Source organism: Camelus dromedarius, chromosome 11, assembly GCF_036321535.1.
Source record: "Camelus dromedarius isolate mCamDro1 chromosome 11, mCamDro1.pat, whole genome shotgun sequence".
NCBI lineage: Eukaryota > Metazoa > Chordata > Mammalia > Artiodactyla > Camelidae > Camelus > Camelus dromedarius.
Window position 1 is genome coordinate 36,953,288 of NC_087446.1, and position 72,089 is coordinate 37,025,376.

Sequence of the window (72,089 nt, forward strand, 5' to 3'; positions counted from 1 at the left end):
AAATTGGTTCTCACAATGGGCCTCCTCTATCATTAGTGAGAATTAGCAAAGTTCTATTGCCTTTAAAAAATAATAAAGTGGTCTATTACCATGAATGAACCTGCTCTTTTTTTGTGTGAAGACTTCTTTTAATTTTAAGGAGAGCTCTTATGCTTTTGTGTTGTGAATTAAATCACCATTTCATGAGGTTTATCTTTGTCCAGGAAGGAAGAAAATCAATCTTTCATTAAAACTGTGAAACCAAAAATCGTGCTTACCAAAAGGACTATAGACCCAGCAGATGAAGCAGCTTGTCAGATGCAGAGTGTCCAGGGAACTGGTTACCCCTTATCCAGTGCCTACTTGCTGCAAAACATAAATTTTTTTTAAGGAAATTTTTAGGTTTTAAACAGGTGCACTAATGTCAACCTTCCTTACGTAGCTTGCTGGCTGGTGGTTTGGATATACATGAAGTTAAATCTTGTGTGCTCTAATGTATAACACATGCAACCCATCCTGAGAGCAATCACACAGGCTGTAGAGTTATGTCAGAATCCAAACCCTACAGCAAACATGTTAGCTAGTGTTTCCCAGTGGATATGAACTTCCAACTTCAAGTCCTCCACAACGCTGCGTGTGTGTGTGGGTGTGTGCGTGCACATGTGTGTGCATCCTGCTGTGTGTGCGTGTAGGGTGATACTGGGGTTGTGGGTGAAGATGAAGAGGGGGATCAAACCAAACTGAGATGGCAAACAATGTTGGCACAGTGACAAAAGCCCAGGCCCTGGAACCAGTTTGAATCCCAACTTTGTCACTTACCCACTGTGCTATCCTTGGCAGCTCCACTAGCTGAATCTTGGTTCCTTGTTTATAAAATGGACATAATACTTAATTCCTGTGGTAGTTGGGAGGATTCTTGATAAGCTACTCATTTATCCCATAGAGAGTATATTAGTTAGTTTCTATTGTGCAAAAAACCAATCCAAACTCTGCAGCATAAAACAAAAGTTATTTAGTTTGCTCACGATTCTGAAACTTGGCAATTCAGACTGGGCTCATCTGGGCCATTCTGGTCATGGCTGGACCCCCACATGCATCTGCCAACAGCTCAGCCCCTGCATTTTCGTGGTGCCTTGGCTCTCCTCTTCATGCTTCCTCAATGTCCATTGGTTAGTGCAGACTTGTCCCTTTGGTAGAGGCAGGGCCCCAAGAGAGCAGAAGTACAGAAGGTATTTTGAGAACTGAGCTTGTAACTGGCACAGTGTTACTTTCATCATGTTCTACTGACCAAAGCAAGTCATGAGGAAAGCCTAAATTTAAAAAAAGGAGGGGGGATAGACTCCTTCTCTGGAAAAAAAAAGGATCTGAAAAGTTACATTGCAAAGGGCAGAGATTAGGGAGGCTATTTAATGTGGCCATCAATGCAATCATTAGAGTGAAGTGTGGTGGGGGGGCATGAGCCAAGTCTGGCCACTGCTTGGTTTTGTAAATAAAATTCTACAGGGACACAGCCACACTCATTTGTTGACATATGGTCTACGGTATTTTCATACTACAATACACAGTTGAGCAGCTGCAATACAAATGATATGACTTACAAAGTCCAAAATACTTACTCCCTGATTCTTTAACAGAAAAAGTCTGCTCTAGAGATTTAGTATTCCAAGTGTTGTCTGTGGGCCAGCAGACTCCACATCACCTGAGAGTTTGTTAGCAATGCAGAATCTTGGGTCTACTGTATTACAAACCTGCATTTTAACAAGAGCCCCTGGGAACTATATACTGAAGTTTGAGTGGTGCTAGACTAGAGAGCAGTTCGACTGCTTGGACACGGTGTGGGGAGTGTAATGGTCCCATTGCTGGTTCTTAAAGAGATAGGCCCCAGCTGTAAGGCCCAGCAACTGTAGTTTATTTGGGAGCCAGGCTGCCTGTTCTGGTTCTAGGAGTTCTGTCCATATCTGATCAAAATTTTATCTTTGATCCAGGGACACAGAGGGGGATAGAGGTCTCATGAGTACAGACTGGTTAGAATTGAGTCTATGGGGTGCCCCAGTCAAACCAGCTGGTCAGGACTAGGCTCTGTTTTCTGAGGGACCAGAAGAAGAAAGGCCAGAGAATAGTTAGGAGCATGGGATGAATCAAGGTGGTAGAAGTCAGCTCTATAAGCAGTATGGGGTCAAAAGGGGTTCAGGTAGGCAGGCAATTGAGGGATCACCTCTAGTACTGCAGTCACTAGTCAGAGCTGACAGCTGAGGTCTGTGGGGCAGTTGAGACTGGGCCACTATTCTTGCACTTGGGAGTGTGGCTGAGTCCCTGCTTTAGTTGTCTCCTTGAGCTTTCAGTTGTTTTCGCAAAAACAGATGGATGAGAGTAAGTGCACGAGGGGTTTCTATGAGAATACAAATGGGCACTCTATATAAAACTGGAATAAAATAAAACCTGTGAGCATTCAGTAATTTCATATAAATGCTTAAAATATTGCCTAAAACATATAAAATGCTCAAGAAATGCTATCTATTGTTATAATTATTGTAATCACCATCATCATCATCATCATAACAAGACCAAAAAGTCACCAGGGTCCCAGGTAGCTCTTGTGATCAGCTTCAGTCCTTGCTTCCCCTCTTACCTTCCTCCCCTGACTCAACTGTCTCTTCTCTCTGCACCACTTTTGGGATGTCTTTCTGGAAGTCAGCTTCCTCCTCCTGTACTCCGTCTGTTTTCTGATCTCTCACAACTTTGAATTGGATATATTCTTGGTTTTGCAATGCTAAGAGTCACCCCTCACCTTCAGCTTCACTGCCAGCTGGAAAATTCGTTTCATGTCACCTACCACGAGAGAGTAGAATTGGTCCAGCTTATCTTTCTGCACTGGCCATAGATGGTTAGGTAGCCAGCCTAGGATTGACTCTCCTTGGTTCAGATACCCATTTCTGGTCCAATCAGCTCTGCATGGTGGAGACTGGGTGATTTCTCTTGGAGAGGAGTGTGGGGAGTACAAATAAGGCTTGGTCTTCTCAGCACTTTTCCAAACCATATTGGTCTAAGGGATGGAGAAGGAGACTTGAGGATGCAGATGACAAAAGCATTTGCTTTATCGTCAGGATGAAGGTAGGAACTAGAGACAAAATGTGCTTGAACTTCCAACTGGAGGCTGGTTGAGGTTCCAGCTTGAAAGAACTGTGGAAAGGAATGGGAGAAGGAAGGACGAGGCTATACTACCAGTAAATACAGCCCTGAAAACTAGGCATTCCACCCACAGTTATGATCCTTCCAACATGTGCAAAAAATCCTTACTGATATCCTTCATATTCAGAGTTATCCAACCACTATCTAACATATTACTTAAAAATTGTAAATATTATCATTTAAAAAAAATCAACATTTACTGGGTGCTATCATATGCCAAGTGCTAAGATAAGTCCTTAACATGCATTTGTTATTTAGACCACATAGCAACTCTGGGTCAGATAGAGAGACCCTCAAAACATCACACAGCCCATATGGCACAGACACCAAGCAATCTGAACAGATACCAACCAGAAACAACTGGTAAGGCCATGCAGGGGCACGCAGGTTTAAGGGTAGCTCTAGGCGTACCTTCTATTATAATCACCATTAGTAAATGAGGAAACTAAAACAGAGAAGGAAAAACACACTGGCAAGTCACAATGCTGGGTATCTGAAATGGGGAATCTAATTCCAGAGTCTTCACATTCCTACCTACAAAATTTGGAGCCCAGAAGAGTCACCCACGTTCCTGAATTAGCCAGAGTTGAAGTAACAGTACATCCACTAGGCACAACAGTGGTTGGACTGTGCATAGGCTTACAGCCAGAGTTTTTTTTTTATTTAATGCCAGAACCATTGTTTTAACAGGAATGCTAATCAATTTCTACTTTAAGATTCACTCCAAACATTACACTTTCCTTGCAACCTTTCCTGAGCATCCCCACCCTGCTCCACACACAAAATGAGAGTCATGTCTTCCTTGGTATCAGGAGCACTTTGTACACATCTCTAGCAAAGCATTTCTTACATTATGTTGAAATTATGTATGTGTACATTCCTCCAGGAAGACTGTGAGCTCCCAGAAATCAAGGATTAAAGGTTTTCTGACTCTATGTCTAGAGTATCTAAGATAACATTTGGGAGAGAGCAGATACCTTATAGATGTTGCTGGATGGATGAGAGAATGAATAAATGGGCAACATAACCAATCGCTCATGGCAGAATGCTGTTCTTATACCATTCAAACATTGTGAAGAGAAAGTCAGATAAAGTCACTTGAAGAAACGTAAACATCTAATAAAATTCATATTATATTCATTTATGTATTTATTCATCTACTTATTCTTACATTCTACTGCATTTTTGGAAAAAGTGATCAAATTTATTGACAAGGAAGATCATAAAAGTCACTTGGCCTCAAAATACACATTGGCATTGTTTTAAAATCTTGGTGAAAACATAGCTGTTTTGCTTCAAAAAAATTTTTTTTATTAGGTGTTTCTTCTCACATTGTCCTTCCCTTGTCTCTGACTTTCCCTTTCCCCACCTCTTAACAACACACAGCACTCAGATGCTACTTCATTTATTTCAACTTCATTTTAGTAGATTAGTCATTTACCTAATGGAGCTGGTCTCTCTTGTTTGGAAAGCAAACATACTGAAAAGTAAATACAACTGAACAGATAGGGTAACCACGTCCAGCTGCTGCACCTGCTATTTGGACCACTTTCCACGGGCAATTTGAAAAATAACTGGCAACTTCTCTACCTTCTGAAGGTAGAGTAGAAAGAGCACTGAAATACAACTTAGGGAATCTCAGTCAAAACCAGGGCTTTGATCTTAAGAGCAGCATGACTGTTGGCTGGTCACTTTCCTCTCTGGGTCTCATTTTCCTGGTCTTTCAAAAGAAGGTTGGACCAAATTACCTCTAAAGTCCTTCCTATCTTAAATTCTATACTCATTTATTTAATAGATATTCACTCAATCCACTCTGAGTAAGGCACTCTGTATGGCACTGCCAGGGACAGGGTGGTGCAGACAGCATGGCTTCTGCCCTCTCAAAAGGGCTTGAAACTAACAGGAGAGCGTACACAGGATCAAAAAAAAGCCTGAAACATATGTGTTAAATTCATTTGGTTTAAGGCCATTTAGCCTATGTTATAAATCCTTTTCAAGGAATGGTCTTCATTAAGTCCTACAGATTTATACCTGTATATTTATTTAACTAAACACTTGATGAATCTTAAGTAATCTGGAAAGCTCTTCTAGGGCCAATTTAAGATAAAAGTCGTAAGTGAGGGAAGCACTTTCTCATGGTGGATGAAATTTTTTTTCCTCTTCCTTCTCCTTCACTTGGCTTATGGAGTTTAACTACTATTCCAAGTCTTAGAACATGAATCACACAGATTCTCCAACCTCCTAGCTCCAATAAGCCAACAAAAGAACTAATTGTTCACCTTCTTCTCATGAGCTTTCCAAATTCAGCACTGGAACTCAGCTCTGAGACCCACCTGTTCTGAGATGGGAAAATGTAAGGACACTATAGATTGCATTTGTGCTTAATGTAAATTTATTTTCTTTCAGCTGTGGTATGAAGCATTTCTCCAGACTTCATTTCGGTCTTAATTTTTAAAGCAGAAACTTGAGATAATGGCTACATTGTGTTCTCTACACTGATATAACCATGGCAATATCTCTTTTTTTATAGTAGTAGTTTGCACAGAAAAGTTCACCAAATAGCCTATGAAATATTATTTTTAATATATTGCCATATTTTGGTCTGTCTAAAAAAAATGTTGTTTATGACAGTTTCCAAATTACTTCTTTTTTTCTGTTATAAAGTCTTAAAAGGTCACAAAGAACCAAAATTCAAATTTCTCAGAAGTCCTTTTATCCCACTAACCATCTGCAATAAAACAAGCATCAGATGTAGATTCACAAGACATTGCCACTTTAACATTTGGAGTAGAAATATATGGCAATCAATTTGAGTTAAGTGATTAAACATCTTTTTTAAGAAATAAAAAACAATTACTTTAGTAGTTACCTGAGGGAAAAAACAACATATGGAAATCCAAATATATACAAAAGATATACTTGTGATAATTCACTTTACAAAAAGATTCCCAAGAAAATTACATTAATATTAATTTTGTCTAATACTTTGAAAGAAAGTTTATTAATATAAATTCTACTTAAATAAACTTTTAGTGGCACTTATCTATTATGGAAATCATGATCTCTGGCATTATTATATTATAATACTCTTCCTTTACTACTTATCATTTACTGTCATATAATCATAATTAAACTCTCTGGATTTCTATGGACAATCATTGAGCACTTGAATGTTATGGAAAAATCTTACTACATTATGTACTTAAAAGTAAGTAAAGATGGGACAATAAAATTTTTAAAAAGACATGTAGATGGCAAATGTCCCTATGCTGTACATGCCCCAATCTCTGCAAAAATGTTCACTTTTTGTAATTATTAAAATAATTTCAATTAGATATTCAGGGGAAAAATGCCCTGTTTTAGTGTGTCCTACCATTTGCAATTTTAAAATCTGCCCGAAAGACATATTAATATTATAATTACACATTTAATGATTTATCATGCTCTTCTGATAAGTAAAAAATATTTTTTGTTAGCAAACCTCTAGCCACAATAAGCTTAACAATATACTAGTAATTATTTTTAGCCACTAGATTTAATTCTATGAAAGTGCTTAGGCTGTCCTCTTTTCCCAGCTACAGAGGACAAAGTGAAGTCATTAGTGTTTTGTTAGAAACAAGGATGTTACCGATGGTAACGCCAAAAAAAGAAGAAAGTAAAATAAGTATGTTGTATCAGCAAGAAAGGGGTACCTTAGGCCAGTGGCTTTCAATGTTTGTTGTGCATTAGAATCACCTGGGAAGTTTTTAAAAATCCTATCCTATAGGCTACATTTATTCTAATTACAGAGATATTGTGGGTTCAGGTCCAGACCACTGCAATAAAGCAAATATTGCAAAAGAGCAAGTTTTTTGTTTTCCCATTGCATATAAAAGTTATGTTTATACTACACTGTAGTCTAGTAAGTACAGAATAGCAGTATGGCAAAAAAATGTATATACCTTAATTTTAAAATACTTTATTGCTAAAAAGTGTTAACCATCATCTGAGCCTTCAGCAAGTCATAATCTTTTTGCTGGCGGAGGGTTTTACCTCCATTTTGATGGCTGTTGACTGATCAGGGTGATGGTTCCTAAAGGCTGGAGTGGCTGCAGCAATTTCTTAAAATAATACCACATTGAAGTTTGTCCCATCAATTGACTCTTCCTTTAATGAACGATTTCTCTGTGGCATGCAATGCTGTTTGATAGCATTTTATTCAAAGTAGAACTTCTTTCAAAATTGTAGTCAGTCGTCTCAAACCTTCCTGCTGCTTTAGCAACTAAGTTTATGTAATATTCTAAATTCTTTGTTGTCATTTCAACAGATTTCACAGCTCTTCACCCATTTAAGTTTTATCATAAGATTATAGCAACTCAGTCACAGCTTCAGGTTCCACTCCTAATTCTAGTTCTCCTGTTATTTCTACCACATCTGCAGTTACTTCCTCCACTCAAGTGTTGAACCCATCAAAGTCATCCACGAGGGTTGGAATCAACTTCTTCCAAACTCCTGTTAATGTTGATATTTTGACCTCTTACTATTAGTCATGAATATTCTCAATGGCATCCAGAAAGGTGAATTTTTTCCTTCCCAGAAGGTTTTCAGTCTACTCTGCCCCAATCCATCAGAGCAATCACTATCTATGGCAGCTATAGCCTTGTGAAATGTATTTCTTAAATATAAGACTTTTCCCTTTTGTTTTATGTAGAATTATTATAGTTTGACCACACATACACATTATATTGCATGTAAATACATATACATAGTATACTGCACATTTTTTCAGTTTTCATATATGTACTAATTATTGTTTCTAAGAATAGATTAGATCTCTAGCTTTTTAAACTTATATAGTTATCAAAGGAATAAAGCCAACTACAAAATAAGAATCAACAGAATGCGGTTATCCAATCATAAAGGACAATCAGATGTGCTTATACATATTCAAGAAATAAAAATGATAATCAGTTCATTTGTGTCCTTATTACTATTGTTATTATTTTTCAGATTCCTCATATAAGTGATGTCATATGGCATTTTTCTTTCTCTTTCCAGCCCACTTCACCTAGAATGACAATCTTCAGGTCCATCCATATTGCTGCATATCTTAAATATAAAACTTGAAACTTGAAATTACTCCTTAATCCATGGGCTGCAGAATGGATGTTGTGTTAGCAGGCATGAAAACAACAATAATGTTATTGTACATTCCCATCAGAGCTCTTGGCTGACCAGGTATATTGTCAGTGAGCAGTAATATTTTGAAAGAAATCTTTTTTATCTAAGTAGTAGGTCTCAGCGTTGGGCTTAAAATACTCAGCAAATCATGTTGGCAACAGATGTGCTGTCATCCAGGATTCGTTGTTCCATTCATAGAGCATAAAGCAGAGTAGATTTAGCGTAATTAAGAGCCCTAAGATTTTCAGAATGGTAAATGAGCATTGGCTGCAACTTAAAGTTACAATCTACTTTAGCCCCTAACAAGAGAATCAGCCAGTCCTTTGAAGCTTTGAAGCCAGACGTTGACTTCTCCTCTCTAGCTACAAAAGTCCTAGATGGCATCTTCTTTCAATAGAAGGCTGTTTCATTTACATTGAAAAACTGTTGTTTAGTGTAGCCACCTTCATTAATTATCTAACATCTTCTGGATAACTTGCTGCAGCTTCTACATCAGCACTTGCTGCTTCACCTTGCACTTCGATATTATGGAGACAAGCTTCTTTCCTTAAACCTCATGAACCAACCTCTGCTGGCTTCAAACTTCTTTTGCAGCTTCCTCAGCTCTCTTGGTCTTCAAAGAATTGAAGAGAGTTAGGTCCTTGCTCTGGATTAGGGTTTGGCTTCACGGAATGTTGTGGCTGGTTTGATTTTTCTATCCAGATCACTCAAGCTTTCAGCAGTAAGGCTGTTTCAGTTTCTTGTCATTCATGTCTAACACCTCTCATTTCCTTCCAGAAGTTTTCTTTGCATTCACAACTTGGCTAACTGGCACAAGAGGCCTAGCTTTTGGCTTATCTTGGCTTTCAGCATGCCTTCCTCACTAAGATTTATTATTTTTAGCTTCTGATTTAAAGTGAGAGATGTGCAACTCTTCTTTTCACTTGAACACTTAGAGGCCATTGTAGGGTTATTAATTGGCCTAATCTCAGTATTTTGTGTCTCAGGGAACAGAGGGGACTGAGGAGAGGGAGAGACATGGGGGAATGGCCGGTCAGTGGAGTAGTCAGAACATGCACAGCATTCATTCCTTAAGTTCACTGCTTTATCTGGATGCAATCCACGGCATCTCAAAACAATCACAATAATAACACCAAAGATCACTGATCACAGATCACCATAACAAATATAATAATAATGAAAAAGCTTGAAATATTACTAGAATTACCAAAATGGGATGCAGAGACAAGACATGAATAAATGCTGTTGGAAAACGGCAACGACAGACTTGCTTAATGCAGGGTTGTCACAAGCGTTCAGTATTTGCAAAGTGCCATAAAGTGAAAAACAATAAAAGGAGGTATGCCTGTGAATCAGAATCTCTGGGGGTGCAGCCCAATTATCAGTATTTGTTAAAGCTCCCAGAATCAATTCCAATATGCAGCTAAGATATGAACCAGAGCTATAGAACAGACAAGTGAATAAAGATCTGAGCTCTGACTGCCTTCATACATTTCATTTTCAGTACACCACATTTCCGATGTTACCAAATAAAATACTCAGCCACCTGGATTTTTTGGTCTTGAAAGTCCTAGTTTCAAAAAAGGCAAGAGCCCCAATTCCTGGCCTGCTGGGGGCTTGGGCTGTTGTCAACCTAAGAAGGGTTCTTCCAGGAAAGAGCTGATGCCCTTCAAGAAGATGAGGGCCATCTGCTCCAAGCGCCCACACCAGCAGCACGGCACCCCATCTAAGGTCATCTGCTTAATGTGGCTTGTTTCACGTGTAGTCTGGCTCACGTATGGATGCTTTAGACAAGGGTGATAATGGTTTTCACTTCTTGGACTACAGGAGTCTTCCTATATGTTTATTCTCAGCCCCGAAGACCTGCTCTGACAATTGTCTGTCAATTCTAAGTACCAGTGACCCTTGAACAATGGGGTGGGGAATAGGGGCATTGACCTTCCAAACAGTCTAAAATCCAGGTATAATTTAGAGTTGGCCTTCCACACATGTGGTTCCTCCTTATCTGTGGTTCCACAACTGCAGATTCAACACACTGGGATCATGTAGTGCTACAGTACTTCCCAGTGAAAAAAATTCATGTGTAAGTGAATCTGCACAATTCAAACCCCTATTGTTCAAGGGTCAACTCTATATCTCTAACCTAAGCAATGCCTGGCATTCCATGAAAGACGAAAATAGAGGTGAAAATTCCCTAAGTTACTACCAAGACAGAAATGATCAAAAACAGTGCTACAGACATATAAAACTGTACTACAAATAACTACACACAAAATGTCCTTTGTTATTTTGATTTCAAGGCTGTAAATCTAACTTATTTTTTTTACTTGGACATAATGTACCTTTCACTTTCTTTTCTGACTTCCCTCCCCACTCCCATTCATGTCATTAATGTTCTTTCCACTTACTTTTAGAAATTTATCCAGAGTGTCAAGGTACACCATCTTTAAACTAGTATTCCTACTAAATAACCAATGATGATTCCAAAAATATATGGACATCTCTGTAGGCCTTTATCTGAGGTGGTTTCAGAAGCAAATATATTATTCATCTTGTAAAAGAACATATTTAATGGTAAGCAGTAAACAGAAGCAAAGAAAAAAAGGTGAGCAGATATTATTGTATTATCCTATTTCCACAAAGTATCAGGGACAAATGTAATCAATAAATATCTAAAATAAATAAAATTGTTTAAGTAATCCCAGAGGATTGATAAAAGGATTATATTTTTCAGAACTTGAGCCCCACTCCAACAGTATAAAAAGTGTCTAATACTATTACCTTGAGATAAGAAAAATTAACCAGAAACAGACACTGGAAAATCCACCTACTAGAGAAATTTCAGTAATGGTTATTTGTTATATATCCTTAGGCAAGATTATTAAACTTTCTTAAATCCAGTATTCCTACCTGTCCAACAATAATAATTCTTGAGGGACATAATTGCTTCACAGAAGAGCACAAGCTATGGAGTCAGGAAGATGTGCCATTAAATTCCACTTCTATCAAATACTAGCTGAGCAATCACAGGCAAGTTAATCAACCTTTCTGAGCTTCATATATTTTTTAGGTGAAAAGAAGAGTGAAAATAACCCTTAACATAGAGGGTTATTTAAAAGGTTAGTAAGATAACATTAATAAAGTACCTAGTTAAATGCTGGGAGCAGTCTAAGCACTTCATAATTGGTATTGATTATTATTTCTCATAAAGTTGGAATGCAAAGATTAGTAACTGTAAGATCCAAATATTGGACCCCCAATTCTTAATTTGTTCCACAAACATTTACTGAACCTTGAAAGATAGAAGCCACTCTGGAGAAAAAAAAATAAACTTGGCTTTCAATCAGCAATAATTTAGATGAGACATGGGACACATACATACATAACTATTGGATCAGGCAGTATGTCAGCAACTAAGTGCCTAATAGCTGCACAAATCAAGTTTTTTTTAAAACAGTGCAAGAGGAGTCCAACTAGAGCAACTCAAGAGACTAGAGTTGGATCTTGAAGGAGTTGCATGAGCCAAAATGTGAATGAAGGACATCCAGGTGGGACAGATGTGAATTAATCAATAAAGCAGCCAAAATAACAGACAGAGTTTACTTAATTTGGCCATATTTCTGACAGAACAGAAATGATCAGCAGTAATTCAATTGCTAAACAATTACTGTGGGTCATCCTAAAACAGTCAATTTGATTTCAAGCTTACAGAGTCAGTCAAAGTAGATCCAAAATAAACTAATATTTTGAAAGCCAAAACATGGAAGCATTCTATGTAACTCTAAGAAATGATCACTGAAGAACACTGAGGTCAAAAGATGCCATGTGATTGAGGATATCAACTCTCTCAATAGCAAATGAAATTGGTTTGTTTCTTTTAATAGAACATTAACTGGAAATCAAAGTGAGTTCTACTGACAGAAATGTCACTTGGTAAACATTTGCCATATATTAATTTACCTCTTTAGCAATTAGTTTTATTTTAAAGGGGCAGGATTTAAAGGATTGGGAAGAATATAAGAATATATTCTAATGATCTTATGCCATATGACCCCGTGCCATATGTGACCAAACTTAATTAAACTGACTTAAAAAAAAAAAGATGTCATTGTTTGCCAACAGTGTGGATATAACCCTTGGAACCTAAACATTCCAAATATTGGAAGTGAAGTCATAAAAGTAGTTCAACCGTGCAGAGATTTAATATCTTTTTAAAGACATAGACCTGGGAGAAAGGGATTATCTGTTCATATGGTCAGAGTAAACAACCCACTTTTGGGCCCAACAGATGGAGGCTTTGAATCTGGGGAAGAGAAAGCAGAGAAGAATAAAAATGCAGAGCTTAAAATGACCATTGGACTATGTTTTAAAAAAACCTTCTTCCCTACCCAGTGTGAACTCAGAGGCTCCTTATTACAAGTATAAGAAAACACAAAAATCCTCTGAATTTCTCAGAAATTTCTCAGTCTATATTATCCATTCATTAATAAGTATGCTTGATTTTTTAATATGCATAGTTAATTTTGTAAAAACTGATTTAAAAGTCAGTCAAAGTAAATCAAAATAAACTAATTTGCTTTTTCTATTTTCAATAATTTATTTCAGTGCCTTTAGTATTTTATCTTGGTAAAACTATGCTTTACAAGAAACAGTTTTTATGATATTTAACAAAGAACCAACTATAAAATGAAAACTGGATAAGAAATTTGAAGACCATGACTTCTTAACTTGATCAAACGAAGGCCTCTTTTTCACTGTAACAACTACCATTTTCTCCATACGCACACAAAAATTGTTATCAATAGTATCATCATGTTAATATTTTGAGTTAATATTTAATCGAATGACACTGAGAAAATACTTGAAATGTAGGTATTGTAATACAACATAAGACAGGTTAAGTGCCTTGCAGTCTCTGAGACTCATTCTTGCTTGAAAAATAGAGCAAAAATAAACATTTCATTTCTTCCAGACACCATATAACAATTTGGGCCCTGGTGAAGAAATCTAATAGTTTATTCATTTTGTGTCAAAAAAATTTTTATTTTATAAGCATATAATATATAGGCTCAATATTTATTGTACAGTTCCTAAAAATAACTGTTCATTATTCTACCCAGGGATAAAATGTTTAAATGCTGTGAATTTGAAACGAGAAAGCAAAAGTGAAACTCTGACCCTCCAGTTCCCATGAATATACCTAGGCCAGTTTGTCCTCCCAACACCAACCCTCCTTTAAGATTAACCTAACCCATCGCCTTCTCTATGGGACCCTCCTTGATTGCCTCTAGTCCAGCTAGCCCAAGCTGCTTAACCATTCTGTATTTATCTTCTCTAGCAGTTGGACTTGGCTAAATCAGTGATCACGTACCTATAACTGAACTAATCAAGACTTAGTTATAAAGAGGAAAAACAGTTAATAGCTCCTAAGTGATCACTGGGTGCTGAGCTCTCTGTTCCTCCCTTTTATGTGGATCAACATTCCAATCTCTCAACAATCCTATTTGGGATGTCCTATTATTAGCCCCATCTTATAGCTAAGGTGATTGAAGCATGAAAAAGATAAGCAATCTGCCCAAGGTCATGCTGCAAGTAATTTGCAGTGAGAGCACATCAACTCAGATTTTTCTAACTTCAAAATCTGTTCTCTTAATGACTGTGGGGGTACTTCCTTTTCTTAGGGTTTTATTATATGCTTAATACCTAAAACTCCTTTGAGATGTAATTCAGAATTTATAAGGAGCAGCATTTATGAAAAGAAAGCAGTTTAACCGTCTTTTTAAAATAATGAATTGGTTTTTCTTTTCAAATATTTAGCCATTATGTAATGAATTTTCAGCATACATTATCATAATTCATTTATATCTATGGAAATCAACATGATAATGTTTCACATTCACCATTCAAACATCATGACCTGATATTACAGTAAGTCAACAATAAAGTATTCAAAATAATTTAATTTAAACTCTCTCTGGCAGAGTATTCATAGGTAAATGATAATTCAAGTCAAAGCAAGGCAATTATTCATCTAAGGGTTCCATATGAACAAAGTATTTTAAATTTGAAAATCAAGTTATCATTCTTTCAAATGTTTACATGTATACAAATGTTTGTGTGTGTATACATACATATATATATATATATGTATGTATATATAAAAGATTTCCTCCTTCCTTTGAAAAACATAAAAATGTAACAGTGATGCAGAAAATTTCACAGTAAGGAACTCATAAAGGAGGAGAATTTTCAGTTGATTTTGAGGCAACTTCTTTGGAGCCAAATATAAATGAAATGGTTTTCTGGTTTGATACCCCCTAGTTGTGGGATCTTACACAAACCACTTAACTTCTTGGTCTCTTAATTACTCCACTTGTAAAAATGGTTTATTGAAAGAATTAAATGTAATTATGTACGTGAAGGTGCCTTTAACAGTGTTTGGTACATAGTTGACATTAAATAGTTTGTTCTCGTTAAAACAGTCATACTGCCCAAGGCAATCTACAGATTTAATGCAATCCCTATCAAATTACCCAGGACATATTTCACAGAACTAGAACAAATCATAATAAAATTTATATGGAACCACAAAAAAAACCCAGAATTGCCAAAGCATTACTGAAGAAAACAAAGAGGCTGGAGGAATAACTCTCCCAGACTTCAGACAATACTATAGAGCTACAGAAATCAAAACAGCATGGTATTGGTACAAAAACAGACATACAGACCAATGGAACAAGACAGAGAGCCCAGAAATGAACTAACAAACTTTTGATCAACTAATCTTCAACAAAGGAGGCAAGAATATACAATGGAATAAAGACAGTCTCTTCAGCAAATGGTGTTGGGAAAACTGGACAGCAGCATGTAAATCAATGAAGCTACAACACTCCCTTACACCATACACAAAAATAAACTCAAAATGGATCAATGACTTAAACATAAGACAAGATACAATAAACCTCCTAGAAGAAAATAAAGGCAAAACATTATCTGACATACATCTCAAAAATGTTCTCCTAGTGCAGTCTACCCAAGTAATAGAAATAAAAACAAGAATAAACAAATGGGACCTAAGTAAACTTACAAGCTTCCGCACAGCAAAGGAAACCATAAGTAAAACAAAACGACAACCTACGGAATAGGAGAAAATTTTTGCAAGCGATGAAACCAACAAAGGCTTGATCTCCAGAATATATGAGCAGCTCATACAACTTAATAAGAATAAAACAAACAACCCAATCCAAAAATGGGCAGAATACCTAAACAAGGAATTCTCCAAGGAATAAATACAAATGATCAAAAGGCAGATGAAAAAACGCTCAGTATCACTAATTATCAGAGGAATGCAAATCAAAACTACAATGAGGTATCACCTCACATCAGTCAGAATGGCCATCATTCAAAAGTCCACAAATGACAAATGCTGGAGAGGCTGTGGAGAAAGGGGAACCCTCCTACACTGCTGGTGGGAATGCAGTTTGGTGCAGCCACTGTGGAAAACAGTATGGAGACTCCTCAAAAGACTAGGAATAGACTTACCATATGACCCAGGAATCCTGCTCCTGGCCATATATCCAGAAGGAACCCTACTTCAAAATGACACCTGCACCCCAATTTCATAGCAGCACTATTTACAATAGCCAAGACATGGAAACAGCCTAAATGTCCATCAACAGATGACTGGATAAAGAAGAGGTGGTATATTTACACAATGGAATACTGTTCAGCCATAAAAACCGAAACATAACGCCATTTGCAGCAACATGGATGTCACTGGAGAATGCTATTCTAAGTGAAGTAAGCCAGAAAGACAAAGAAAAATACCGTATGAGATCGCTCATATGTGGAATCTAAAAAACAAAACATAAATACAAAACAGAAACAGACTCATAGACATAGAATACAAACTTGTGGTTGCCAAGGGGTCGGGGGGTGGGAAGGGACAGACTGGGATTTCAAAATGTAGAACAGATAAACAAGATTATACTGTATAGCACAGGGAAATATATACAAGCTCTTGTGGTAGCTCACAGTGAAAAAAAAAAGTGACAATGAATATATGTATGTTCATGTATAACTGAAAAATTGTGCTCTACACCTGGAATTTGACACATTGTAAAATGACTATAACTCAATAAAAAATGTTTCAAAAAATAAAAAATGAAAAAATGTTAAAAAATAGTTAGCTCACTTTCTTTTAATTTTTCATGCATTTATTGAACCACTATTAATATTCTAGACATGGTTCATTCCCTGGGAATACAGAGATTTTCGAAGACGAGTGAGCCTCCTCCAAAATAGTCTACAGTTTAGTGGATAAGAACAATCAGAAAACTTACATATAAAACACAACATACTCTGTGCTGGACAGAAATCAGCACAGACTGGAGGGAGGACCAGGTCGGGGTAAGGGCTCTCAGGGAGGGGATGGGCTTAAGTGAGTCTTAATGGGTCAGAAGAGGATTGGGGTGGGTCTGGAGAGGGCGATCCAGGCTTGTGAATGTTCACGGAGACTGAGAGTGAGGTTCTTTACTTACGTCTTCTCATTTCAACCTCACAGCAAACCTGCAAATTACATATAACTATTCCCACTTTTCAGGTGGTGAGATAGCAGGACCTGGAGAAGGCTTATCAATGTTTATAAGCATGAATACCAGAGAATAAATAAGGATGACAATCATATGGTACTATGATTCAGAGCCATGGCAAAAGAGGATAGTTGACTAAGACCAGCTGGGCCAGAATCTCAACCTAAGTGAAGGAAGAGACTAACATCAACTCTATTCCAGGCTGGAGTACGCTATTTCTAAAAATATCAAAAGTTGTACTGGAAGTCCCGGGAGTGGTGAAAAGTTTGGGAATGTCCCTTTTAGCTAAGAAAACCTCCCCTCATTATCCCACATCTATCTTTTCCCTGGTCCAACTCAATCCAGCAGAGAAGGCAGGCACTCATAAGAGGCTGCTGAACAAACAGAGACTACCCAGTTTCAGCAGAGCTCATACTGAATTAAGAGAACAAACTCAAACACAAAGGGTGGACAAAACCAAGTGATGCAAATCAGTTGGCTTTATGTTATCATATTGAAAGACTAATATTACCCATTCGTTAAGAAACAAAAGCCAGGGTGAGTGAGCAAACCAGTCAACCTTCAGATTTTCTTGCCTTCCAGGAAAGAGTTACATATGTCAACATTGACTCACCGGAGCTGGTTGTTATTTAGAAAGAAAGTCATGTTACACCCACCAAGGTTTTTGTTCAAGCTATGAAAATATTCCCTATAGAACAGCGGCTTCTGCACAGTTAGGGTCATGATCTAGCTTGAAGTAAATAAAAAATTTTTCCCACTTTTACAAAATCAAGTATTTCTGTCCATGTATGTGGGTTTAATTTTATAAAGGACTCATGTATTTTATTTCTTTGAATGTCAATTTAAGAGTCTTTGAGATAAAAATACGAAGAGGTTGATCAGCTCATAGAATAGAAACAGGGCTTGCATTAGACATGCCTCAGTTAGGGCCCAAGTGATGTCACCAAGCCCCGGTTTTCCTACCTCGCACTTCTCTCTTCCATATGGGCTCCCTTCTCCTCTTGTTGTTGAAAGATGGCTTTTGCAGCCCCAAACCTTGCACCTCTTACCTTCACGTCCAGTGGGAAAGGCAAGCCTTTCCCCCAAGAGCACTTCCATAAGGCTCTGAGATATAATCCAGTTGGTCTAGCGTGGACTGCACCTTCCCCAGAAGAAACCAATCATTATGGCCACGGAAACGCAACATGTTGAAAACCCAGGAAAGCGAGGGGCAAACAATGAATGCAGTGTTCCTGTTCATGAAATACAATTGAAGAGTTGTCCAAAGGAGAAAAGGGGGAGAATAAAAAAGTACATCAAGCTGATCTTCAAGGGATGTTAGGTAAGAAAAAGGGTCACCCTCCCTGTAGATTCTGATTTACAGCAGATCATCATACTACTTCAATAGCAAGCTTTATTTTTAAATGCTGTCTTTCCTGTTTTCTCTTATGTGCTTACATGTATTCCTAATACCTGGAGTTATCGTCACAATTCAGTATGCCTTTCTCCTTTTCTATCTCTAAAACCATCTGTAGGCACCCTTTAAGACACTTTAATCAAAATAGGACATTAAACTATTCAATATCATGGGTCATGTTTTCTTCCCACTTGAGAAAAAGAAAGCATTTCTATTTTTGAGAAAAAATTTCTCAAACTTTTCTTGGTTATCTTCTTCCTCTAATCACTTCTCAGAATCCTTCCCTGGCATTTTCTCCATTTTTGCTTAAGTGTGAGGGTACTTTCAAGGCCTGCACTGAGGATTCTTTTATCACTGTGTATATATCCCTAATAAGTCCATCCACTTCACAGCTTCAAGCACTATTCAGATCCATTTCTCAAATTCTGACTCCTTTTTGGTGCTCCCAAAGAGCACCCCTTTCCTGGTCTCTCAAGTTGCATTCACCTAATTATAAAGCACCTGCAATATGCCATTCATGACTTGATATGCTAGAGTAACAACAAAGCAAAAGCAAGACTTGGTTCCTGCCCTCAGACAGAAGTCATTTTGGCATGAAAGGCAGGTGCAAATGTAAATTAATGCTACAAAAGGAGAAGAACAGGATGGACTGGTAGTCTCTGGACCCACAGTGTGAACTGTTTACTAGGTGCCTCCACCTCCAGGTTTTGCAACATCTCAGTATCTGCAGATTCTAATCCAACATATTCTCCCCAAAATCATGTTCTATATTCAATATCACATTAGTGAAATCACCAACCACACAATTTCTCAAGTTGGAAGCTTCATCTCTTGCCTCTCCTTTCCTCCTAATGGATCACTAAACGTTACTGATATTTATTTTCTGAGTATCTCCTGACATTATTGCTCTCTGTACGCAATATGCCACAGTGAACTTCAGGCTCCTTAAATTTAACATACTCTTTCACATGCTATTCCGAATGCCTGGAGTCATCTTCACAAAGTAATCTGCCTTTCGCCCTTTCTAGCTCTAAAATTTTTGTATGTATCCTTTGTCACACTTTAATAGAAACAGAACTTCATTCCACATCATGGCTCATAGTTTTTCCTATTCCCTAGCCATAAAAACAGTGTTTGGAACATGGCATATCACCATTAAATACAAAATGAATAAATGAATGAATGAATAAACAAATGAAGATGTCTGCCCTACCATTTCCTCCACCGGGTTAAAATAGTATTTTTGGTTAAGTATTTCACATCAGGTAAGACCACATCTCCACTACGTACTATGGTGGTTTTGAATTGCATCAACTTGGTTAAGGTGTAACTACATTTCTCAGAATCCCCCTTCTGGATGGTTCTGGCTTACAGTGGTTCAAAAAGAAACTTGTGAGAGAGTTAGAGGGCAGAAATGAGGCAGTAGCCACGATACTTTTGAAGGTCATGGTGGTTAGAAGTGGTGAAATTCAGTTACACAGGTATCAGCAAATTCCTATTTGTTCCCACTCTTAACCACTCTGTGTTCTTTTCTTTCAGACTGCTTCATTTGCTGACCAAAAGCAAACCTAAGCCCATCACCATAAACCTGGGTTCAAACTCACAGAGCTGGGCATATTGAGCTCCTAAGAGTTCTCTGCAAGCTCGGATTTGTCCATCGGCATCCGTGCTTCACGATGGCTGATTAGTGCCTCTGCTCTGACCCTCCAATTCCCCTTTACAGACCTTTAATTCCCAGCTCTTTCTGCACTGTGTAAAGTCCATACCTATAACATATTCCTTAATCCATATTATTCACATAGTGTTCTGCTTTTTAAAAACGGATGCAAACTATTTATTGAATATTTGCCACCAAATATTGTTAAATACATGATCTGGCAACATACCACTTTCAAATTATAATGTCAGAAACAAATAACCAATATTTACAATTCTCTTACGGATTGTTATATGAGACACTAGAGTGTAAATTTTTTGGCTTATATTTCTTAGACAAATGATAATAGCAAATAAAATCTTCAGTGTGAGACTGTGATTAAGCAGCATTTTACAAAAACCTGGTGTAAAGTGGCAATGATACCATTCAACATCCTGGATTAGATCCCTTCAGGAGACACTGATAATTTATAAGGTCAGACTTTAAAATTTACAGATAAAGGTAGTTCAACACTGCCACTGAGACACACATCTCTTGACATGTACAACTCTGAGGGCATAGTTTTGAAGGTCTGAAATACCTAGTTGGTTTGATGATTTAGTCAGTCAGCATTTATGAATACATTTATTGCCTTGCCAAAATAGATTTCCAGAGTGAAACTTTTGAAGTACTTTACAAATTCTTTCTTTTGGCATTCAAGTGTCCTGTAGTTCTGATATTACTATTTCTTGAAGACATTATTCACTGTATTTTATAGTGCTAGGTAGAGCCTTGATTGTCTGCAGAAACCTCACTCTGATATTGATCTCATCTGGGATCTTACTCTGGGAGTTTGTTTAGGAGCTCAGGCCTTTTCATTTAGGTCTTGGAATTCTGACTCTGGTCGTTCAGTCATATACACTTCCACATCATCTGCTGCCATTCGAAGAAGGGGCTAGTTAATTTCACTTCTACATTTTTTTCCTCTAAAATTTTCATAATGACTTGTATGAACCTGCATTTTCTTCCTGTTCTGATCTGTGCAATCTTTGTGCTGAGCCTATAGCTCAGGGATTTTACTTTAGCTTGTTTTATATTTCCTACTCTTTAGAAAGGAAAGGTTTCTCAAAGAAACAGGAAATTGACCATGTACCATCATGACCTCAACTAATTCTGAACATGACCTGAAGAGTATAACACCTACTAGAACTTAAAGCACTAGTATTGGTAATGAGAATCCTTTACATTTATTATGTGTTATAGTTTTTAAAGTGCTGTCATATATATGTCAATTAATCTTCATAACTCCCACTAGTGATTGCTTATTTGCCCCCTACTGTGTACACAGCACCATACTAGACCTTTATGAGACTATCTGATCCTTCCAATGCAACGAAATAAAATTGTCACGTATGATGAAATTAAAATGTACATTTTTTAAAAAGTGGGCATCAAAATGCTTTTTAGGGTAAAAATTATCTTGGGTGGGGAGGGGATTATCATGATAAACAACTGAGAATAAAAGTTGGAGTCCTGAAAGTTTGACTATCAGCAGGAACTTAAGGAAAAGAGGGAGAGATGGTCAGGGAAATGGGAAAAAGCGGGCACTGTGAGGTGGAGCGGAAATGTAGAAAGGGTATCCAGGGAAACCTCCCTGATGTGACCATGAGAAACAAGCATCTTAAGGGATTATCAGAAAACCAGAGGAAGATCTTGAATTTTTATGTTTGAGCTAATTTTACTTGTATCTCAAGGAACAGAGAATTTCTAGCTGTTGTGCTAGTATTTATATAGGGAAATTATATACAGATAGGCTAAGAAGAGGGGCAATTTGAGATCACAGAGTTTGACACAAGGTTGTCTGACTTGTGCTTCTGAGATGGGTCTGAGGTCACAGGCTGATACTCCACCAAAGAGTCCACCTCCCCTCTTTTGACTAGACCCCTTCTGGCCGAGGATGGGGAGAACTCATCTGAGCCAAAGAAGACTTAGAAAAGCTTTTTCCTGTGTTAAAGCAGAGCCAAGAGCAGGGATAGCCCTGTATATTCCATAGGTGAGCTTCCTGCTGAAGGAGTCTAAGAGACTGACTAACCTGGTTAGTTACTGGTTGACTAACCTTCCTTGCTCCCAGGCTAAACAGTGGTGCTTAGCTGCCCAGATGTCGGGGGACCAGGGAGGTATCTTAGAAATATTTCCAGGATGTAGTAGATGTTGCAAAGCTCCTGGAAACTCTTGGGAAGAAAGAGATCATAGGCTCACTGCCTTTTTCAGCCAAAGGAATTCCTGGAGGGGATACACAGAGAAACTTCAGCCGCATAGGAATAAATGAAGATGATGGTGTCCCCAAAGGGATATATAGTAAACACCCAATACAGCAAACTTCTGTCCTTAATTATGGGTGTTTTGTTTCCCCAAGCATCCAGGTTCACACAACAAGGGACGGTGGACATGCCAGACGTTTGAGTGTGATGTTCTACCTGCTCAGTTCACTGGTCAATTCAGCCAGTGAGTTCTCATGGTGTTCCTGTGGGTTCTCAGCAATGAATGAATAAAACCCTTGGGGATGCAGCATTGTCTCATTTAATCGTCATGACACATCTACGAGACAAGTAACATTATTATGCTGATTCTACAAATGAATAAATGGAGAATAAAAGAAGTAAAATAACTTGTCAAAGGCCACACAGCCAGTCAGGTGAATCAGATCTATCCGATTTCAAAATCCACACTGTGACTATTTTGAGAGGACAATGAACTTTCAAAAGCTCCTCATTAGACTATGATCTTGAAGGAGATAGGTGGGGTCTTAGTAATCTTTACGATCTTTACCACTACACCACAAGCACAGTGCCTAGCACCCGGTGCCCTGTCACTTCATTCATTCATCAGCAGACTTTTACTGAGCCCTGATCCTGAGTCCAGCACAGTATAGGTCCCTGGGGATACACAGCATGGTAAGATGCACTAGAATGAGTTGACTTTATCTAGCACTGAGAAGACAGAATAATCATGTTCTTGGGCTGATTTGATAGGGCAGGGCCTACATAGATAAATAAGAGGACACACAACTTCCTACTGGGAGATGTCACAAGGCTGGACACTGAGAAACACTGGACAGAACTTCAACTCAGCTCTAGACAATGGAGCTATAAGCATGACCTTAGACTTCTAAGGGTAGCCAGGTTCTAACACCCAGGTAGCTAGCCTGGGTGTGGGATCTGCATCTTCAGTTAGTGGAGCATTGAATAGACTCTGCCTTTTGGCTATGTGATAGAGACCACAGAATGCTTATGTGCCAATCCTGGCTTGGCCACTTAGTAGTCCTCTGACCTTGAACAAGTTGTAAGATGAGATAGTAAGAGCATCACTCTTGTAATATTGTGAGGCTAACTGAGTTTAATGTTTAAACATTGAGAATGTATACATGTTAGCCAATATCAATTCAAGCCTCACAGTCTGACACCGACATCCCACCACACACTGCAGGATGCCTCAGCTTTCACACTGTGCCCTCCTTGTCTTCACACGACATTCACGAGATCATGTACTGTCATAAGAAATGATTGAAAGATACCACCTTTGAGAGTGTGCCAGCGGATGCAATTACTACACCTGTTCCCTGGCTGACTATACCACAGGTTAAGAATGTCTTTGCAAAACAGGAAGACATATCCAGAACCAGGACTAGGGTGAAAAAGAGTAAGGTCCATAGACCTCAAAAGTGAAGGAGGCACTCAGACTGAGGATCATGCAAGCGCATCTGCCCATGGCTTTAAGAACAAAAGCTGCAGGGCTATGATTTCAGAATTTGAATTACTGCTGGGTATATAGTTTATATAAGAATAATTCATTTTCTAGACAAGTTGTAGTTCTCAAAAGTCATAAAAATTGAATTATAGCTTAAAAACGCTGGGGGAATCTGCTACTTAAAGGAATTAACTGGTGAGTGCATTTGTAGAACCAAGAATCCTTTAGAGAATAACTTATTTTTAACCAGAAACTGGATTTGCCTACATTGTATTTGGTTCTACATTCTTCCTAAAAATTTCCATGTGTTATGCATGTAATATTTGTTTTCCTGATAGCAGAAGAAGTAAATTCATGTGAGGAAATCTATGTGCAAGAAAAATGCAGCCTTGAGGGAAACATCAAAAGGTCCCCAAAAAGTGGTATGAATTTTTCTATGTTGTTGTATACCAGGTTCCTCCCCGAGGGGGAAAAAAAACTTTAAAGTGTGCATCAGGGTTTTGTGAACTCTGTAAGAAAAATGGTCTTGCTAGAGTTTTAGCCACATGGTAATTCTCAAAAAAAAAATCCTTTATCTTTTTAAATCCACTCTTTTTTTTCCTATTTTGTGAATATGTGTTACTGTCAAAATATTCTCTTTTTCCTTCCTTAGCTCATTCTGTGGTCCTTTTTTTTTTTAACTTCTTGAGTTGAACACAGTACATTAATTTTCTATTTCTTTTGGATAGATGCATTTACTACTACAGCTTTAGCTGCATCTTACAAGTTTTGCAATTAGTGTTTTCCTTTTCAAGTTCTAAATATTCTAAACTTTTATTAGATTTCTTCTTTGTTCCATAACATATTATGGGTGTTTTTTAAATTTCCAAACATGTAGATTTGGAGAGAGGGATAATCTTTTTAACTAATTATTTTGCTTTGTGGTTGAAGAATGTGGTCTGCGTAATATCAGTTCTGGTATTTATTCAGTTTTCATTTGTGACCTTCAACAGACTCACATTTTGTAAATTTCCATGTATCATTGGAAAAATTAGGTATTTGGTAATTGTTTTATGCATGATTCTAAATATATTTTCATTGGATAAACTTTGATCATTCTTTTGTATATGGGAGTGATGTGTGAGTTATAATTTCCCATTTAAATTACAGATTGGTCAATTTCCCCTTGCAATTCATTCAGTTTTTGCTATGTTTTTGAGGATTATTTTCTTAGGGGAATACAGTTTTCTGATTATATATTCCTGGTATATATATATTGCTATTCTCTGTGTAATGATACTGGCTTTTTTGTTTGTTTTCACTAATAATGCTTTTTGTCTTCAGGGCTATTTAATTTAAATTAATATCATTATATCAGTTACATTTTGACTTATAACTGCATAGTATATCTTTTTCTATCTCTTTATGTTAAAAATTTCTGTATAAGTCTCTCTTAGGTATACCTATTATAAAAAAAGCATATAACTTAATTTGTTGTTGTAGTTTTCATTTTTGCTTTAAAGTCCAGTCTAGAGATTCTAGGAAGATGGTAGTGACAGTGACTGCACAGTTTTCAATCTTACTGACTCCCCACATTAAAGCAGACACAGCAATGTAAATAGAAAAATCAAAGATCCATGGGCAACATTTACCACAAAACTAGGCAACAAGGTATCCCCTAATATAAGCAAATGGGGACAAACCACCAACAGCCATGAGACTCACATGGTATTGGCATCTATGCAAGAGAAAGTAGAGGGAAGCAAATGGGGTTGTGTCTAATGCTAAACAGAACCCTCAAAAAGCCAATAGTTATTCACTGGGAAGCACAAAGGGCCAATTTGAGAATGTCAGATGAAACTGAGGATGGATTCTCTCTCTCTCTAATATTGAGTTCAAGGAGCATGAAGTAGGGACTGAAAGGGTTGTAGTAGCTTAAACCTTATGAACTTTTAAAGCTAAAATGGGGTTCCTTCCAATTAAGGAACCATACTGTGGAAAAACTACTAGAAGTAGAATAAAATTTAGCAAAATTAAGGGAAAATTAAGATTAAAAAAAGAGATTTCCACCCAAGTGGAGAAAGGATGACAGGCAGGAAATCTTGGAAAGCAAGTGGCCATATTTTTAAACATTACATAAAAATAACAAAAGAGGGAGCTTTGTGACATTAGAAAAGCTTTTCTGAAACCTGCTTCATTCTAAAAAGTCAGGAAAATGAATTTCACACAAAAATGAGCAACAGAGAAGTATCAAGGTCAAATCCCATATAAAGTTATAATAATAAATGAGATAACTGAGAGCATGGTAACATTTGCAGAGATGATGAAAGCATGCCAGAAAAGTATGTCCACAAAGAAATCTAAGTGCAAGTTACTGCTTCAAAAATAGTTTTAAAACATTAATAAAATTACACAGAATATGAAAAACAACATAAATTAGAATTTTTAAAGCTGAGAACTAAAATGATAGAACTCAGGAAAGAACTAGGAATAAAAGAAATTATCCTTTAAGAAATCAAGAGTAAAGCAGAAGGATATAGTACGAAAAAAACACACAGGTAATGAGCTAAAGGAAACAGAAGGTGAAAAAGGAATTTTTTAATCAAAGGAAATAAAGACATTATAATAAAGATATTAAAAAAGAGTTCTAGAGAAAGTGACAAATACAAAGATGGGCAAAGAAGATCTAATATACATACACTAGGAGTCCCTGAAGAATAAAATCAAAACAAAGGAACAGAACCAACATAAAAATTCTTTTTAAAAACTTTCCTAAAATTAAAAAACATGTTTTGAGACTACATATTGAAACACCATACCAAGTACCTGAGATTGCTGACTCAGAAAGACCAATATCAAGAAAATTTTTAGTAAAATCAATAAACTTTAAAGAAAAAAGGAAAAAATCCTTTGGGAATCTAGAAAAAAGTATATGCGAATTACAAAGGAAATAAAATTAGATTTACACCAGACTTTTAACAGCAATATTATATTCCTAAAGAAAACTGAGTACCATCATTAAAATATTTAAAGGAATAAAGTAAGAGCCAAGGTCTACATATTCATTGAAACAGACTTTAGAGAATGTAAGACACAGATGAACTATAATCAACATGTAAGAATGAATGGAATACTATTCTAATGGGCCTTTCCTGAGGAATTTACTAGAGAATAAGTTTCAAATAATCAAAATGAATAAAAACTAAGACTAAGTAAGAGCTTGAGGGAGTGTGGTGTATAGTGGATAAATGCTCTCTGATAATGTAGATACTGTAAATTACTTTTAAAATACTATCAGAATGGTGAGAGATAGGTACCAAAAAACCTAGAACAAATGTATATTACATGATGAAGGATTCAATTTAAAATCATGAACAAGTCAAAAATGTCCTATCAACACTTCTATTCAATACTGATATTCTATTCAGTATATCAGTGCTCCAAGCCAGTACAAAGTGCAACGGAAAAAACAACTAATTAAAAAGTAAGAAAAAAATGTTGTAATTCAGACACGACAGTCCAAGAGGTGATAAAAACTATTAGAACTAGTAAGTATTCAAAAACTTCTGGATATAAAATCAATGTATTAAAAATATATGTTTCCATATATCAACAAAAACAATAAGAGTATGTATTTTTTTCAAGATACCTTTGAAAACAGCAACCAAAACTTACATGATATCTAGAAACAAATATAAGTGAAGATATATAAGACTTTAATGTAGAAAAAAATCATAAAACTTTATCCAAAGACTCAAAAAGTGATTGAAATAAAAGAAGAGTTATACTACATTCATGGATGAGAAGATTCAACATCATAAAGGTATGAAGTCTCCTCAAATTAATCTATAATTTGACATAATTTCAATTCAAATCCTATTTAAAAAAAATGGTCCTAAAATTCACAATACAGATCAAATGGCCAAGCATTTTTGAAAAACAAACTAGTGTCCTCACCCTACCAGACATCAAGATTCATAAGAAAGTTGTAGTAATTAGGATAGCATGTTTTAGGCAGCAGAGTAGATCAACAGACCAACTGAATGGGTCAAGGACCAAGAAAGAGAGACACATAAATAAAAATTTGAACCCTAAATCATAATTGTTTTAGTTGGTTTTATTCTAGAGTCTGAAATCAACTATTTTGTCAGGGCTTAGATTTCACTATTATAAGGTCCTGGACTGGAATTGGATCTATTCTCCTAGAATCATAACCTTGTTATACATAAAATAACTTTACATTTCAGAGTGTTCAGTTTTCACACAGGCTTTTTTTTAGACTATCCACTAAGGTAGAGTGGAAAAACTTTGGCACGGAAGGCAAGTATTAATTGCAGTGTTATTTTTTGTCAGTGGCTCATTGTGAGTGACTCCACCCTTCTTTTCTCATTTGAGGATAAAATGCAATAATATTCACAAAAGCAACTCAAAAATTCTCAGGTATCCTACTGTCTCACAGCCAAAAGTAATAATAAAAATAGCTGTTGGACCCTTTATCATGATCCAGACATTCTACTGAACATTTTATATGAATTATAGGAGTAAATCTTGGAAACAACCTTATGAGCAAGGTTCAATTATCATCCTTACTTTACGGCTGGCACATTAAGGGTAGAAGGAATTAAATAACTTTCCCCAGATCAAGGTCAATTAGATAGTAAGTAACAGAGATGGGACTTGTATCTATGTCTGCTGAACAGCAGCACCTGGTCTCTTCATTACTTCTCCACAGTCTTTCTATAAACCTGTGTCATCGCCCTATTTGAAACTCAACTGGTACATTTTCAGTCTTAAAATCAGAGTAAAGGAAAAATCATATAATCTGAATTAATTAAAACCAACTGATTATCTCTCCCCAAAACGTCTTTATGGTTCTAAACCATCTTTATTTTCTAACAGAATTTTTAGTCTGCTGGCAAGAAATGCACAGGTGGTCAGCAGGCACTTCTGAAAACCAAACAAAATTTTAAAGTGTGAGAAAGTTGGAAGGATGCTGTTTCCTGAAACAAGAGTCAACTCCTAATGCCTCATTTATGGACTAGGTCTTACACTGACACATGAAGAAGCTCTTTTAATTAACTGCTTGGAATTTAATATCTTCACATACGCAAGGCAAGTCGACTTGCCCAGGCAACCAGATACACTAAGCTTTGTATATTAGTTCTGCTCTTTTGGCTTCTGAATGAAACTTCTAAGTCATAGGCATTAAGGCTGTCTTCGGTAAGTGGTTTTTCACTCAAGTGTTCTTCGGGAAAATTAGGATATGCTAACCAGTGGCAGAGAATACAAGGTGACCTAGCAAATTAAAACTTAACAATAATAATATTAAGCGACAAGAGCCCAAATTAAGAGATCCAGGAGATTAATTTGCTGAGTGTCATGTGGTCCTCACTAAATGTGGACAAAGAGGTCTTCAGAGCCTTGCCAAAATATGAAACTAGCTATTAGGCAAACTATTAAAATGTGTATCTGTTTTTGCATGGCTTTTTCAGATACCATTTCAAAGAATTTAAGGTGAGTTTTGCCACCTTTCTATAGTGTTGAATTTGAAGGCATATCTTCGGTCTCAGTAACACTGCCAAACTCAGGTAGTTTCTGTATTCATCTTAGTGGTCCCTGAACTTTCACTTTAACAAACTCAGAGTAGTTTTTCCTAAACACAGAATATTATTTCTACTGATAGTTTCCTTCAAGAAATTTAAGAGTTTCACTTCAGACAAGCATAACACTTTCTAATAGAATTTCTTTGTTGTATCATTTACACCTTTAAATTTTTCTTTAACATTTTATTTGAGCTATTTCACCTGTGTCCACAAACTATATTTATGAGATTACAATCACCTTAAGAGTAATAAATATAATAATTCCTATTCATTTGTAAATTCCCCCATCAAAATTCATAATTCTTCATGTAAAAGTTCTACAAAGCTCTTCTGTCCTTCATAAAATTTAACATAGATTATAACCCAGAAGAGACAGGCAGCAATTTACTTTTTTGTGTGGAATTAAATTTCTTTAATTAAAGTTTCTAAAGATTTAACTCTATATATCAAATCTTATAACTTCCATTTTCCCCTCATTTAACGAATATTTATTGAGTTTGTACTATGTGCCAGAAACACATTTATACTACATTTCTTTTGAAACAATTTTTTCACAGTTACAGAAAATAGTACCATAGAATGTTACAGCTAGAGACAGCCTGGGAGTTACTAATTCAATACACTCATTTTACAGAAGATGAGGGAATTTTGCAAGAGTATGCAAAAGTAGTGTCGGGCCTAAGGGGAAATAGCTGGTTAGTGCCACAAATGGGAACTGACAGCCAGAACTCTTGACTTTGATGCCAGGATTCCCCCCATCACAAATTACTTTTTAAAATTTCTAGTATATTTATGGGTGAGAAGTTCATCAAAATATGCCATTTATTATACCTGGAAATGGTTATTGGTTGCTGCTTGTTACAGAAATTCTACTTAATAGAAGAGAAATAAATCTGTATTAAGAACATTTATAATCACAGTCAAGAGAGGTAAAATTATTTGTATCCTTTGATTCAGTAATTCTACTTTTAGGGATTTATCCTGGGGAAATAATCCAAGATACACACAAGGATTCATGTACAAGACTCGCTGATGCAGGCGTTTTACCAAAATATCTAACCATAAATTATGTGACACCTATCTGGCAGAATACTGTACAGTTTCAAAGGACGTGTGGTCATGTAACAAAACTTACTTAGTATAATGTTAAGCTTTAAAAAGGTAAAATTGTATGCAGTCTAATTTCAGTCCAGTAAAATGAAATTAGATGTGTGCAGTAGGACATTCTAGTCTGAAGTAAATAGACCAAACTCATAACTGTGGTTATTTCACATTAGTAAGACTGCCAACAATTTTAATTTTTTTTCACTTTTTCTGCATATCCAATTTTATAAAACAAACATGTATGCATGTACACTAAGAGAAGTGAAAAGGAATGTTATCTTTAAAAGTATACCTCCCAGTCAAGGTATGCCTGGCAGACGAGCAAGCTGAATGGACACCACAGGAAAAAAAAAAAAGTTGATATAAGTGAAGCCAAAACACCTCTCTATTTTCAACTTTTTAATGATCGCTTTGCTACTGGCCTGTCATAGTTATCTTTTCTTTCTGAACTGAACTTGAGGGGCACCCAGAGAGTAAGAAATGCTCTGAGAAGATAATGATCCTTGACAGCCAGGTCACCTATTCCTGGCAAGAAGTCCCTCTCCTCTCTTTCTGCACACTCTCAGCCTTACCACCCCAACCTGCATTTGAGATCATGAGGCAAACCTCATCATGCCCCTATATAGCTGTGATCCCAGGTCACTGTGTATAATTCAGACTCTGATCCCTATATGCCTCTATACATCCCCTAATCGGAACCAATCTCACATTCCTTCATGACTCCAAACCCTTCCACTGCAGCCTGAGGAAGGCTGCTTGGTCAGCAGCAAAATATCTCACATTGCCAACCTCTTCTTCAAATATCCCCTTCAATATTTTTTAATTAAAACATATCCGATTTACAATATTGCATTAGTTTCCGGTGTACAGCACAGTGACTCAGTTACACATATATATTCTTTTTCAAATTCCTTTTCGTTATAGGTTATTACAAGATACAGAATGTAGTTCCCTGTGCTATACAGTAGGGCACTGTTGTTCATCTGTTTTATATATAGTACTTTGGATCTGCTAATCCCAGTCTCCTAATTTACCCCTTCCCCACCCCTTAAATAATCCCATTCGCAGCAACATGGATAGCCCTTCACTTTATTTTTCAACTGAAACGTAACTGTCTCCTGAGGTCCTTCCTCACTGGAGAGAAGCTGTTTTCTCTCCCATCCTCTACCACCGGGACTGCGGTGGGCTCCATTCCTCTGTGTTCTTCAGTGGGACTTGCAAAATACTCTCCTCCCCAGCCCTCCTTAACAAAACCAGTTCTTGTAAAGCTCTCCATCAGAACATACCCTATCTTGGAAATGCCTTTATTTAATGTTCTGCATTCTTAGCTTCAAACCTGAGAGTGATGCTTCTAAAACATATCCCTAGAGTAAACCTGTGCTTAAAAGGTTCACCTGGCTTTAGGTCATAGACGTGCTGTGACACTGCCACTATAAAATGAGTTCTGTCATTGGTGTCCATTGTCAAGTGAAATAAATGTTCTCCATAAAAGCTGCTGAAATGGTTAGAAGAGAAAGGGGTTTGATCCAGAGGGGGCTACCCATTTGATTACTCTATCCTAGAGGATTAAGACAGGAAATGAGACACCATCCAATCAGGACAACTTCCCTGAGCCAAAGAAAGAGCCCTAAAGACCTTGGCATCTGCAGTCCTCAGCACAGTCCAGGCACAAAGTAGGCCCTCTGTATATTTTTATTAGCTGACTCACTAATGGATTTTAACACCATTCCACATGTTCCAACTAGTTTAGCCGATAAATTCCTGTAGCCTGACATTTCCCATTCAACCATCCACAATTTAGCATGTTATTTGATCTTTTGAATTGACTGGCTTACTTAACGACTGGAATTTGTAGAATCTGTCCCATAGAAAAATAGAAAACAGGTAGACCTAAGAGCAAAATAAATTATGTTTATTTAAAATTCCAAAATTAAGGTCTGAAGCTAAAGCACACTCTGATCATATGGGCTTTCATTTGATTGGCTGATTATTTTCATTTCTTATGGTTCCCCCCACACCTTTATTTATCTGGCTACCTATGCAAATAGCCCCAGGTAACACTGTCACTCATTCTTTGAAACATTTGTTTTCCTCCAGCCAGTATTTATCAAGTGCCTTCTATGTAGCAGGCACTATGCTAGGTGCTAGGGATGCAGTAATGAACAAGAATGACAATGTCCCTGCCCTGTTTACTTTCTACCAAAGTGGTAGACAAGTGCCTTAAATATTTTTATTCTATTTCATTCTGTTCTATTCTAATATACTTATATTGATATAATAAAATAACAAAAATTATTTCAATAGAAATTTGTAATTAACAAAGTCATTTCACAGCCAGTTATCTTATTTGATGCTCAAAAGAAAGCCCCACGGGGTAGGAAAGGGGACCAGTTTTACTGATGTTTTACAGATGACAAAATCAAGATACTGAACATAATGACATTCATTAGCAGATGTTGTTCCTAAGGGACTGAGAATCACATGCAGTAGGGGACCTGGGAAAGGGCAGGGGAACGATCAGGAGTAGCATCTAGTGGAGAAAATACAGCCCTTACACACTGCTCACCATAACCCTTTGGGAATTTCTTAGGCTATTTGTTCATTTTGACTTTTACAGGACACATGCTGCTGCAATAACTCTATTTACCACCATGCCTGAACCTCTAGCCTTGGGGGGTCTGTTGACCAAGGCTACCTGTGATGTTCATCTTAAACAGATATCCTTCACATGGGCATTTGGTGGGAAGACCCCTCTCACCAGATAATCTATCAGCCTTGCAGGGAAAGGACATGATCTTTGCCCAGACAAATTTACTAACGTCACCTGTGGTAGTGTTTAACTCCTTGAAGACACACACTGTGTCTTCTTTTAATGAACTTCGATGAAAAGCTTCCGAAAGCATTAAATAAGTACATTATTGAAGAAGGCCTTTAAGATCAAATCATGATAATTATATAGAAAATATATATTTTTGTTTGGAAAGGATATCAAAGTTCTGAAAACTAGATATCCAAAAGAGAAAGAGGAAATTCCATAGAACAAAATCTGTAGGACTGGTTGCACTTCTTTCTGTATCTTTACGTTACTAGCCCACTGACCTAGCCCTGGATTGGCCAATCGAGGCTACATAGGAGACTGTGTACGGACTGCGTTAGCAGAGAAGTCAGGAATAGGAAATTTCTATTAGGTTATCTAAACTGATCAGACCCTTTTATAAGATTATTTTTTCTCTATGGTTAAAGTAGCTATATTTGTATCCCTCTGTGGCTTTTCAGTTCTGAAGAAATTAAAAGAAATAACAAACAAAAAAAAAAGCAAGGGAGTGTCAACTCGGTCAAGATAAGCTTGTGCAAAAGCAGAGGCTGTCACTTCCACTTCCTCCTTGATCTAGGGGTGTACAAAAGCAGCAGTCAGATGGAGCCCTGGCTAATCTAAAATGTTTCTTGCTTAATTTGACTATTTAAACTTTTTAACATTTTTTTTCTCTTCTACATCTTAAGAGAAAAGTAGCATATTTTTAGATTAAAGAAATACCATATTTTATGAGCAGGTGGAAAGCTAGAAAATTCCAGTCACCAGGTGTCACACTATCAAACAGCACACCAGGTGTAAAAAGTGGAAAAATAACCTTCTAGGGTATCTGGGGAAAATTCCAAGAAAAGCCAGACAGTGATTATCTTAACCCCTGGCAGCCATTTTGCTTTGCAACTTGACTACAAAGAAAATATGACTATTAAAAAGATATATGCTAATGAGGGACACTTTCAAAACTAAATCTAGTAAGAAGCAGACAGAGAGCAGAGTAGAAGCAAGGCGTACCTGTTTTCAGCATCACTGGCTTTTTCTCACATTATTCCTCAGCTGCAGTGTTCATCCATTCTTCACTGGCCTGCAGAAATTCTGCAGATCATTCCAGGCTCAGGTAAGTTGTCATCAATTCTAGGAAGCTTTGTCTGGTTCCAGTCAATTCACCAACACTGTGCCAGGCAGTCAGGAGTCAGCAATGATGAAAACAGACATCGGCCTTAAATTGCTGAGCCTCTCATGCAAAGAGAGAGGTCATGCATTCAATAAAAAACAAACTGACTGCCGCATGGGCCAGGCACCATTCTAGCAATGCACATTAACATGGGTAGATAGCAAGCCCTGTACAGGGGGGAAAAAGACAGTTACAATATGTGCATGTGTATGAATTCATGCAGACTATAAGCAAGTAAGCAGTATCGCAGTTGTTTATAAAAAGAATTAGAATTATTTCCAAAAATAACAATAAATAATGTTTCAATAGTAATTTATACGTTACAAAGCACTTTCACATCAAAATCTTATTCAATGCTCAAAGAAGCCCCATGGAATGGGAGACCAATAGTTTTAATGACATTATTTTACAGATGACAAGTACAAGGAGTAAGTAAATGTGGTAAGCTTAGAAACACAGTAACTGAACTGGTTACACTAAATTGAGGAAGGGTTACCTCTAAAGAATGAAAAAGGGTGAGGAGTGGGATGGGAAAAGAGAACTGAGGTGACTTCAAGTTTGTCTGCAACTTTCTATTTATATTATTTAAATAAAATACAAAGCAAAAGGGGCAAAAGGTGAACTTTAATTAATTCTTGGCAATGAATAAACAGTTCTTCCTTTATGAGGCTCTACTTTTCTGCATTTTGAAATATCTCTTCAGAATAACAAAAAGGAATTAATAGCCTTTACGAGTACTTATACTTCCCTCTGTGTCTTTACCACATATTGTAAAAATTAAATGTGAGCATAGAAATGAAGATTCTAGACTGGCTAGTAGCAACAAACATCTTTTCCTTTCATTTTCTTTGTCATTCTTTTTCTTTCCTTTCATTTGCTTTCTTTCCTTTTCTTTTCCCTTATACTCAGCAATTAAATTATTCTGTTTTATATAACAATTAGAGCAAGTTGTTCATATGTCTTCACCCATTCATAGACTGGAGTATCCTGAAGGCAGGGCCTCTGTCTCAGTCACCTTTGCATATTTCAGAGACTGGCATCACACCTACTTAATTGGTACGTAATGAATGTTTGTTATAGAACACACACACAAAAAGGACTTAATTCTAAATGGTACTAGCAGAACTTGTTTGTTTTATTTATTTGTTTTTGCTTAGTGGACTGCTCTTTCATTAGGATTCAGGAATTTTTTTTAAATAAAGATTAAAAAAAAAGTCACTCAGGATCAAGCTCATGATGTCTTTTAAGTGTGGCTGTCTGAATTACAAGTCCTCCTGGACTTGTAAGCAAGATTTGGTTGCATTATACGTGGAGAAAAATGAGGACTTAGTATTGATTTTTCCCCCTGATCCAAAGAGAGTGCAGGTGTTTAAGCATTTATGAAATTGATTGACTCCCCTCTAGCAGCCAATTGATAATAAGTTTAAGCTTTGGAGTGAGGCTGTAAAAGGTTTGATTATATTAACAATACTAATAGTCATGGATTCATAAATCTTGAAAGAAAGGATGCATATGTCACATATAATGCATGAAAAAGTTGTTCTTTTATCATGGATAACTCACTATTGTGCAGAGACCTAGTTGATCATCTATTCCATTATTTGAATAAGTATCTGATGTCTTGTTTTCTTTCAAGAAGGCAGGTGCAGGATGAAGCAGGAAGCCTGCCAAGAAAGATGATAAATTACCATTTGGTGCTGGCGACCAGAGCTCTGTGATTGCAAGGCTGCCAGGAATTAAGAGGGAGAGTAACCAGAAACGAGGAGGGAAATGACTTCTGACTACAACTTTAGAGGTGTTTACTTTTAATCTTCATTACCTTTGTGGTATTTTAAGGGTCTCTGTTAGTTCTGTAACCTGCAAAATGAAGTGCTGTTTTAAAACAATCATACACCACCTCAAAATATTGTATTACACCTACTGAGGTCAAACATGAAATCAGAGTTCACAGAGAACTGGTCAGCAGAAGCAAATAAATGGCGTAAGTAGACAAATGATGTAGTAAAGCAAAGGTGCAGGGTAGCTGCAGCTTCATTTGGGAGGGACACCTGGGCTGAACCCCTAGGAAGCACTCTGCCCAAGCCAACTGCACTGAACAGGGGCATGCTGGGATTGGGTTTCACCCTCCAAAACTCAGAAGAATTTTTAAAATAACAATAGTAGTGATTATAATCATGGTTCCATGAATACCTCCTGCCTACAGGATATCTTTCCTACTATCCTAAGTTCATAAATCAATGTTTAATATTCATGCAATGACTCTATCGGAATCACCATTGGTCATGGCTGTTCTTAATTTATTAAATTCAACCAGGATTTATTGAGTACTTAAAAAGTCCCTGTCAATCAGGTGTTGGGTATATACAGAGAGAAGACCCAGACCCTCTGACATCATGGTCTAGAGGGGGAGAGACAAATCCAGTGCAGTGTGCAAAGTAGTATGGTTATGGCACAAGTGGTGTCATGGGAGGGTACCTGAGCTCTTAGGTGACATCTGAACTAGAAAACGGTGGGGTAGTTACTTGAACCATTGAGGAAAGAAAGAACTAGAGATGTAGACATGAGTAACATAGCCCTTTTCAATATTCTAGCTTTATGAATGGAACTCAGTGAGAAAGTGTGGATGGCAAGATGTGAAACCAGAGGTTCTCAGGGTTTATACCACAAAGGATTCTGGATTTTAGATTAAGGAGTTTGGAATTTATTCCAAAATTAATGACACATCCCTAAAGGATTTTGAGCAGGAGAGCCATGTGATCCATTAGCATTTGGAAGCAAATAAAATATGGTGGACACTCTCATGGAAACATGATCTAAGTACTACATGAACACAGAAAAGCAGCTATGTACTGTGGGGATGGATTGGGGTAAGTCTAAGAGGTTACTGTTAAGATGGGTTTTAGAGGATCAGTAGGAGTTCACCAGACACAAAGGGAATGTAGCACTGCTATCACACGACAGTGCTAGGGGAGAGACTGAAAGAGAGAGAGACAGAGAGAAGGAAAGAAAGTGAAAGAATGAGAAAAGGAGAGAAAGAAGAAGGAAAAAAGAGGAAAAGAAAAAAAGTCAACGGAGCTTTGAAAAACTAGAAAAGAAACCTCAGATTAGATTTCTATTATTGGTTTTCTGTTTATAGTCATTCAGCAACATCTAGGTCTTACAAATGAAATCCAAAACATGTCAGATGATAAGTCAAAGGAGGTGAAACCAGTACTCACTATCAAAATTGAACTTATTATCATTCTTCAGTTGTGCCAATATCAGAGTGAGATCATTTTGAGTTTCCCAGAGCAAGTGAGGGAAGAATTATAAAACAAAGGACAAAAAACAAGAACCCAGAAATGTGATTTGTATTATTTGCTTGGCCAGTAATTCTGGAAATAGTCATATTTTTTTTTCTCAGCACTAATATAGTGGACAGCAACTTGTGTGTCACTAAAGAGCTGTGTAACTTTTGTAAGCCAAAGTAGCCTACCCTGTAAAGCAGGGCATTGGGCAGGCTCCTTTCCATTTGGGGTTCAGCACCCACCTACACCCGTTGTTTGCACTCTAAGTTGGTAAGCAATTCTTGCTACACTTCAAGTACAACAATGGATTAACCACAACAACCAAATAAGCCACTTTGAAATAGTTATCATTGGGAAGATACAATGCTCAGATGCAATTTTCACATAGAGGTGAAATGAAATTCACTCTCTGCATTTCCATCTGTGACTGTGTCAAACAGGTAGCCCTAGACAGTGGTTTTGAATCAGAGGAAGAGCAGAAAAATGCAAGGGAGAGGAAAGAGACCCATCTGCTGGGATGCTGGGTCTGCCCCTTATCGATTGCATGGCTCCAGCAAGGTACTGTCCTTGAGCCTTGGTTTGCTCATCTGTAAAATGGAGCCAATAATGCCTATTTCACTGGATTTTTATGAGAAGAAAATGAGATAGAGGAAGCAAAACAGGTCAGTGACTAGCGCTTAGTTAAGTATTAAGTAAACAGAAACTTTAGTAGGATGACAGTGAGGCTGGATTGCTATGACCACAATGAAGAAGAGCAAGGACATAAACCACTGGAGGATGTGGTCATTGGGGCCAGTGGATCCACACTCAAATGGAGTGCCCAACACATCTCCAGGATGTGCACTGGAATGGTCTGACTGGTTTCCCCCATGCCAATACCTTTTGATAACTTTTTCAGAATAATTCTTTCAAAAATCAACACAGCACTGAATATTGGACACATGGTACTATAATTAACTGCCACCTTAACCACTGGAGGACACATCCTAACAATGAAATTTCAGCTCCACCACCAACTCTGTGATGTTGGGCCCATCATTTAACTCTACCAGTACATTTTCTCAACAATGAAATGAAAGGAGTGGACTCTCTAATTTCATGATTGTATCTCTGTCAGGTTGATTAATATTCAGGATGCAATGTCTAAAGATCTAAGAGGTGAGAATAGGAGGTGGTATGGGAATAGGAAGACTAATTTAAGCATGACTTTAGACAGCGTGGTGGAATAAACAGGTCAGAAGAAGACCATGCTCTCCTGGAATAAAACACTGACTGGCTGTTATTTCTAGTTCTTGAGCCTCATACCTGTGTTGACCTTAAAAAAGACACTTAGACAAACTGCTTAGCTGGGCATGTTTGGACCAAGTAAAGGAATGATGTGAACACTGAGTGCTTACTATGTGTCAAGCACTGGGCTGAATCATTTCATCCCCCAAAGAGCCCACCAGGCAAACTGAAATCCACACGCAATTTCCCACTTGACAACGATCACACAGCTCATCAGTGATGATACCAGGTATCTGCCTCCAAGGCCTGTGCCCCCAACCATTACGTTGAACTGCCCCTCATGAGAAATTGTTTTGAAAACTTGATCTCATTTAACACATTTCCAATAAAAAGCACCCTTATATTCTAACACACTGCCTCTGACATCTGGTACAGAGACTGGATGTAGAGGGGTTCTTTTCCCTACAGAAAGTAGACTCATGGGAAATAGTGCAAGATGAAGACTAGATAGGATGGTAGATACTGAATCAATGGAAGTCTGTTTCTCTAAAGAGAATTTAGTGACCAGCGAGTCTGAACTCTTCCTTATACACAGGAGAAAACTGAAACCCAGGGAGAGTAAGTAACTTAGGTCTCTGGGACACACAGCTAATTAGAGCCATGGTAAGAGGACAGCTCAGGCCTCCTGACCAGCCTCACGAGTGACCTGCTTTCTTTGTCTCTTGACTGTCACCCATGTGCTTTCTTCTCAGTACTTTTCCAAGCTCTCTGCTTCCAACAAATCATAAGTTCATTACATTCACCTGTAAAGTCTAGTTTGCTCATTTGTTCCCGTTTATTTTTATGCTACCTATATGTTCCCGAGCAGAGAGGAAGGAGAATATTTTTAACACAGGTTGTTTTGTTCTATCTTCAACACCTGATGATGTTCAGCTGTTAGGACATTAGTCATTCTTTCTGTGTTGGTGTGACTCAGTATCCCACCCTCTGGGAGCTAGAATCCATGTTTCCAGCTTACAGTTACCACTCACTCACTGGGTGACCACTGGGGAGCCTTGCTCAAGGTTCAGTTTGATAAGAGAAAAGTGTGTGGCCCTCCTCTCCTCCTTAGGGTCACTAAGGTTTTAAAAAAAAGTAATAACAGAAGAATAAGAATATGCTGTGTGTACATAACATACTATATAACTAAAACTATAAATAAAAATTTAATGAACATAATGACTGCTATTAGTAATTATTTTAAAAATAAACACAGCATTTAATATTGGCCATACCCAACTATAATGGAAAACATGCCCTCTGCCAGAGGACACGCCCTAACTATGCAATTTTAATTCCACCACCAACTGTAATCTCGTGCACATCATTTAACTCTCTCAGCATATTTTCTCATCTATGAAATGAAAGGACTGGATTCTTTAATCCCTAATGTCATGACTGAAAATCTGTCTAGTTTATTAATACAAGATGCTATCACTAAAGCTCTAAGAGGTAAGAATAAGGAGGTGGTATGGGAATAGAACAATTAAATTACTTTAGGAAATCAGCAATTAGGGGAGAAAAAGAAGAAAGAGAATGAGGAAGAGAATGGGGAGGCGGAAGAAGAGGAAGGGAGGGGGGAGGGGAAGGGGAAGAGAAGTCCTTGTCTCTTGATGATTTCATGGGTCTGCAGTTTTAGATTGACATACTTGCAGAATGTCTCAGGATACTGGCTATTTGAACTAGAAAGCTAAAGTCCAGAAAGCAGAAAAAAAAATGATACTTTTTTACATCCCCGTGGTGAGTATTCAATGCACTATCCAGGGTCAAGAAAAATCCTTCCAAGAGCATCCCTCTGCCCTCTCCTCCTTTCTCAGTTCATCTCTCCTTTCCAAAGTCATGATACAATATTATTGAGGGCTTAATCAGGGCCAGAAAACATTCTAAGTGCTTTATCATGTATTCATTTATTTTATGCTCACAAGGACTCTAGGAGGTAGGTACTGTTAGTAAACCTGTTTTACAAGAACAGAACTTGAGACACAGAGATGTTAAGTAATATACTCGTGGCCACGCAGCTGTCAAGTAGCAGAGCAGGATTCTAACTCAGAAGTTGCAGTCTGTGCTCTTACTCAACTCTCTCGAATCAGATGCTCTTGTGTTCTCCACATATGAATTGGTTAATCTTGGATTCATCTAGCCTGAGTCTCATCTTTAAACTGGGAACGAAAAAAAAAGCCTACCTCCCTGGCTTGTACCTAGTATGGCTTGTACCTAAGTATGAATAACACCTATTATATATGAGGGGCTCTATCATTTTTTTCTCTTTCCCCCAGGAGTCTCAAGTTAGGTCTCTCCATTTCTTAGTCTCATTCTTCCTGTGGGCCATTCCTCATTTGCTAACCTTTCTCACTGTGACTGATTTGGAACCTGATTTATCATACATTTGTTCATCTGGGCATGAAAATGATGTTTGTTTTTCCGGTGTGTGTGTGTGTGTGTGTGTGTGTGCGCGCTCTTGTTTTACACCGTATTTTCATTTGGACAGAATAAATGACTCCTTCTCGAGGTTTAGCATTTGCTATCTGAAAAAAACAGAATTACATCCTTTTCGAATTTAATAAACAGAGGTTTCCAGCTGCTACTCTTTCAATCTAGCCAAACACTTTATGCTCAATTTGAAATTGGCCTCCTTTAGTTTCCAGGGTCCTAAATGATATGCCAAGATTGAACTCCCTTTTCTCCTGATATCTTAACTGCTTGGTTCTATCTTAACTGCTCCATCTCATGTAGCATATTTTAAGAGTTTTTTCATGAGAAAAGAGATAATCTTTGGAAGAAAAAAACATCACTTTTTTTCCATCTATAGTTCATTTTTAAAATTTAAAACAAATGCCTTACCTGAGTTTAGTGGAATTTCAATCCTTAAATACCAACCCTATATTTTTATTGGTATCTCATACATCTCCATTTTCCTGTGGCTGGTAATTTGAAAAGAAGAAGCTTATTTCTATGGATATTTCGTCTAGAACCTTCAGGAATAATTACTGGAAAATCTGACAAAAAAGAAAGAAAACAAGTTAATAGAATTAGAAAAGATATAACAGATACATTTTAAATTATAAAAGACTATCACGAATAACCATATACCAATAATTTTGAAACCTATATTAAACACTAATTTTAGGAAAAAATGTAAAAAGCCAATATTACTACAAATAGAAACAGAAGACTAATGCACGAACTTGTTAAAGGTATTGAAATTATATGCCTAAGAACCTTTCCCTCCCCTCCAAAACAGCTCTAAGCTCAGATAGTTTTATACCAAACCTCAAAGGAACCAATAATCTTGATCTTAAATTGTTCCAGAGCACAAAACAATAAGGAAATCAGCCCAGTTCACTTCATGAGGCTATGAGTTTATATTAGGTAAATTAGGTAAAAACATATTAGAAGAGAAAAGTTAGTCTTATGTCATTTAATAAAATAGATACAAAAATGCCAAATAATAATTTTTTTTAATTTTTAAATATATCATAATGAAGTAGTTTTTTTTTTCAAATCATTTTAAAAATCCATTCAGTTCATGTTAATGGACTAAAGGAGAAAAAGTACATGGTCACTTCAGTGTATGTTGGGAAAAAAGCTTTTAGAAATTTCAATGCCATGCCAATATTTTTTGAAATGTTAAAACTACAAATAGGAGAGAACTTCTATAACACGGTAACAAGCTATCTACCAAAAACCAATAGCAAGCATTGTATTTAATGAAAAAAATTCACTCATCTTATTAAATGTTGGGAAAAGACAAGGATGACTTCTTTCATTATTATTCTTCCTAGTGTTGGTGGAAGATTATATACTTTTCCTAATAATTACCTGTCCTCTCTACCAGGCCCACTTCTACATAGCTCTTCTCTGGGACCCTCCCCTTAGGAGAGTGGACTTCCTGCATCACTGTCATCAAGTTTGGCCATGCCACATCCAACAAGAAACTCTGGGTTATCATGTGGTTCTACAATTGCTCTTTTCCCTCTGCCGTCAAAAGGCCATTTCTCAGATAGGGGCTGCTGCTTCCACTGGATCCCAGGAGAAAGGAGACAGGACTGCAGCCACCTACAATCATCTGCTCCCCATGGGTAAATGATCAAGAAATAAGTCTCTGATTTTGACAACCTCTGAGATTTGAACATGCTTTGTACTATATCACAGCATAATGAAAGCTGATCAAATACAGTCTTGAAGGTCTTTCCCAACATGAAAATTTTATTTTATCTTTTTTGGCCTTTAAAAATTTTGTTTTTTTGCGGGAAGGGAGGTAATTAGGTTTATTTATTTATTACTATTACTTTTTTAACGGGGATACTGAGGATTGAACCCAGGACCATGTGCATGCTAAACACACACTCCATCACTGAGTTATACCCACCCTCCTCAACATGAAAATTTTTAAAAGTTAGATCTAAGGACTGAAAGAGAAAAGGCAAAGTTTTCATGATTAGATGATATTACGATTTACAATAAAAACCCAAGAAACGCAAAAAACTATTAAAACTCATAAAGTTCAAGCAGGTTGCTGCATATGAAATCAATTAAAATATCAATAACTTACACTAGCCAAAACACAGAAATGATACTCATCCTAAAGAGGTGGACCATAAATCCCCATCTCTTATGTGTGGGCTACCCATAGTGACTTCCTACCAAAGAGTACAGCATGGGATGAGGAAGTTAGTTGCATGGCACAAAAATCTGACAGATATACTTTGCTTTCAAAAAACTTCATAATCTCTAGCACGTGCTTAATCACAAGCTGAACTTTTGATTCCTTGCCCCTGGTAACAAAGAGAAATCTCCAATTTAGGACTCAAATAAGTCACCTGGGTTCAAATCATAGCTTGTGTCCCCTTGAAAATGTCCAGTTTCTTTGTCCCTCTAGAAAAATAAACAGCCACTCAAATAATAATCCCATGATATTTAACAGTTCGTATTTGACTTTATTTCTTGATTTAGCAGTTTTTCCATGGACTCGGGTACATATGCAATAGATGGGAAATAAGTATGTGTCAAATGCTATCCCAACATAAATATATACATATGTGATCATCTTTTGGATCCTAAAAAGATGGGATTAACTTGAACATCAGAGAGACAAAACACAGTGGCACATCAGAGACGATGGCATTCAGAGCTAAATCTTTAATAACAATTAATACCTAATATACACTGACACTTCCTATGTGTCAGATATTACTCTAAGACTTTGACATGCATTGTCTATGTGTTTAATCCCCACAACAACCCTCTGAGGTAGGGACAGCTCTTGTCAACCCCACTTGGGAGATGAGGAAACTGAAGTTCAGAGAGCATTAGCCAAGTGGAAAACAATGGAGCCCAGATGTGAACAGCATTGATCAGGGCTGCATTCAATCGCATATAGTAGCAACCAGGCTTCAGTGGCTTAACCAAATAAAGGTTCAGTTTTTCTTACATAACATAAGTGTACAATATATATATTCTTACAAAATATAAGTGTAGAGAACTCAGGGCTCATATATCAACTCAGGAGTCATCAAAGACCCAGTGGCCTTCTATCTTCCACCTGCCCCATCCTTAGCTTGTGGCTGTTGTCCTCACTATCAGGAGAGGACTGCTCCACCTCCAGGCATTGCATCTGTCATGAAGCAGGAAGAAGCAGAAAAGCAAGGGACAAAGGACATGCCAGCTGAGTCTGTTCTTTGTTATCAAGAAAATGGCAGCTTTTCCAGGAGAATTCCATTTATAACTAGTTGACCAAAACAGATTAACACAGCTAATTTAGCTACAAGGAAGTATGGAGATGTGAATATTTTTAACCTAGCATATTGTTGTCCTAAATAAAACTGGAGTTCTGTCACTAAGAAGCAGAGAATGGATATTGGGTAGACAACCAGCAGTACTCATCACGAATCCAGGTGGCTACTGGATATTAAAGCTCAAATAAATGTGTTCATAACCTCTAAGGCAGCACAAAGGTCAGATATTCTACCTCTACCCCCACACAAAAAATATTTTGAGGCCAACTTGTCATTTGAGTGGTAGTTTTTGTTACGTGGCTTCTTCTAAAAACCCAGTCCTGGAGCGCAAAGGAAGCCTGAACGGTGCCATGTTCTATAATCACCACTTGCCTCCCATACCCCTTTTCAATGCAGTAAATGACCATCAAGCCTTCTGCTCCCTAATGACCAAACACCGAAAATAATTTTCTTTGAGAAGACTTTGTTCAACCTAATTTGTGAGTAAAATTTCCTAAGGGCAGCAGTGAAAGGTCTAAGATAATGAAGAAGTCTTCAAACTCAGGAGAACTGATGAGATCTGCTCTCAAAGTTACCATACACCATTAATCAATTGTTACTAGGCAGAGTCATGGAACCCAGAGAGGTCAATGGATCACATGACCCATGGCATGCCAAACTGCCAGCGTCCTGCTGCTTAAACTACAGCAGAAGTGACTCTGTAACTATTCTCACTTAGCCAAATTCACAAACTTTTTCATAGCCAGAATTCAGTTCAGACTGCAGAGTCACTGAATAAAAGAGTAGAAAACCTAAAGGTGGGTGGTAAAGTGTGTGTGTGTGTGTGTGTGTGTTTTGAGGGGGGAGGTGTTACCAAGTAAACAAGACAAGTTGGTCCTACAGTTTACAAAAAAAAACAAATTGAAAATAAAAATCACATTTAACACATGACCCAGTTTAACTTACTGTTTCCTTATTTGAAAATTGTAAGTACTTTTATCCATTATTTCAATATGCATTTAAATTTAATCTTGTGCTTTTTTTTTAATCTAAACCACAGATGCTGTATTTCATCATTTTCCACAGAGCATGGTACTTTGATTTTTCAGATGCTTTGTAAACCAGCTGCTATGTTAGATCTGGGATAGATCTTGCCTTTCTTTGACTTCTGCTTGATACTGCTTATACTGTAAGATGCTTTCACTGTTTGTGAGAGCATCTTTAGATGGTTTCTGAAAGGTAGTTAAACATCTCAGCATTGCCATTAGCTATTTCTTACGTTAGTAGAATACAAAATCTGAAACTCCCTCTCTGTTAGTTCATTCTTCCTCTGCTTCTAGAATTTCCTTAGTACTAAGGAAAAACATAAATTAAAATAAAAAATTAAATCACTTATTACAGACAACAGGGTAATTTTATTTGGGAAACAATTCCCTCCTACCTTGGTTCAGCCTGTTCGTTTTAGTCATACTTGGGACAAGATGCTGGGCACCACCACATTTAACAGAAATACACAAAAGGCCTCCAGAGAAACCAACTGGGGAGTGTTAAGGTTCTATTTCCATATCTGTTTAGATATAGAACAGTTAGTGCCTGGAAGCCCCCAGTTTTAGTTCCTGAAGTAAGAGAAGTCCTCTAATTTGTCAAATAAAAACTTTCTCACATTTATACTAAAGCAGAAAAATCTGTGCATATCTAATTAACCATGACAAAAGGTGAAGAAGCGAAATGATCTAATTTAGGACTTCCGGTGTCTATTTTTGGTTTAGGCTAAATCTTTTCTAACTAATATCACCAATTCTTAAGTTCTGGAAGTCAGACAGCATGTCCAATGACATATTAAGGAATCTTTCAGACAAGGGCAAAAGAGAAGCAGAAGTTAAATCTTACTTGCCTTTTCACTGGCCTTCCACATTTAGGAATTTACCATTGTAAAAATAATCAAGAGTCCATATAAGAACATGTGAAACAAAGCCATCATATTCATTACAAAAATACTTGCTAATAGTGAACTCTGTAAATCACTGAAATGCCGCAAAATAATGGACTGGTGAATTTCATTATTACGGTGCAATGAAATTCTCTGTAGGTATTTGCAAATGTAATGAAGATCACTACTTATTGACGTAGCAAAGATATTCACAGTTCACTGTGATAGGAGAAAAAATCAGTTTATAGAACAATGTATGCAGTGTGAGCTCATTTTTGGAAAAATAGTGCAAAAATGTAACATGCTAAGAAAAAAGGTAAAAGGATATGCTCCACAATGTAAACAATGCTTGTTACTCGGTTGACCAGGCCACAGACAATTTTCACTTTTTCCACGATAGACAATGCATGTCAAGGTCTTAGCATAGTATCTGACATATGGAAGGTCTCCATATATGTTAGGTATTATTTGTATTAGGGTTTTAGCTCTGTCAGCCATTGCCTCTGATGTCATTGTGTTTTGTCCCTCTCTAAGTAATATCTTTTTCTTTCCTTTTTTTTAATGATAATGACAAAACTATGCAAGAAGTGATTTCCATTTTGAGGGGAAAATAAGGTTAGGGGGTTGGGGAGGTTAGGGAGAGGTTCCTGCAGCAATGCCTGCCTTTCCATCTGGGTTAGTGACGTGCGTGCAAAGAGCCTAAAAAGAGAAGTGGAGGGAAAGTGAGAAGGAAGGCTTCATCACACTAAATGAAAAGCAAACAATATGCATATCAACATCCTGAGATGTGACCACTCTGCTGGGAAAACCCAAGACAAAAGAATTATTGGACACAACAGTTCAAAGCATATTGCACCTGTCAACGCGTCTATCATCTTCTATAGAAATGCACCATTCTAAGAGAGAAAAGAGAAACTTTCGCAAAGTCACTCAGGAACAACAGCTTACTTTGTCTCCTTCCTCCAGCCAACTCCTCCATCTGAAAGCCATTTAGCTCCATGCTAAAGATTGCCTGGAAGGACCAGACAATAGGAAGGTCTCTTTCATTGTCAAGGACAGTTACACTTTGAAGATGACGCTCAAAAGAGGTTAAGATGGGTCAACAAGCAATTGTTAGGCCTATGCAAGGACATGTGAAGAGAACATTGTTAAAGTCACACACAAAAAAACTCTCAATCTCAAAGAATTCAACTTTAACCTAGAGGAGATGTGGGAAGGAAGGCACTAACATGCAATACTGATTTCACCCCAAAGAAGAATTAAGAGGGGAGGGGATCTACCCCTAAAAGGCTTAATTAATAGACAGTTTGGGGATGGTCTTTGCCATTCCAAACATCCACCCACACTGTGTATTAGAAAGATAAGCGTCTTTTAGGGCAAAGTGAGAAAAATGTGACTTATCTAAAAATGAAGCAAATGCAAGTGATGTTAACTCCATGCTGGCTATTACATTTGTTAAGAATTATATTTTCTGGATATGCTTTGGGGAATATGTGTGGCATTTAGTCAGATGATAGGTAAATGATTGGGGGTTGGTGTGTATATTTAAATAGTAGTTACTTCTTTGTGCAATTTCTTTGATATTCTTAAAAGGAAAAAATCTCAAAACCAGTCTGAGAAAAACTGATCTAAAGAGAAGTAACAAGGCAAATCTGAGTCAGCCTACCTAGGTGCCTAGGTTTACAGCCTGGCTCTGCCTTGTTCAGGCCACATGACCCTGGATGAATAACTTAACCTTAGCATTGTCGGTTTCCACCTGTGTCAGAGCGGATAACAACAGGCCAGCAGGAGTATTGGGGGGATTAAAGGAGAGACTGCATGCACGAAAAATGAAAACTTCTGTCTATATGAAAACTCGTACATGGAAGTTTCTCACAGCACTATTCATAATAGCCAAACAGTGGAAACAATATCAATGGATAAACAAAATGTGGTAGAAATGAATTTAAAAAAATGTGGTCTAGCCATGAAAAGCAATAAGATACTGACATGCTACAACACAGATGAATCTTGAAAAATTATATTAAGTGGAGGAATCCAGTCACAAAAGACTACATATTATATAATTCCACTCATTAAATGCCCAGAATAGGGAAATCCATAGAGATAGAAAGTAAATTAGTGATTGTTCAGGACTGGGGGGCAGGAGAAAGAGGGGAGAATAGAAAGGTGATAGCTAAAGGGTATACGGTTCTGTTTGAGTGGGTGAAATGTGAAATTTACTATGGTGATGCCTGCACATATCTGTGAACCTACTGAAAACCAGTATATTGTATACTTTAAATGGATGATTTGCATAGTATGTGAATTATATCTCAATGAAACCGCTAAAATAAATCAATAAAAGAAACCAAGCAAGAGTGGTGGACAAATCTTTGTGGCAAAAACAAAACAAAATATTTTTTACAGGAAGGTGGAGAGATACTGTAATAAAGGAATCAGAACAGTGCTTGGCACAGAGTAAGTACTCAGTAAACACTGACTATCAGTATTATTTTTATGAGTAAATATAAATCATTGTGAATAGCTTTGGAAAAGCTTTGGAAAAGAGTATTGCCATGTAGTCTGACTAATAGTAAGACTGAAATTTCCATTTTAATCTTAAAATATTCATCTTTAAAGATTTTAAGATTCAAGCTTATCCCTTGAAATCTGAAGACAAGCCATTCCTAAATAGTCTATTTAAAAGGTAAATTTCAAAATGAAATGCAGCTTTTTCTCTTCCTTAAAGGGTTTGCTATTTAAGTATATTAAATTATTCTATGATTGTCAAATCTTCCTTAAGCTTTAGAAATTGACTAGCCCCCAAGTCAAATATGAGAACAGTGAGAAAGTTCACTCATTTTGACATACACTTACAATCGGATTCATTCTTTTAAAAAAACCTTTGGACTATTTTCCAAAGACCACACATATTATGCCTGGATTAAAAAAAATAGCTGTTGTCAATTTTCAAAATCTCAAAACAATTCAAAAAGATAAAAATAAGGACTCATTCTCCTCTCCCAGAAGAACCCAACTCTTTTCTCCTCCCATGTGTCAACATATATGTTCCTTTACAGATTTACAGGTATATTTCAATTTATAAAATAAATTACCCATGCGTTTTGCCTTGCTCAAAGATTAATTACAAAGAAACAATGAAATTAAAGCTTCAGGGCCCATATTTGCAAAAGCCCTCTACCTAACTACATTCAGAACTTTGTATTCTTTTCCTTAAAGAGACCCCCTCAAAATATATACGCTTAGGCTCCACAAAAGTTTATCTGTCCCTGGTTGCTACGTCCTGCACACCCATTACTTTGTCCTTTCAAAACCTACACTCCAAAACCAAGTTTAAATCCTGCCATGGGAAGCCTTCTACACTTACTACAATGCAAAGTGACTTCCCCCTTCTCTAAGTCTTCGCTGCACTTACTAGACAACTTCAGAATCCTTTTGCCAAAATTCACCAGGTCAGTTAAGTTTGGGGACTTAAGTTTTTTGTATATTATTGTGTACAAACTATATATTATATAATGGTGCATAAATCATGTATTATATAACACTATCTCATCAGGATCCCAAGTAATCTCCCATAATCAAATATATTAACACACCTTCGTCAAAATACATGAGCATTCACACTGAATGACATAAATAAAGGCTATTAATAGCCTCACTTTAGTTTGGGTGATAACTAACACTAAATGAGTTATAAAGGAACTTTCAGTTTTCAGAGTTCTTGGATTTTAGAATTACGGCTAAAGGATTACAGAGCTGAAGATTATTGTGTCATTATTTCATGTCTCACCAGCCAGGTTTGACTTGACCAAAATGGCTCTTCACCCTTGTATCCCCAGTGAAAAGTGTCTGGCATGTAAGTGGGTGTTCAAGACATTTGACAGGACGAATGAATGAAAGAATGAAGTCTTATACTAGGTTGAGCTTGTCAAGGAGAAGGATTGGGCCCTTTTGAATAGACATCTCTAACACCAAGGCTAGTGTCCGGCATGTGGTAAATACTCAACACATGCAGTTAGAGTTGCATCACACTGCTTAAATCTCTCACCATGACTACCTAGGATACTGATTCCAAAATCACTGACTTACAGAATAATCAGATTCCCATAGAGGACGGAGAATACCAGTTGGAGGATATGAAGAGCACAGTAGGAGGAAGAGCCTAGATATGGCAAAAATTTGTGGAAAAGGATCCATTCAGGAAACGGTATTTCAAATACCTTGGACTGTGCAATAAGGACGCCCTACCCCTTAAGAATTCTGGAGCATTTTTCTTGATGACAAGCCTCCTTCTGACAACAACCTCTTTCCCGGTTTCTACATCACTTAGAATCCTCAACATCACAATTGTATTTACAAAAACAGCCTCCCCTTGTCTGGGTAGTTTCAGATTTTTACAGATGGGCTAAAAGACTACACCCGCTGGTAGATACTGCCAACTGGCATTATGTAGTCTAAACTGAACTCTTAAATTGGAAGTTCTAAACGGAATATTTTGTTAGTTTATCAATTATTTACTTTTTTTTTTTTAATACATAATGACTGTGAGCATGGGTGCTGTAGACAATCACGGCGCAAATTGCTTTGTCTCTTGTGTGCCGGTTCCTCGTCAGTAAATGGGATCCTACTGTACTGCTTACCTCATAACGCTGTGACGGAGCTAAAGAATATAGAATAATAAAAATGTCCCTTTCTCTCGTCAGACAGGCCCCTTCTTCTCTACGGAGAGGGACGTCTCTTGCGACACGAATTCCTTTTTCTCTTCAGGGGGAACCCCTTGTCTTGCGAGCGATATCCCCCACTCTCGCGGGAAAAACCCCTTCTCTCGCAAGACTAGCCCCTTCTCCTCTCGCGAGACTAACTCTTAATTCTCTACTGAGAGGGACCTCCTTCTCCCGACAGTGGTAGGCCCTCCCCTCTCCTGAGGATAACCGCATACTCTTTTTCACCTGCGGGTCCCCATCTCTGGAGAGATTAACCCCTTTTCTCTGGCAAAAATAACCCCTTTTTCCCTTGCGAGAGGAGCCCCATGTCTCTTGAGACTAACCCCTTCTTCTCTTCAGGAGGAAAACCCCTCCCCTCTGCCCCCCCCAAAAAACTTCTGAGAGAGACATGGTCACCTGCACCACAAACAATGCTCACTGCAAGTGTAATGCAGTTGGCTCTGTAAGCCTTAAGTTAGCCCTGCATAACCGATGGTAATATTTATGCTGATTATTGTTGATATTAGTCCCAAAATGATTATTTGCATTTGCATTGTGATCTTGCTTTTCAAAACGCTTTGATTTGATGGCAGACTTTATCCCCAAAGAATCCTTTGCAGTAAACAAAATATGTTATCCCAACTTAACAGTGAAGAAACTACAGCCAAAGGATGGAGTGACAGTATGTTCAGGTCACATTTACGGGAGTAAATTCTTGGCTCTTCATATGCACCTCAACCCCTTACACCCGAGTGCTTCCTTCTCTCTCCCTCAACAACATCCCATCCCTTCCATAAGTCTGGCGTTGGTCAGCTCACATAACCTTGCAAAGTGCTGCCGTCTTTAGTAAAACCTCAAAACCACCTTCCCTGTCTTTAGTGTCTGAGACTTTGTTCACAGGGATGATGTTACTTCAAACAAAAAGAACTAGGTGATGATAAATCTCCGACCCCACTTTGCTCTTCAGAGTGTTCAAACATACCATATGCCATCCACCCACAATGATCCCCCCTTCCACTCTCCACTTTGTTAAAAGGAGGAGAGGGGATCTAAGTAGAGTTACTATACCCACCTCACTTAGGCAACAATAGCATGGTATAAAAACTAATTTATATATGATCACTGTATAAGTCGAATACACACATATTCTTATGTACACATATATTAGCTCTAATGATATAATAATATAGTTTTATATACAAACAATATTGTATAATATAGTTTTTAAAGCTTATGTATGTATAACTAGCTTGAATATATATAATTTAATATTAACTATAACAACAATTTATATGTAATTGTTAAATATAAAGGTTCTTCATCTGTGAAGTACAAGTAATGATAATAGTAAATACTTTGTGAAGCGGTTATGAGGACTAAATGAATTAATACATTCTAAATGCTTAGAACAGTCTGTAATATAACATAGACACTCAATAAATGTTATCTGCCATAAATATTACTTATTTTACATATTATAAAAGGATTTCTCACTTGTAAATATTATTCACCAAAGACTCTCTTAAATATTTTGCTTCTTCAATGCACTAATTTTTAAAATTTATCACTATCTGTTTTCCAATGCAACTTTCAGAAAAACATTTTTTCCCTAAAGTGACACATTATCTTCCTTAGAAGACTACTGTAGTATGTGTTAATAAATATACCCTAAGTCAAATCACATACCCCTGAGGAAAGAAAAGCAAGCTGTAATTTAGAACCCTAGCAACAATTATTTTATACCATAGGACCTCGTTCTAGTCCTTAGTCATAGTATTATACACAAACACATATTATTAATTTCCTAAAACTGATTCATACTCAATTGTAACTGTTTAAATCAGCACTATTTTCAGAAATAACGACATTGGAAAAGATTAAACTATGTTTACCTCAGTGCATTTATGTCTAAGTTCTAGTGTCATTCAGAAAGACTTCAACACCCGTAGCCCATAACTTTTGACAGTCAAAGCTGGAAACACTCTTCATCCCTCACTATCTAAGCTATGGTCAAGGTTGGGCCAATGAATGTCCCAACCATGTGCACCCAAAATGAGGAAAAATAAGATAGCTTATTACATTTCTCCAAGGAAAATGGGCTCCTGGAGATATTTATGAAGAGCTGCTTTCCTTAGCTCTATTCTTACCTCACTTTTTAAAAAAGAAATCCCTACTTTGAACCTTACCAGTTTATATGGATTCTAGGATATTTAGAATAGGGTTTTAAGCAATGTTTTATCAACTGTGTTCCACAGGACACTAGAGCTGTAAGGTATTGATAGGCATTATATTTCTTAAATAAATATATGTGGACACACACACATACACACACATCACAGCTCCCTGATCACATAAAATTGGGAAACACTAGAGTTTATCTGATTTTTTTGTCATGGGATATTTTGGGATCCTTAATATAGTACTATAACTCTCTCAGAGGGAGCACGGTGGCCACAGCTCTCAGATACACATATCTATAGTCTTCATTTCACAAAGCATCTAATTCTAGTGTTCCATAGAACACACTTTGGGAAACTGCTGTACAGTATGATGTACCATATATTTCATATCTTTTGCTTGTATCCCTTTTCTCAATCTGAGCAGAATTGCTTCTTCTATTCAGTATTTTCAGAAAATTCACTATTTTATATTTCCACAGGTGAGGAAATTCATTTATTATATATCAAAAACATTGTCTACTCCTGGACTTGACCATTACAAAATTTTGGTTAATTGTTTTATATCACTTAAATCAATGATTTCTTGACCTGAAAAAAAAATCAATTGTGCTAACTCATAATTAAAATATCCCAGTATCAAATTTACATAAAGTTCATGATTGTGCCCACACACTTCTCCCCAGCCAAATGGCATGAAGTTGAACTTATGATTATCACGTGAACTCTTGTGAGTAGATGCCATTATATCCTCAAGAAACCATAGCAACTACCATTGATATATCCCCTTATATAAAACAGGCTAACAAATAAATCATAAAAATAAAAGCATTTTTACTATGAAGTCATATTAATCTGAAACAAGAGAAGCTCTAAAGTTTGGGGATATCTTTTTAAGTGCATTGAATGATGTTAAAAAAAATCAAATCGTCCTCAAAGGATTAAACAGACTCCTAAATGTTAAGAAATTATTGGTTATAATATTTCATTCCTATTGAAACTTTGAGACTTAAATTTGGACTTTGGACATGAGGACAAGTTTTAAATGTAGGCATATGACATATAGTATACATATAGTAGTATATAGTATATAGGCATTATATATATATTATATATAAATTGAACTGAAGGGTAAAGTGCAGTAGGATTTACAACCTCCATGTATCAATTTCTATGAATCCAAGCCTGTGGGAAAACTGCAAGAAACTTGAGTGTAAAACTGCACATGAATGTCTTGGTCACATTGATGTGTGTTTCTTCCTGAATGTTGAAAAAAATACTACATTAAAAAGAAAAAATAAACCAAAAAAATTTTTGATAAATCCATTTCCACATTGCCTCATAGTGAAAAGCTGTTATGTTTAACTGAAGCTAACCAAAATCAAAAATACTGCCTAAAACCACCAGTTTGATAAAATGTTCCCTAAGCTGTGCCAATGTTCCCTAGTACAAATCAGAAAATCCAGTACCTCTTTTGCATTAAACTTAGTTCCATGAGTTTCACGGCCTCCAAAGAGGATCCAGCTTCAGGTTTCTGACATTAAAAAGCTTAATATAGCCTAAAGAACTCCCCTAGGCACATCAGAAGTAATCAAATTTCATGTTAACTATTAAATTACAGACATTCAATTATGTTTTCCAAACCTCTGTTTAGAGATTCAAAAGGCCCTCAGAAAACATCCTTAAACTAAAGCCCAAGTTGGCAAGCGAAACCGTTTACCTGAGAGAGCGAAACAAAGAGGGGTCCTGGCCATCCCTGCCAGCTCATTGCAAAGTGGCACGCGATGTACCCCATCCTCATTGTGAGGCACAAATTCTTCGTGACACTGGGAGACACTGGAGAACAAAAATGCTATTAGAAATGCTTCAAAAGGAACATTTTTTGGCTGCGATAGAGACTTTTGACATTATTTATTAGGTTCAAAACTGCTGCACAGAAGCCTAACAATGGTTCTGTGGAAACCAGTACATCTGAGGCCCTTTCTGTTGTTCTGGGCAGGCATTGATTTGAAGATGGGCAGCACTCACGGAACAATTCCCTCGCAGCGGTCAGTGTAAGTGAGCATTCACCCCCGGCCTAGGAGGGGCCTGTGAACAAACCGTATGGAACTGCTGGGGTGTGCGGGACAGGGGGAAGAGCAAACCTTGATTAACCTCTTTGAGGGGAGATGGGTGGGAGCACCCACAAGCACAGGAAGGGGCGCTCTTGCCAGATTGCCATGGAGGGAGGCATCTGCCTCAGGCCCCCCTTTCCCCTGGGGATGCGGATGCTTGGGGAGCATCTCTGGTGCCACGGCAACTGAGCCTCTTCCAACTGTATTTCCTGGCACACCGGGGAGCCGGCTTTGGGAATCTGGGTTTGCCAGGGTGCCTCCTGTGGCTGCCATCCTCTCCTCCAGCTCGAGCTCTGAGGAACTCCTGGAGACCCTGGACGCGGCAAAGGGGGTCTGGCTCCTCCTGCGGAGGTCCATGGCAGTGTGAGGCCTCAGGGTGAGACCTGGAAGGCAAAGGAGAGCCAGGGTGGCACGGAAGTGTGTGGACTGTGCCCACCCACTGGGACTTAAATCTCTCCTGACAACCTGATGTTTGAGAAATCAATGTTTGTAATGTGCTGAATGAAAAAAAAAAATGTAAATCCCCTGACATCCTCACATGCTTCCCATATTTCTTTAAGAAAATAAAATGCTATCTATTCCTTTCTATTGTTTGAAAGCACCTTCTCCCCCAAAATAATTTTTACAGACTCCTCAGAAAATGTTTAATTTCATGGAAGACAGTTCAAAACTTCTAAAGAGAGGGAAACAGAAGAATTGGTGATGAAAATAAGGCCTCAAATTTGAAATTCAGGAAAAGTTTGCGAGTGGAAATTATTCAGTGGTGTTAGATACCATACAAAAACAAACAGATCCACCCATGTAGGCTTACAACTGTAAATTTAAAAATCCAAGAGGCGATTATGAACTGAGTTTTATTAGGAATTTCAAACCAGGTAAAAATTAAACCAATCAGTGATTTAATCTGATGTTGAGACCACACAGCACATGAATAAACACTAATAATAGACCGGATATTTTTTCTTTCTTTGCCCAACCATGTAATCATTGTTTCATGTAAAAGATATATATGTATATCCACATGCATTTACACATATAAGTATGCATATATATAAAATGTTGATATGTATCATATATATAAAATCTTGACATTTTTACCAAAGAAATTCTGCCCACTGACCTACAAAATTAAAGTCTAATTCTTCAGTAGTCAATTAAGGTAACTATGCTTTGAATCACTTTCTATGCACTTTTAAAAGGCGTTGAATAGCATGGAGATGTCTAAAATATTTGGAACAACCCAAGAGATAACTGGAAAATTCAAAAAATAAGTAAAAGATTTTAAACGCACACTGCCTTGCCAACGGGGAGTGTATCACTAGGTATTTCAGCTTAGCTCATCACGCACACTTCTGCGCTTGGTATGTACTGGGCATCTCCCACTACACACAAACCAAGTTGAACTGAAAATTTTTTAGTGAGTCTGATTTCTCCAACGTGAGAATTATTTCCTGGAAATAAAGGTGGAATAGCATTTCAGGGTGGCCAGGAAAATAAAAGCTTTCAGGGAACCAATCCCATTGCTTTATGAAAACTAGATGCTTAATAACTATTTGGATCTCCAGCCTTGGCATATGATCCATTCACTGAAAGACGATTCCACCAGAGATCACAGATGTGGCTTTGGAATGTGGAGCAACAGAATACAGCATAGATGAAATATGCCGTCCTCTGTCTTGAGCTAAAGAATAGGAATTCCTTCCCTGAGTGTAATTCAATAATGATGCATTTTGTAACAAACTGTCTTAGAGGAACAGTGAGGTACAATGGAATAAATAGGCATTGGGGGTAGACCATCATAGATTTAAATTGCAGGACATCACCTGGCCCAAGCCTCTTTGTCCTTACTTGAAATGTGAGGATTGTATTACCTACTTCACAGAGTTGCTAGTGGGATTAAATTTGCTCATTCATTTATTCATTCTTTAATATTTGAGTGTTATGTGCCTGGCAGTATTCTAGGCATCAGGAGTATGTAAAGGAGTAAAGCTGCAATATCCCTGCGCCTATGGACTTTGCTTTCTAGTTATGGGGAGAGGGAGTTGGGAGGGGCAGAAGACCAACAGATAAGCAAATGACGAAATGTGTAAGTATCAGCTAATCATAAATCTTAAGGAGAAAAACAAAGTAGAAAAGGTTAGGGAAGCCTACCCATGTAGGTGACATTTCAATAAAGATATGAAGGAAGTAAAAAAAGCAAACTAGGTAAGTATCTGAAGAAAGAATATGATAAAATTTAAAACATCTAGTACATAGTAAGTGCTCAGTACTCAAGAGCTATTCTTGCCATATTTGGAATCTTAATATAGGAATGCTCTGACCTGGAGTCAGAATGGAGGCTTGAATCCTGACTCCACCCCTAAAGTTACAGGATCTCAATGGTCCTCCAATTCTGCATCTAAACCATGGAAAAACAACAGTTCTTGTCTCAGAGGGTAGCCATGTGGACCATAATTGAAAATGAATGTTCAGATTTTAGCACACTGCCTTGGACATAAGACTCAAAAAGTGTTAACCAACCAGCATCTTCAGATTTCATCAGCAAGCCCAGCCTTCCAGAAGTGTAGAATCTCTGACTCAGCACCTTTGGTTGAAAGTCTCCCAGCCCCTACTTGACCATTTACAGCCAAATCAGGACATTCTCCTCTAGTTCAAAGAAGGTTCCCTTTGTACTGTGTCAATATCTGTCTCTTCTATTGGCCAGTTCCAACAAACTGTACACATGTTTCCAGCAAAATCTACCCAAAAAGTACCAGGAAAGAAAGCTACAGAAAATTAGTCTAATTCTTTGTCTACATGACACTTCCTAGAATGTTTGGAGGTATGCATTGTTTCTTTACATTTTCTCTCCTGCAGGCAGACCATCAGCACCATAAACACCACGACCATCATCACAACCACCATTTACTCAGCCCTGCTATGTTCAGGGAATTTTATGTCAACCCCCTAATACCAACATCTCTTCAAAGTAGCGATTGTCAGTTAACAGAAAATACTGTATTCAAGGAACATTTATGGGACTTGATCATGGCGACAAAATTCAAACAGGAGAAAGCAGAAATTTAAGCCCAAGTATTTCTGGTACTGAGCTCAGGATTCCCTCATTCCAAAGCTCATCCCTTCTAGTCCATCTTCTTACCTTTAAATTATTCCTCCTATTATCCAGTTCTAAGATACATCATTTTTTTATACATTATGCTGTGCTATGAATTCACAGCTTCCTTATCTGTAAAGTGGGGATAATAACATTATCTAAGAGTATTATATGATGATTTCATCAACTAATGTAGCATACTTAGCACAGTATCTGGCACAGGGTGAGAGTTTCATAAATGGGGCCTGGGATGCAATACCCGAATCATCAAATCTTGTCATCAGCTCACACCTGTTCTCTCCTCCAATACAATACGTGGAAACAAGTATACTTCCATTAAAGATCGACAACTACAGTTCTTATAGAATGTTCTAGAATAGGACCTGCCGTTGATTCAAATAATGCTGCTCTTTCTGTTGAAGTGAAAAACAAAATGTGACCAGTTGAAAAGAGGGGAAAAGAGCTAGGAACCACAAAATGATACTTACCAGATGGGACAGACTCTCCCTTGGAATTGCGAGAGGGCTGAAGTCTCACGTGCCTGTTGATGTGGGTGCCTGCATCCTCCAGGTGCATAGGATTGGCTGAGTGGGCTTGAATAGACTTTTTTATTATTCACTGTTCCAGGAAGGAATTGCTCCAGGCCTGCTTGGGTGCTCCTCTGGCTCCCATATTAATTTCTCGTTTAACAGTGAAGATCAACGGGGTCTCTTCCCATTCACTGGATGGTGTCGGGGAAGGACTCGCTCCCCCAAGGCTCTCTTCCTCAAAAGAAGCTACACTTACAGCTGGAGACCTGGGGATACTACACTGGCGAGCACAGAGCAGTCTTCTGCTTGCTATTGGAGTCTGAATCCTTCCTGGAAATACTGTAAAAGGTGAACACATTATTTTAAAGGACGGCACTTCAGTATCACCTGCTAAATGAATAGTAGGAAGGATGAAATCAGGTAATACATGAATTTTTTGTCCATTTCATGTTTCTATCCTGAACAAACAAAATGAGAGAGAAGCCATGGACCCAGGTGCCTGAGTGCAAGAAGAGGAGGGAAAAGGTGTAGAAAGGGAGGGAAAAAGCTGAAGATGCTTTTGTTGAGTTCAAGCTGTGTTGCAGGCATGGTGTGAAGTCATTTAGTCCTCTCAAGAATCTTAATTAACAAATATAATTATCATCTCCATTTTTTCAGGTCAGAAAGCTAGTTTGAGGCTTATGGGTTGAATTGTGTCCCCCAAAAAGGTATGTTGCAGTCCTAACCTTCTGTCCCTGTGGCATGACCTTGTTTGGAAATAGTGTCCCTGTAGCTGCCATCAAGTTAAGGCGAGGTTGTTAGGGTGGGGCATTAATCCAATATGACTAGTGCCCTTATAATGAAGAAAAACAGACACAAAGGAAGAAAGTCACGTGATGACAGAGGCAGAGAGCAGAGTGAGGTGTCTACAAGCCAAGGTACACCAAGGACTGCAGCATCCACCAGAAGCTAAGAGAAAGGCATGAAATGGATTCTCCCTTAGAAACTCTAAATGGTGCCAATCTTGCTGACACCTGGATTTCTGACTTCTGCTCCAGGACTGTGAGCAAACAATTTCATTTTAAGCCATCTAGTTTGCAGTTCTTTGTTATGACAGTTCTTGGAAATTAATATACTCACAATTGTTCCAACTCACACATGTCCCAGAATAATGATTAACAGCAGCCCTTTCCACTAAAGAGAAAGTGTTCAGACGTGGAGGGTAGAAAAGAGGAAAAAACGTAGGTGGGACTATATGGAATCAGGCGGAGAAAGGTAGTCAGTATCTTGAGTTCCCCTGTGTGGAAGAAAGTGTGCCAATGCACCAGCTAATACCAAGACTCCTATTCCCTGTGCTCAAGATTCAGTCAAGTGGCAAAGAGGATGCTGGCCATATTAGGTACCAGGACACCCTACTCCTGAACCACAGCTCTGCCCCACAGATAATAAAAATAAAAGAAGGGGCCAAGTAGGAGCACCCTGGGAGTATATGTCCCATCAGAAAGAGTAAGCCACTTACTTCTCAGATGGTATCTTATTGCCCTGAAAGAATGTGGGTCCAGTGAAGCCAGATTTTTTTCTGGATTTTCAGGAGAAGCAGACATATGTCTTTTATATACACAAAAACTTCTGATTTGTAAATGTTGGTAACTCCCACAATTAAAAAAATACATATGGTAGGGACTCCACAAACATCTGCTCTCTGAATTACCATAGGCCACCAGTGTACATCTTTGGCCTATGGTCAGCCCTACGAAAGTCACACCATCATTTACCTCCTTTACTACTGCCATCATCTCAGAACCTGATTTTCTAAATATTCTGCTTGGAACTGTGGGGATGCATTTGCAAGCTCTGTGTACAAGTACATCACAGAGTTCTAGAAGTCTCATCCACTTCCAACACTGAGATTTTCACTTTAATCTTAATTGAGTACTCCTTTTCATCATAAAGCCTAGAATATGAAACGGCAGAGAAGTGTATCAGTCTTTCTCAAATGCAGAGAAACTTCTATAATCCTTCAAAACAGTAGCTCTGGGGCTCTTGATCCCAAAGGAAAATCCACAACCCTAGAACTAGTGGCATTTGATCTGCACCCATTCTGTTGTTCAAATATCAAGAACAGGTGTAAGGCTGAAGGCATTTTACACACACTCACATCCCAGAAGTTCTGTGTTGCAAGAGACCTTAACAGTCATCTGAGGCTGACCCTCACCACCCTCATCATCCACCTCTATTTAAATACCTCCAGAGGCCTGAATCTCATTACCTCTGTCAGAGACTTCACTGCTTATCAGAAGAGTGAATAAGTAACTTTGTATTCTCTATACAAGAGGATAGATAGATATTCTACATAGGGAATAATTATCAAAGTCACCTTAGATGATGTTGAGACAGGTGGTGACTGATGGTTAGTTATTCAACCAATTTTTATTGAGCTCCTACCATTAACCAGGTACTACAACAATGACAAAATGTTACTCAGGTCAACAGAATTGATCATTTTTAGGTTAAACTGATCAGCTGAGTTTTGGCAAAATGGACCTCAGCACAGCAACCCAGAGCCTCCCAATGTCACAGACTCCTGCACGAATTTCAGGTTTCCTCTATGATACAACTACCAAGTTGCCTGAGTCAAACAGAACAACCAGTGGTTTGGGCTTTAAACAATCAGAGACTGTTGTTAGACATGGAAGGGCCTTTTGCAATCTCTAAGAGCATCCGGCATGCATTAAAAAATACAGGTATGTGGTCCTGGGCCCCAGTCTCTGTAGTCTGTAAGCCTCCCAGGGATTATAATGAGTAATCAGGGAGCCACTGGTCTAAATCACTCAGCAGAGGTTTCATGTACTGTTGTAAACTGCATTCAGTCTAAACATCTATGAACAAGCTAGAGCCATGACATCAGGGCTATCTTTCTCCTCCGAGGATGATCTCCCTGTGAACAGTCTTCATTTCTGACACCAGCATTATCTACCAGTTTGCAATCTGTATATTCATTTTTACCTCATTTGCTTTCCCACCAGTAACCCTGCTTGAGCCAGACCACAATCCTTCAGCTTACCCACTCTACTGAGGAGGAAAGTGAGGTCAGAGAGTAAGCGTCTGTCCACACCACTGGTCAAGCACCAGAGAAGCTGGGGTTGGGACCCAGGTCTTAGATTGTGAAGGGGTTTTGTTTTGCTACTGCGCCATCGATGCCAGCAGTGCCAGAAGAAACACATGACTACTGTGAACTGGGCCTGATGCAGGAAGGGGTGCAAATAACCACAAGAACAGCTGGCAAACAGTGGGCACTGGCTGCCGTACCGCCATGCCTTAGCCCGCAGTCAGTGCTATCAGTCTGACTTCTATTGTACAGAAGAAGAAAGGGCACTTCAGGCTGGGTTCTCTGCCCGTGGCCCAGTGACTGAAGTCAACTCCCATGAGAGCCCACATTCTAACTGCACCCTCAGGTACTCACTCACTGATATAAGGGCCCAACTTTTCTCAGCTACTGAGGCACCCTCATTTTTTGGTGTTTCTCATCTTAAAAAATTCTGACATTCAAGTTTGACAAGTTCTTTCAATGAGTAGGCAACTCTGCCTCTTATTTTGCAGCCCAGGTCTTCTATCTGTTTCTAATTCCTTTTGAGATAATATTGTGGCAGACAGGAGATTTCAAGGCACAAGAAGATAAACCTCAGAGCTGAATGTGTTTCACAGAAACAATTTATCTTTCTCTTGGGCTGCAAAGTAGCTCAAGATAAATCATGACAGATGCTGATTTATTCCTTTTCTATTCATTAGAAAAAGACAAATATGGTAACCTTAGCACATTCAGCCCCTCAGGGCTCCCAGGGAGCATGATGGTGCACCTCAGCACACCTGCTCCCAGCAGCTCCCCTCAACATATAAACTCTATGCATTTGTATCCCCACCTTGTCTCTTCTGCTCTCTCAGGCTTTTAACTCTAGCATGTTCATGTTATGAAAAGACAAGAAGCAACCATCCTAGAAGGAAAAACGAAACCCAGAGACAATTCCCCAAAGCTCATTTTGCCCTTAACTGTAGGCACAAATAGAGGTTGAAGCTAATTGACTTCATTTCCTGCATATATAAAATCAAACTAAATCCTAAGCAGGTCTTTAATTAACACTAATAACTCCAATGATATATACTTTTAAAGGACTCTTAGACCACATAATGGAATTTAATGCCCCATCACACTCACCACTTCTAGCTGCAGAGTGAGTTTTTAAGTTAATGGGGTTGAGCCCATGGAAGGAGTCTGGAACACCTCAACCCCTAAACAGTGGTAGAGCCTAGAGGCCAAGTGTACGGGCTCTGAGCCCAGACTTCCTGGATCAAATCTTTGTTTTACCTCTTCCTGGCTGTGCTACCGAAGTCAAGCTATTTAAGCGCTCCATGCCTCAGTTTTCCCATGCATCAAATGGCAATAATGATCATACCTAACACCCAGGGTTGAGATGCAGATTAAACGAGTTAATAAATAGGAGCTTTTAGAGCTGTGTGTGGCAGACAGGATGTACTCAGTAAGCCTTAGCAGCTCTCATCACTGCTGCTGTTGTTGAAAATATTCCTTCCTCTCTCTCCCTCTATGCTCCTGAATGGCCTCTTTCAGCAATAGGGATTCAAGTGGAAAATAGTATCCTTTCCATACATCCAGCCTCATTTCATTCATTCCTGCATTCAGAAAATATTTATCAAATGCCTACTATGTGCCTTGCTCTGTATTTGGCCCTTGGATATGACAAAATAAGGAAACATGGTCCCTGGCCATATGGAGCTTGCAATCTATGGAGAAAGATAACAAAAACTGGTCACAACTAAGTGATTACAAATTGTAGTGAATGGTATCAAGGGAAAAAACAAGGCACTGAGACAGAGAAATGTGGGTGGAGAACTATGAAGGTAACATTTAACGTGAGACTGCGCTGAATGCTGAAAAGGATGTAGTTGTACAGGAGTGGGAGAAAAAGCATTCCAGCATGACAAGGACTGAGATATGTTCTCAAGACTGCTAGTCCCAGTGGCTGAATGGAGGTGAGCAAAAGGGAAGGGACAGGCAAGGTCTGGAGGTGGCACAACGTGTGACAGAAAGCTACTAAAGGCTTCACAAAGATGAGCAGTGACAGCCGCAGTTACCCATGAAAAAACTCTCTAAGGAAAACAGGCAGAAGGGGATGAGTGTAGAAGCCAGTCAGAAGGCAGTTAGCAGTCAGCTACGTGAGCAGTGGCCACTTGGATGTGCATGGGAGTTTCGTACGGTGGTTGAGACCTAGACAGTCTGGGCTTGGCTTTCCTCATCTGTAAAATGGGGACATTGCTGATACAGGTGCTAGGGAGAAAACATGAAATGGACTTCCAGTTTTACCTCCACCATGGAAAGAGCTTGGAACTCAACAGTCCTATTTTTCCAACAAGGAAGAGCTGAACAAAGTGAAAAACAACTTTTCTCAGACCCATCAGAGGACTGAGTTGGCAGGGCAAAAGGCCACCCCAACATCTGGAGAGACAGGCATCCAAAGAGTCAAACCGAGATCTGTTTACCTGGAGTAGAAGCCTCTGGAACTGTGCACTGGCAGGCAAGTTTAAACGGTAATTTTAATGAATTGCTGGAGGCAAGGGATAGGCTAGCTTGAGAGTGAGAAAATCCTGAAGACTGCAGGGCTAGGTGGTTCCTACACTTCAGTGGATTTTGCATAAAAGAACTCCACTAGTCTCTCAACGTGAGAGTCTGAGAAAGATCCCTTCAGAGTCCTGGTACAGGGAAGAGAAGAATCGTCACAGTACAATATGCCCAGAGCACCCTCTAGAACAAAGGCATGTCAGAGCCTTACTGCAGCTGAGGGGAAGTCATCTTTCCCACTCCGGTCTCTTTAGCCTTTTTGTCTCACCTAAGGGGGAGTAAAAAGGCTAAGAAATAGTTGTGAAGGTCACACCACAGGCACAGACCCATTAAAAGACTGAGATTAATTATAAGATTGTAGAATGTTTCCCCTCCCCAACACCACCTTGTCATCACACCAACAGGTGTCCAGTATAATAACAGGAGATTTCAGCTGAAAGCAGCAAGATATAGATCCTCTTTCAGGAAGAGTAGTCAAAGCCCAAAGTCTGGAGGTAGGGCAAAAGTGAGGACACTGGAGAAATGAGAAGCCCCTGGTACCTACAGCTACAACATACATTAAACGCAGCCCAACCACCTAGCCGGACTGACACAAAAACCCATGTCAAAGATCTGTTTACACCAGTTCCTATTACCTGATACATCATGCTTGGCTTTCAACAAAAAGTTATGAGGCATGTCAAAAGGTAAGGAAAAAAAAAACCAACCTGAAGAGACAAAGCAAGCATAAGAACCAGACTCAGCTATAACACAGACTTCAGAATTATTAGAGAAGGAATTTCAAATACTATGATTAATAGGCAAAGGGCCCTAAATGGAGAAAGCAGACAACATGAAAGAACAGATGAGTAAGGTAAGCAGAGAGATGGACACTCTAAGAGTCAAAAAGAAATGCTACACAATCTCACTTATATGTGGAATCTAAAAATGTTGAAAACATAGAAGCAGAGAGTAGAACAGGAGTTACCAGGGGCGGGGAGGTGGGGGAAATGAGGGGATGCTGATCAGAGGGTACAAAGCTGCCATTACGGCAGATGAGTAAGTCTAGGGATCTAACTTCCAGTATGATGACTATAGTTAATAATACTGTATTAAACACTGGAAATTTGCTAGAGTAGATCTAAGGTGCTCTTATCACACACACCAAATGAGGAGATGACATGTTAATCAGTTTGACTGTAGTCATCATTGCTCTGTACATATGTGTATCAAGTCATCATGTTGTACACTTCAAACATATACAATTTTTATTAAAAATAAAATCCCCAAAATGCTGCAAATACAAACCACTAGCAGAAATGAAGAATATCCTTGATGAGCTAATCAGTAGACTGAACATGGCCAAGCAAAGAATCAGTGACAAAAACTCTTAAACTATGAGGGGGAAAAAGAACAAAACATACAAGACCTCTGGGACAATTTTATAAGACATAACATACACATCATAGTTGGAATACCAGTAGAAGAAAGAGAAAATGGGCAGAAGAAATCTTTGAAATAACAATAGCTGAGAACTTTCCAAACCATATATTCAGGTAGCTCAGAGAACACTAAGCAAGATAAATGCAAACAAACAACAAAACAAAACACACACTACGTCTAGGCACGGCATATTAAAACTGCCGAAAACCAAACACATAAAAGAAAATCTGGAAAGATCCCGGGGGGCTGAGAGAGGAGCGGGGAACCCTTTTTAATAAGTGTTTAATGAGTTTAATAAGAGTAAGAATTAAAGAGGATTGTTTGTCAGCATTATAGCTTACCCTTCTCCATGTCTACCTCATCATCCTCCATCCTCCCTTTCTGCCAGCTTGTCTAGGGGTAACCCCTTCTTTTCCCTTGGGAATTAGTCCACATTGCTACATTCACCATAATCACCCATTCCAGCTCTAGTGTCTTGACCCCTACCAAGGATGGCAAACAGCTTTCATCTCAAACACCAGTACCCCTTGCAGCATCAATTTTTTAAAGACAAATTCCACGGCTATGCCTCAGTTCATGCGGAAATTATCGATGTCTACCATAGATGTGGGAGAATGAAGTGCCTCAAGAGGGACAGGCACTTGTCGTAGCTCAGGTACTCTGCTAAGTATGAGGTTGCCTTCCCTGCTTTCTAGGGGAGGGATGTTCCTTCTCCAGATATCAGTCAACACCTCCCTTCCTCTATAAAAGGTCCCACGGAGTCAGCATCTCACCACCCACCAGAAGGTAACTCAAGAGCATTCAGAAGCACTCCTCCCATAACACCTCTTCCCCATGACACTGCCTGCCTTATTCAGTTGTACTTAAGTCACAGAAAATCTCCAGCCCAGGGACATAGATGTGTATTGAAATGTTCTGTTTCTAAACTTACTGGCTACACCACAAACTGCTTCAAACATGAGGTATAATTTGAGAGCCACTGCATTTGGTTTTCAGTGGATTCATTGAATGAATGTCTGCAGGCCTTGATTTCCTCATTTATGGCAGAATCAAAATAATCTCTAAAACATTCTCCAGCCTTTAACTTCTAAAAATATACAGACAGCTCCTACAACTCAATAACAAAAAAACAAACAACCCCATCAAAAAATGGGCAGATGACCTAAACAGACATTTCTCCAATGAAGACATATAGATGGCCAAGAGGCACATGAAAAGATGCTCAATATCACTAAATCAGAGAAATGCAAATCAAAACTACAATGAGGTATCACCTCACACCAGTCAGAATGGCAGTCATTAAAAAGTCTACAAATAATAAATGCTGGAAAGGGGTGGAGAAAAAGGAACCCTCCTACACTGTTGCTTGGAATGTAAATTGGTGCAGCTACTAGGGACAACAGTATGGAGTTTCCTTAAGAAACTAAACTCAGACTTACCAAATGATCCAGCAATCTGACTCCTGGGCATATATCTTGAGAAAACTAATTCAAAAACATCTATGCACCCCAATGTTCACAGCAGCACTATTTACAATAGCCAAGACATGAAAACAACCTAAATGTCCATTGACAAATGAATGGATGAAGAGGATGTGGTGTATATGTATGTACACCACAAGACAAATATCACATGATACCACTTACATGTCGAATCTGAAAAAAGGACACTAATGAACTTACTTACAAAACAGAGAGAGACTCACAGACATAGAAAACAAACTTATGGTTACTGGGGGGAAAAGGGGTGGGTAGAGACAAGGGATAAATTGGGAATTTGGGATTTGCACATACTAACTACTATATATAAAATAATGAACAACAAGGTCTTACTGTATAGCACAGGGAACTATATTCAATACCTTGTAATAGCCTATAATGGAAAAGAATATGAAAAGGAATATATATGTATATATGTATAAATTAATCACTATGCTGTACACCAGAAATTAACACATTGTAATTCGACTATATTTCATTAAAAAAAGAATGAAATAAAATGCCATTTGCAGCAACATGGATGGACCTAGAGATTATCATACTAAGTGAAGTAAGTCAAAGACACATATCACATATCACTTATATATGGAATCTAAAAAAATAAGACAAATGAACTCATTTACTAAGCAGAAACAGGCTCACAGACATAGAAAACAAACTTATGGCTACCAAAGGGGAAGGGAATGGAGGAGGGATAAATTCAGAGATTTAGATTAGCACATACAAACTACCATATATAAAATAGATAAACAACAAGGCCCTATGGTATAGCACAGGGAAGTATATTCAAAACCTTGTAATAATATACAATTAAAAAGAATATATACACACACACACACACACACACACACACACACGTGTGTGACTGAATCACTACGCTGTACACCAGAAACTAGTACAACATTGCAAATCAACTGTACATTAATAAAAAATAAATTAAATAAAATATTTTCCAGCCCTAATAATCCTGTGAGTCTGAATATTAATTGCATGAAAATTAATTGCATGAAACATTTTTCCCTAATTATCTTATTTATTTTTTGAAGCATTATTCCATCATATGAAATTGCTGTTTGTAGGACAAAAATTGCCAGATATAGGAAACGTCATATGTTACAACTTATATCATGATTACAAGAATATACATGACATATACACATTTTTTGAAGAAAACAAATACCTAGAGATCAACCCAGTTTCATTACATGAATACCTGCAAATTATTCGTCCATTCTCTTAATTATGGGCATATGCATGAAATCCAGTTCTGCTTTATTTTTTAATATTATAAACAAGGCTGCTATGAACATTCTTTCACGTGTCTTCTGTTGCATATACTCGTTTCTCTAGGAGTACAATAGCCAAGTCCTAGGGTATCCACATTTTCAACCTATTATACAATACCCATTGTTTTCCAGACTGTTTTTAACCAACTTACACTCCCGCCAGCAGTGTATAAGGCTTCCTATTATTCCACATCCTTGACAATACTCGCTATTTTTGTCATTCTGGTGGGTATAAAACAGTACTGCATTGTGGTTTTAATTTTTTATTTTCCTGGTAAATAATGAACTTAGCATCTCTCCTCCCACCACATTTTTAATCTGAATTGCTCACAAGCTAAGTAATTGTGGTTTGAGTTTCCACCCTTTTCCTTTCTCCAGCTCTTCCTTCATATTCTAACCAGCTGGTGAATAGTGACATAGCCCTGGAGGACACAGTGGGGAGCACTTGGATAATCCACAAAGTCGATAATCTGCCAGGAGTTGACCCTCAGGGATTGTACTCATGCAATTCAACTGCTGTGACCCAATGTAATATTTCATGTCTTGCTAAAACTCTGGCCAAGCACTATTTTGCACGCAACCAAGTATTTGGACAAGTCTTTCATCTGAATGATGAGCTTATTTCAGCCACAGCTTGCTTAAGACACAAAGGGCTTCTGCTACCTGCCTGTGGTATCACTCCAGATGGCACCTTAGCCTTCTTACACAAAATGGTTTTCAAGTCGCTCAGCCTTCCCCCTTGAGGATGTGCAGTTTCTCCATGACCCTTTAAAATGTGCTACTAAGACTGGAAAACATTTTAAATTGTGTCATTCAATTGTACCTGTTCAGGAGAGAAACACTTCATTATATTTACTATTAAGAAACAAAGCAAAAGTGTTTCCCCCTGAAGCTAGAAAATGCAACAGGAATGATGATCTTTCTTAAATGATTCTGTAAATAAATGATGCTGATGAATAAAATTAAAGAGAAGGATGGGGGAGGAGGGGAAGGCACACATAGAATCAGAAACAATTGAAAAAGGAATCCAGACTACCCCCAACCCCAGTCTTTGTTGAAGGGATCACCAGAGATCTATGTAGATATTATTTCGAAATTTAGAGCTTCAACTTGTATGAACATGAATGCTCATGCTGAGCCTTTGCATGCCTCTGTGAAACAGCAGAAAGGACCCAACAGACCCTATTCTTGCCTTATAGCAACACACTATGGAAAGCCTGAAAATAAACCATCTATGCTTGATTAATTAGGTTTGTAAGTATTGTTTCAGAACCAAACAATATTTCTAAAGATTTCAATAGTTCAAAGATTGCCCTATGGCCGTCTGGCCAATACATCTTCTAACACACGCAGTTTACAAGCATTTTTCTTCCCAATATGTTGTCTTTGGTTGGTGCGACATTGTTTGAGTGCAGGGCTATTTGGGTCATAGTGGTTTTCTCCCCTGCACAGCAGTGGTGCTGAGCACAGCACTTTGACCATACATCTTCCATGTCATTTCCATCAAAGGCACATGATACTTCCTGGTGACCAATCAGGAGTGGTCCAGCATCCTAACAGAGGGCATATTGGCAAACCAAGCTTTCTTAATGACAGCCATTGTTTGAGGCCAACAAAAGGGAGTTCCTGAATATTAACATGTGGCCTTGTGTAAAGGTCACTTGTGTGGCACATCCATCATATTTCACAGTCGAGAAAGAGAACTTTATAAGTTCTGTCAGAACCTACTGTTGTCCAAATAAATGTATTAGCCTGACAACTGACACCAATGAGGCAATGATCTTGAATGATGATCTCCTCTTTTAAAGAATATTCTTTCACTTCTTTGAAGCAGCAGCAGACATTATGGTGAGAGATCATGTATCAAGAATATACCTCAAGGCCACAGGGCATTGGAATAACCAGGCAACCCAATTAAAATATTAATTTAATAACATGTAATCATTAGAGCAAATGGCATCTCCTTCTAACAGGCATAACTTTCCACACCGAAAAGAGAAATCACCTATTTTAACATCTCAGGGTCTTGAACTGTCTCCTTAATGGTAAAGACCAACAAGTCCATGAGAATTCTATCAGTAAGATTTAATACAGCTGGTGTAAAAGAACTCTAAGGCCTGGATCTACAGATGACACTGCATCTTGGTTAAAAGTGATACAAAGTAAAGTATGATGGCAGAATTGAATGAAGCCAGATGGTAGCACGTGCATTTAACTCTAAACCTAAGAACAGATAGCAAGCTTTCTTACTTGACAATCTTGATCAGAAAGACTTCTATGCTCAATATTAGAAATATGGGGTTCTGGTTATTAAACACCATCTTAAAACAAAAGTTGAAATTCATTTTTATTTAAGAGCCCTGAAAGGAATATAAGCAAGAGAAAGATTAGTGAATCAGCTCCATCTCTCTGACTTCACCATCACAGTCATGGAGAGGGTGGAGAGGGAAAGAGGGAAACAAAGAGAAAGAAGAGAGAGTGTTCTATTCAGTCTTAGACACATCATGCTCTCATACTCTTGTCTGACCTTTCGACAGCTTCTTTTTATTTGGCATATTTTCCACAGTCCCTATTCTTCTGAGCAGTTTCTATTCCTTCCATTCTTTTTCCCAATCCCTAAACTGCTTAGATTTGTCTGCTGTACGTTCTCATAGTTCCTTGGACTTGCTTTATCATAACACTCAACACTTGAAATTGCTCATTGATGTATCTTGGCTTGAAAATTATTCCCAACACCATGAGGAGAGAGACAGGATAGGATAGTACCTACAATTTCATCCTTGTAGGTCCTCCATAAACTTTTGTATATAAATAGTAACTTTCAATAATAAAACTGAATCAAAGTCTGAATTCATCACCTCTTAACTTGTAACAAGTTTCTATAAAATAAAGGAAATTCTTGTGCACATGAAGAAAGGATTCCACATAGGAGCAACTGGCTTTTATTGTACTCTAGAGAAGACAACAAGTAACTAATAATGCAGCCTCACCAATTCATATTCTATTATTTCCAAGCAAGGCATAACCAGATAAGGTCTACGAGGAAGTCAGCTTTTAACCATTTTTAGAAAGGGTGTTCGCTAGGCAAA

The 72,089-nt window shown here is 38.0% G+C and overlaps 2 protein-coding genes and 1 long non-coding RNA gene across 3 annotated transcripts; all 3 read right to left on the minus strand.

Moving 5' to 3' along the window:
• Positions 1-893: 893 nt before the first annotated feature.
• LOC135322473 (uncharacterized) lies at positions 894-34,483 on the minus strand. The gene is made up of 3 exons (XR_010383049.1): positions 34,205-34,483; positions 2,609-3,159; positions 894-1,166 (listed from the first exon to the last, which is right to left on the minus strand). It is a non-coding gene; the product is annotated as an uncharacterized LOC135322473 (long non-coding RNA).
• On the minus strand, positions 20,448-20,950 carry PDCD10 (programmed cell death 10). Its single transcript, XM_064491286.1, is given in 4 exon segments — positions 20,448-20,721; positions 20,723-20,799; positions 20,802-20,905; positions 20,908-20,950. Coding segments are annotated over 4 exon segments (498 nt in total).
• Positions 34,484-55,493: 21,010 nt separating the features above from the next.
• On the minus strand, positions 55,494-60,954 carry C11H12orf42 (chromosome 11 C12orf42 homolog). Its single transcript, XM_064491233.1, is given in 4 exon segments — positions 55,494-55,573; positions 55,576-55,941; positions 59,141-59,521; positions 60,873-60,954. Coding segments are annotated over 4 exon segments (909 nt in total).
• Between the last annotated feature and the right edge of the window lie 11,135 nt (positions 60,955-72,089).